Below are 70,388 nucleotides of genomic sequence, written 5' to 3'. Positions count from 1 at the left end.
TGGAACTGATGAGTTGGAGAAAATTAGAAGAGAACCAGGAATGGATTTCATGCAAACAGAGGGTAAGTGAGGAAGGAGGAAGTTATGAGGAGGGTTCAGTAGCTGTGGTGAGCGCCTCTGTCCGTGTCACGGGAGCGATGCCTATGAACAAGGACAGCAGTTGTGTGAGGAGTGAGAGAAGGGCGGAGATGAGATATATTGCTGGACCAAATAGATTTTCTGGGGTGAGAGTCATTGTACTGGATAGTACGGCTCTCCCCCATCTTTTCAGAAGGGGGAGAGCTGCTGACACATCTGGAAGGTGGTGTTGATTGTCAATCATAAAGTTGGTGGGACTGACTGAACTGCATAAATTATGTTAGCTGTTAAATATGTGGTCAAGGCCTTAACTTGTTTAAACATTGGTTAAAAGTTTGTCTTTGAAGCTGTGTTCCTTCTTCTAGATTTCTTATGTGTTTTTTTATCTTCAGGATGGAAAGGAAGCGAAACCTGGAGACTTGATTGAGATCTTCCGTGGTAATTACAACCACTGGGCTGTGTACATTGGAAATGGATTCGTGATTCATTTTGGCGCACCTAGTAAGTTGACCAAATCCTAGAAATCCAACCCTCCATCCATCCATCCATCCATTTTCTGGACCTGCTGTCTCCCTTTGGGGGACACAGGGTCAACAGAGCGTCTCCTGAGACATAAACAAATAAAACCGAGACAGATCAAACTTTCCCTCATGTTTAGGCTGAACATGCATCCAAAATGTTTCTACTGCTGTGCTGGAATGAAAACAGTTTTTCTCTCATTTCTCTTTTGAGATGCTCTGTCAGGTTCCAGCAGTCGTGGAGTCGGTGGCATCGTGATGAAAGAGAAGCTTCAGGATGTGGTGGGAAAGGACAAGTGGAGAGTCAACAACAGCTCAGATAAAAAGTACAAACCTCTTCCAGCAGATGAGATCGTGAAGAAAGCCTGTTCTCTTGTTGGAGTTTCACTGACGTACCATCTCACAAAGTACAACTGCGAACACTTTGCCACTGAGATGCGCTACGGCAAAGCTGAGTCTCGTCAGGTAGGTCATCATTGTTGGTGCTTTAGTGAGCCTGACTAATGGACAGGAAACACAATGTAACCCTCTCTTTGTGTCAGAGGGGTGGGGGTGAAGCCCCAAAGCAATCAAAAATTTTAGGGATCTGCTGGGGAGTTTGCTAGTTGCTCCAGAGACAGCCAAAGCCTTGATAGTTAAAAAGTTTTAATAAAACAGTCTAAAACCAGAAATGGTAAAAAAACTAAAAACAAAAATGACATAAAACACATGTAAAGCCAACACATCAGGAGAACAGTGGTGGTAATTGTCCATATCACGCCATTGTCCAAGTGTCCACCTTGATGTTCGTCCCACACCCAAGTCCTTCACACGAGCAGGCCTGCACTCCAAGCCACCAGTTCACATGCAATAAAAACAAGGCAAATCCACAAATAGTTTTAAAAACACAAAAACAGTCATGCAAAGGAGTTAAAAGTCAATCCATATAAAACCCAAATAAAATCCACTGGTGACTGAGCTACTGGCTGCTCATAGAAGCTCAGTGTGTAGCTGGCACACTTAACTTTAGGAGGGGTGAAGCCCGTTCACCCCTCTGTGTCTCCAAATGGCAGTGTGAGATCTTCCCGAGGGTGTGCTGCCTCCCTCCTCCTCCACGCGAGCGATTTACTGGTCCGCGTCCCGATGAAGACCTGTGGCCAGTGTTCTGCCGCCTCCGCGTCCTGAATTGCGCACCTCCGGCTCCAAGCCTTCGTCCTGCCTGCACCTTGCAGGTTGCACCCAAATGCCACGGACCTCGCGTCTCTGGCTCCAGCAGCAGGCCAAACTCAAACGATACAGGCTCCAACAGTCCTCCTGCTGCAGGCTGTGCCCAAGTGTCAGGAACCCCACGCGCCGGCTCCAACAGTCCTCCTCTCTTCTCGCTGGCCGCGCACTGGTGCTCTATAAGAGAATATCAGCCTCCCTGCTCTGTATGTGACCACGCCCTCCCACACAGGTGTCCTTCATCCACCATCAGCAATCTGTGCAAGCAGTCACAAACTACCTGCTGACACTCCCCCCGGCTGAAAGCGTTCTAGTCCCTAGAACTACTCACGGTACCTTTGGGGCCTTTGCCTATTAATCCTCTGGGAGCGCCTTGGTTCAGGTGCTTGAGCAGCTTCGTACCCCTCTGTCACTGGGAGGGGAAAGGCAAATCCCCATAATGCTAGGCCATCTGCGGGTGTTTGCTCTTCAGCTGTTGGCTCGCTTGGTAACTCTTGAGGGACGAGACAGGGGAGGCAAGGTCTCAAATTGTTACGGTGCAGAACCCTTTCAGGACCGTCTTTACCTTCTGGCCTGACTCTGTAGACAGGGCGATCTGGATAGGGCTGGGCTACTACAACCTGAGGTTTACTTTCCCACCTATCACTAAGTTTACCCTTTTCCCTTCTCCTCTGGTCTAAGACCAGAACCCGCTCTCCTGGAAGCAGAGGGGAATCTTTGGCAGCCTTGTCGTAGATCTTCTTGTTTGTGCTGGCTGCTTGCAGTAAAGAGGTTGACGCTTTGTTGTAAGCATAAGTCAACTGTTGATGGTGCCTACTCACCCACTCTGTCGTGGTAGTGGTACTCAACGAGGCCAATGCTCCTGTCAGCATGTCCACAGGGGTTCTAAGGTGGCGGCCGAACATTAGGAAGGAAGGTACATATTTAGTGGAGGCATGCACGGTGTTGTTGTAAGCCTGGACAAGGCCTGGAAGGTACCCCGCCCAATGCCTTTGTTGTTCAGCCTCCAGTGTCCCCAACAAGCTTAGCAAAGTTTGGTTGAACCGCTCGCATGCCCCGTTGCCCTGTGGGTGGTATGGTGTGGTGCGGGACTTACGACAGCCATAAATCATGCACAGTTCTTTTATGAGTCTTGGCTCAAAGCCAGGGCCTTGATCTGAATGCATGACCTCTGGGCAGCCGAATGGCTGTATAACATGAGTCCTCAAGGCACAAGCCGTTGCCACTGCTGTCTGATCAGGGGTCGGAATAGCCCATGCATACTTTGTGAACAAGTCAGTCACAACCAGAATGTTCTGGTATCTGTCTGTAGGGCGGCTCAATGTTAGAAAGTCCATTGCCACTATGTGCATCGGGGCTCTGGCAGTGAATGGGGCAAGAGGAGCCCTGTGATCAGCCTTGGTTTTGTACAACACGCAGCGGGGGCAGGCCTTTATATAACCCTGGACAGTCTTTTCCATTTGGAGCCAATAAAAATTTCTTCGCAGCGTAGTAAGCATGCGATCTGCACCTGGGTGTCCACTGTTTTGATGGCAAAACTCTACCAAGGCTGCAGTTTTATTGTTCGGGACCACGACTTGTTGGAGAGTTTCGTAGGTTGAGGAGTCTCTTACTCTCCTGCATAACACTCCCTCAATAATTTCGAGTCTTCTCCATTGCTGCAAGAGTCTCTTTATTGGCTGAGAAAGCACCCGCCTTTCTGCTGCACCTGGTAACCCACCTTGAGCCAGATAGTCCAGAACCTCACAAACTGTGTGGTCTCTCTGCTGTTCCAGTCTCCACAGGCCAGGGTTCCACCCCCAACCATGAAAGGGCTCTTCTGTCTCATCCAAAACCTCCATAACATGTACTGTCTGGGTGCCAACAGGCCCTGGGCTTGTTGAGGCAATGTGGAGTCTAGACAATACATCAGCATTAGTATGGTCCTTCCCCGGTCGGTACTGGATGGTGTAATCAAAATTGGCCAGCTGAGCAACCCACCTCTGTTCCACGGCCCCTAGTTTTGCTGTCTGCAGGTGTACAAGGGGGTTATTGTCCGTCACAACAGTTATCTTCGCACCCCACAAAAAATCTTTGAATTTCTCCACCAGAGCCCATTTCATTGCCAACAGCTCAAGTTTAAAAGAGCTGTAGTTGGCATCGTTGCGTTTTGATGGGCGCAGGCTCCGACTAGCATATGCAATGACTCGTTCTGCTCCATCCTGTTCCTGGGCTAAAACAGCACCTAAACCGCAGTTACTGGCATCTGTATAGACAGTGAAAGGCTCTGTGAAATCCGCATATGCCAAAATTGGCGCTTGTAGCAAGCATTGCTTGAGCTGCTGAAATGCAACTTCGCACTCATCAGTCCATTGGACAGAGGGTGATCCTCTGCACCTGCTCCTTGATGAGCCCCTCAAAAGTTCATTCAGAGGTTTAGCAATCTTGGAAAAGTCTTTAACAAACCGCCTGTAGTAGCCCACAAAACCCAGAAAAGATCTTACCTGCCTAACTGTGGTAGGACGGTCCCAACTCTGGACAGCTGCGGTTTTCTCTGGGTCAGGCGACACTCCATCACCACTGACTTCGTGGCCCAGGAACTTGACTTTCTTATGAAACAGCTTGCATTTCTCTGGGCGAAGAAGAAGACCATAACGCCCCAGGGACTCAAACACACGCTCCAGATGGTCCAGGTGGGTTGCAAAGTCTTTGGAATACACAATAACATCATCCAGGTATACAAGAGCAGAGTCAACAAGCTGGTCCCCCAAACAGCGCTGCATCAGTCTTTGAAAGGTTGCTGGGGCATTACAGAGTCCAAAGGGCATCCTGTCAAACTCAAATAAGCCAAAAGGTGTTGTAAATGCAGTCTTTTCTCTGTCTTTCTCCTCTACCTCCACTTGCCAGTATCCACTGGCCAAGTCCAGAGTGGAGTACCAATCTGCTTGGTTGAGACTGGTCAGGGAATCTTCAATTCGAGGCAAGGGGAAAGCGTCTTTATGAGTGACTCGGTTCAATTTTTTTGTAGTCCACACAAAAACGCCAGGCACCGCACTTCTTCTGTACCAGCACTATGGGTGCAGCCCACGGACTACTGCTCTCTCTAATGACGCCCTGCTCAAGCATGCCCTGCAAAAGACTGCGGATTTCTTTATAGAGAGTGGGGGGAACAGGCCTGTACCTCTCTTTGATAGGTTCTGCGCCACCTGTTGGGATTCTATGCTTCACAACACTAGTGCGTCCATAATCATCCTCATGCCTGGCAAAGACATGACTCCATTTTTGAAGTAATTGCCCCAGTTGTTGCTGCTGCTCATCTGTGAGGTCCTCCCCTTTAATACAAGGGGGATGGTTTTCCCCACCTACCGCGGACAGACACTCGCCAACATCAATGACTGCCACCTCTACAACACCTGTGCTCACCTCGCAAAGGGAAACGTCTTTGCAGCCTTTTACATTTTCTGGGTTGACCGAACAGACCTTGGCTAGCTTCTGAAATCTACTAATGATCACAGGGAAGGGATTCAAGTTCCTTACTCGCACAGGTAATCTACCCTGGTCTACAGTCACTAGAGTCCGTGCAACCTCTATATTGCCGCCTTCGGTGAACGGCTCCACCATTGCGCAAACTTTTGGCCCACAGGGCCAAGGCGCTGTCTTTGCCCACAGCATCACCTCGCTGTTTGCCGGTACAGTCACTGATGCTTGGCAGGCTGGACGAGCTACCCTGGTCAAGGGCTCCATATCTGAAACAGCTTGGATACGCTGACAGTCAGCAAAAACATCCTCCCATGCCCTTCTAAGGGGCTGACGTTTTATAAGAGGTGGTCGGTGCTTTTGGAACAGTTCTTCCCAACACTCAGAAATTACATTCATGCCCAAGATGGCCTTCTTTTCACCCAAATAGCCGTCTTCTACCACCACAACCCCACAATTCGGGACCCGAACCCCCCCCACCTGGAAGTCAACTACTATGTAGCCTGTATAAGGGATGCTTAGTCCATTTGCAGCTCGAAGTTTAAGCCAAGAGAGGACCCCACCCAAATGCTTCTCCTTGAAGAGGTCTTTACACAGACTCTCACAAAAAAGTGTTACTTGCGACCCAGTGTCTAGCAAACACTTAACTTCTACGTCATCTAGTTTAACCGTGACATATGGGCAGCTCTCTGTAAACCTGGTTGAGGGTGGGGAGCTAGGTGGGTCAGCGCTAAGGGGTCCGGTCACCTGACCCACGGTGGCCGGTGGGACTAAAAATCCTGATGGGGGGCTCTAGAGTGGCAGCTGCGGCTAAAATGCCCCGCTTCTTTGCAAGTAGCACAGATTGGGCGGCCCTGTTGGTCCCACTCATATCGTGGTGTCCCTCTAATACCCCTACTAGCTGGTCTGGCTCTATTATCTGTTCTCCAATTAGACTCTGGCTTCATACGTGTGTTTGGAACCGTTCGGTTTTCCTGTAACTCAGACAAAATATTTTTAGACATTTCAGCCACTTGGTCTTTCACCTCTTTTAGCAGTTCATTTTTCAGTTCTGTTTTCCAGTCTGTCGTGGTTTGTGCATGGGGCACCTGCTTTCCTATTGCCATACAGGAAGACGGCGACCATTGTTCTGCTTGTTCCTCTTCCAATGAGACTGCTTCCATCTTTACTTCATCAAAGGACAATGTAGGAGTCTTCCTCACAAGGCGTCGTAGCTCCTGGCGAAGGGAACCTTCTCTTAATCCCATGACAAACTGGTCTCGTAGGATGGCATCACCATCCTCAAGTCCTGCCTCGTTTCTCTGTTTCAACATAAGAAAGAGTTCTCTCAACCGCAGGGAAAAAGACTTGAGTGACTCTGGTGGCTGTTGTCTACAATTAAAAAAACGAGTCCTGAGCACAGAAACGTGAGTGTTATCACCATACAGAACATGCAAAACATCAAGAATTTTCTTAGGAGTGTCTCTAAGTGATCTCTCCAGAGTTAATATTTCTCTCTTTGCTTCACCTTCAAGTAAATTTAAAAGAATGTCAGCTTTCTGAGAGTCTGTAAGAGGCTGAAAACTTAGCATAGATTCAGCTTGGTGTTTCCACTCCCCAAACTTGAATTGAGCATTTTCCCCACTAAACTTTTGCACCCATGGGCAACCCATGAAAAATGGCATCATCATTGCTGAAGGGCCAGCTGCACCTACCTGGGCCTGCTGCATGCTGGAGCGACCAGTGACTCTACCCAGCAGAATCCTGCCGACAACGCCAAACATCTGTCAGAGGGGTGGGGGTGAAGCCCCAAAGCAATCAAAAATTTTAGGGATCTGCTGGGGAGTTTGCTAGTTGCTCCAGAGACAGCCAAAGCCTTGATAGTTAAAAAGTTTTAATAAAACAGTCTAAAACCAGAAATGGTAAAAAAACTAAAAACAAAAATGACATAAAACACATGTAAAGCCAACACATCAGGAGAACAGTGGTGGTAATTGTCCATATCACGCCATTGTCCAAGTGTCCACCTTGATGTTCGTCCCACACCCAAGTCCTTCACACGAGCAGGCCTGCACTCCAAGCCACCAGTTCACATGCAATAAAAACAAGGCAAATCCACAAATAGTTTTAAAAACACAAAAACAGTCATGCAAAGGAGTTAAAAGTCAATCCATATAAAACCCAAATAAAATCCACTGGTGACTGAGCTACTGGCTGCTCATAGAAGCTCAGTGTGTAGCTGGCACACTTAACTTTAGGAGGGGTGAAGCCCGTTCACCCCTCTGTGTCTCCAAATGGCAGTGTGAGATCTTCCTGAGGGTGTGCTGCCTCCCTCCTCCTCCACGCGAGCGATTTACTGGTCCGCGTCCCGATGAAGACCTGTGGCCAGTGTTCTGCCGCCTCCGCGTCCTGAATTGCGCACCTCCGGCTCCAAGCCTTCGTCCTGCCTGCACCTTGCAGGTTGCACCCAAATGTCACGGACCTCGCGTCTCTGGCTCCAGGAGCAGGCCAAACTCAAACGATACAGGCTCCAACAGTCCTCCTGCTGCAGGCTGTGCCCAAGTGTCAGGAACCCCACGCGCCGGCTCCAACAGTCCTCCTCTCTTCTCGCCGGCCGCGCACTGGTGCTCTATAAGAGAATAACAGCCTCCCTGCTCTGTATGTGACCACGCCCTCCCACACAGGTGTCCTTCATCCACCATCAGCAATCTGTGCAAGCAGTCACAAACTACCTGCTGACACTTGCTCCTACTGCTCCACTGTGGTAGAGGGGAAATCTTTACTCCAGGTTGGGTGAAGGCTTGGGTCAATTTTACCTGTCAAGGTTTAGACTATCCATCCCAAATATTTCACACGACACGTACTGACGATAATAACAAATGTATTAATAACAGAATTATACTCAACAATTTCAAAAAATTGTTCAGACATAAATCGCATGGCTTCTGGAATTCTGTCAATTTACAGATTTTTTCTATCCTTTTTTTCTACTTCAGAAACAAAGAAAAAAATTAAAAGAAAACCACAGATCTCAGGGAAAATTGTAATTTAGAGCTTCAAAAAACACTCAAATGAGTGCACTCAACAGTCCTACTGTTGCAGGGGACACCTGTCCAGGGTGTCCCCTCCCTTTGCCCGTAAGCGGCTGGGATAGGCTCCAGCAGCCCCATGACCCCGAAAGGGAGAGGGATCAAACGGCTTAGAATATGAATGAATTGTTAGAAATGATTTGAAGCTATGAACTCTGTAGATTATTTTTACTCTTCGTCTTTGTTCTGCAACTGAGATGCTGATGAGTTTTGGATCTTTGTCATAAAATCACTGCTTCAAACTGAATAAGTTTGTTGTTGTTCCCACAGGCGCAGACAGTGGAAACCGTCGCCGCCGCAGCTGCTGTGGGTGGTATTACTGGTATTGTTGCTTCAGTGATTGGTGGACTCTCACATGGGTCAACATATTAAGACAACCTTTATGGAGTCATGAATCATACATGATCACCGATTTAATCAATACTTTGTAGTTCTGTCTCTTTTTCTTTGGTTCAAACAAACCATTAGAATTGTATTTCATGATTCTGGGTTCAGATATGAGGCAGTAACCAACATTAGTGCCTGAAAATCTCAGAAACAACTGTTCTACTTTTCATCTCAGTTGACTTTAAAAAGAGGATTAATGAAATGAATCTTTCTATTACATTAAAAAGCTTTACTCGTTTCTCTGACTGAGCTGAGTGTTTGTTCCAAACCAAATCTTTGACTTTCAGAGGAAACATTTTTTCAACCCTCTGCTGTTTTACTGATATCAAAGATGATCCTGTTTCAGGTTGACTTTAGTACAACAGACACTTTCATCTGATTTTTCCCTGTTGTAATAAAGTTTATTTGCTGGAAACTTTGCTTGTTGTCTGTTTGAAGTCTTTCAGAATCACTGCAAATCACTGCAAATCATTGCAATTCGGTTTCATGTTTCTTGGTTCAGATATGAAGCAGTAACGAACATCAGTGCCTGAAAATCTCAGAAACAGTTTTCATCTCAGCTGACTTAAAAAAAGATGATGTAAAATGAAAATGGAGCTTCAACTTCTCTAACAGCTTTTTCCAATTTAACTGGTAGAAGTAAGCGTTAAAGACAAACAGAAAAACACCTGCAGTCCCAGGAAAATCTGCTTCAGCTCACAGCCGTTTTACTGCAGTGAAGATACACAGAGAGACTGTTACTTGGCTTAACCCTTGTGCCAGCCTAGTCACTTTAACATTGGGAGTTGGGTCATCTAGACCCACTAGACAGTGCTCTGAACCTTTTTTCTTCAATGATTTGTGATCTTCACTGGTGTCCATGGATTACATGAAATCTTTCCACCTTTATCCACCTTTGTCATGGTAGGGAGAACACGTCAATGGAAGGGGGGGGGGGTCATCTAAGATAGCACAAGGGTTAAAGTAGCCTATTACCACAAACATGTAGAGTTTTTTCAGATGTCAGAGTAGTTTTCCTTCAATAATATCACTCATGTGAACAGAAAAAAATAAACATTGGAAAATGGACTCAGTATACAAAACTAAACTGTTTATGAAGCGGAAATACAAGGGTTTAGGTTTGGTGCCGTACAAGGATAAAGGATAACAGAGCCAAGAGAAAAGGGGAAGAAGTGTCTCAGGTTGATTTCTGAGGGGTGATGAAGGTGAACAGGTGAAGCATCTCTAATCCTCAGACAGTGAAGAAGAGTGAAGAGGAGGGCAGAACACTGCAGAAACAAGCCCTTTAGGTAACTCAAGAATTCTTCCCCCAGTGGCAGATTTTTCCTTAAGTAAGCAATACAAAATCTGCATGCGGGGAAAGAAAAATGGTCTTAGCGAGAATTCTTAATATATAAAAATAAATCCTAGTCAACGAGACATTTTTTCAAACTGAGATTATGTTGTTGTTGAAAACCTTCTTGATATATATTTTTAAGACAGCAAACATGAGACTTTTTCTTGAATCAAGGCTCCTTTTACTTTCCTTAGATTCAGTTTTTGAAGTTTTGAAAATGTTTTTCATCCACACGATCTTGTGAGGAATGTGGTTTATCAAAGCAGCAGACATTCCAGCAGGAACCTCCTTCTGTCTCCTCAGACAAAAAGGAGGAGGGAATGTACAATCTAGACTTTAAAAATGATTCAAAAGGATTCTTGTGATGGATTTGGATCGCCTCTGCAGAGGTTACACCTCCCCCAATCCATCAGAGGGAACAGAAATAAACAGGAAAATGGAATCTGACTCAGAAAGAGAGAAAGAGAAATCTTTAGCACTAATGACAGAGTCAGGACTAATATGCACGGGTGGAAAGCAGTTTCTGAACCAGAGCCACAGAAATGGGACTTTTAGATTCAGGATGAGGCACCAGACAAACACAAAAGCATCCATGTGTTGGATCTCACAAGCCCCCATCAGAACCACACATCCTAAAGAGGGGGAGGAGACAGCAGCTTAGAAACAGTTCCAACGACATTTGTTTTCTTGGAAGAACTGCATCAAAGTGAAACTGCATCCAAATCTTGTGAACGGTGGGGACTTCCAGGAAAACCAAAGTGAAACTAAACAGAAGTTTTCCCAGACGTTTTCATGAAAGGCCTCAGAGCTTTGGTTTCATGAAGGCTTCATTCACTCAAACGTCTCTGAGCTCCACCAGAAAGATTCCAGCTGTGTTTGATTTGGTTCCTGCAGACCGACTTTATCAGCAGAGAAATGTGTGAACGATGTTCTTTATGATTAAAGGCCAGTCAAATGCACTTATTTACATTGTCATTCTCATTGTTTCTTCTCAACTTTTTGTTGGATTTGCAACTTTCAAGTTCTGATTTTTCTGTCCTGGTTTTATTACATGCTTAGTTTGATTATTGCCTTCAAGAGTGAACAAAAATAGAAAGAGAGAGATTCTGCAGAGTCATGGAAACTGCAGATGAATAAAGCTGATGAAGTTATGAGGAAGAGTAGAGGAAGCTAGACTGAGGTCAGAGGTCAGACATTTGGTAGCAACAATTTGGTTTCATGGAGAGAAAGAATCTCAGATGTTTGCTTTGAGGATGTTTCTGCAGAAGAATAGAGAAGGGCAGAAGGAGCTGCATGTTGTCTTTGTAGATTTAAGTCTATGACAGGATCCACAGAGAAGAGGAGTGGTTTGGATGAAGACGTCCGGATTGACAGAGAGGAACGTTGGAGTTCTTCAGGGCATGGATGAGAGCTGCAAATCAGCAGTGAGATGTTGTTGGTTTAGAGACTGTGATGGAGAGATGGATGTTGAGGTTCTCCTAGGGACCAGGGGACCAGGATGGATCAGGACTGGATCAATCAGAGAAGGAGATCCTGGCAGATGTTCTGGAGATCAATGCAGTGAAGCAGATGGAAATGTTTGGATACGTTGAGAGGAGGAACAGGGAGGATGTTGGTTGGTGAAAGTGTAGGATATATATTGTGGACTAGTGATCAGAAAATCAGGAACGGCTCAAGGAGAGAGGAAGCAGAGACTGTAAGATTTGTCTTGAAAGATACTTTGTAATAATTTGACTAAAAAAACCCAGACATAACATGCAATAATATGAAAATAAATCTCTGTTTCCATTGAGGTATTTATTATTGTTAATATGGAATCATTAATTAGGGGGAAGTTTTCTTTAAAAAGTCTAGTGGGAATTGGGTCTAACAGACAAGTTGAGGATTTGGAGGACGTAATAATTGATGCTATTTCCACTTGATCCACAGCAGTGAAGCAGTCTAATATTACAGAGGTTTCTATGGATACCTCCACTTCTACCGCTTCAGCCTGTTCTGGGCTGATAGAAGGAATAACTAGATTCAACTTAAGTCTAATATTTGAGATTTTACTATTGAAAAATGTAAGAAAATCATCAGAGCTGAGAGAAACAGAAATATGTGGTTCTTCTGAGCTCTGACTGCGAGTTAATTTAGCTATAGTGCTAAAAATAAATCTCATCTGCCTATCTTGGATAGGGGGGGGGTGATAGTGAAAGGGGGGGGTAAGACCATGAAGCAGCATAGAGCAGACAGGTTTACTGGTTGTTTATCATTACGGTACGGTTCAAATGTAGTACAAAAAGGGCGGGGCCTGTCCACACACAGTCAAATGTTATCAACACACCTGCTAGCTGCAAAAATGTCCACATGTCAACATGTACACAAAACAGATAGTGTTCACGAACGCAAACATATTCCTTAAAACCAACTAGTGTGAAATCTTTCATTCATTCAATCATGCAAACTATTAGTGCAAAGGTGAGCTAACACCTGTGCTCAGGTGAGTGTTTATGTTCTTCTAAAATGGATGGTGGAATGTGAAAAGAAGGAGGAGGAGCGCCCAGCCACCCCCACACCCAGACCCCCGCCGCAACAGCAGCGGCAGCCGGAATCCCCCCAACGCCACACGGGAACAGGCAGGGAACAACCGCCCCCCGGGCGACCAAGACCGCCACCCAGGCCAGGGCCAGCAGGACCGCCGCGAGGCCCCCAGAGCCAGAGAGCAGGGAGAGAAAGAGAGCGCCGCCCCAGCCCAACCAGGAAAGCAGCCCCCCCGCCGCACCGGGAGAGCCCAACGCAGGGCCCCACCGGAGAAGGACGCCCACAGCCCCAGACGAGCACCCCACCACCACCCAGGAGTTCCGGGCATCCCCCCGCCCCAACCCCAGGTACGAGCCAGGACCCCCCAAGGGAGACCCACTCCGCACTCCAGGCAGCCACCCACCCGGCCCACGGTTGGTCCAGGGAGGAGCAAGGCAGGGGCCCGCCGCCCCCGCCCAGGAGGGGGGAACCCTGGGGAAAAAAGGGGGCCCACAAGGGGTGTTGTAAATATGGCCCGACCAGGCTCGGCCACTGTTGGAAGTTTGGCGGGGCCCAGCGCTCAGGGGCAAGGACTAGGACCCACCCCCCAGGGACACGAACACCCCCGGCTCAGGTGTAATGTGAACCCCCCCACCGTGAGGAGAGAGCACCGCTGGGCCCAGGAAGCCGGCACCCAGGGGACACGGCCGCCGTCGCCAAGGGGGCCCGCACCCCCCACCAGGGAAGGGGTAGGGGACAGATGGACCCAGGTCCCACCTTCCTTGCAAAATGTGTGTGCGTGTATGTGTGTTTGACAGGGTGTGTGTGTGCATGTGTGTGTGTTTATGTTGGAATGTATATATTGAAGGGGGAGGGGTGTGTGTACTAAGGGGGGTGCAGTTAAAATTGGCGAGTAGGGCACTAAGGGGACATCTCCTGATTACTCACAGTGATGTCCCCTCCCCCTCCCCACCAAGGGGCCCTAAATGTCTAAGGTGCGGTTAAAATTGGCGGGTAGGGTGCTAGGAGGACATCTGCTGCTTGCTGGCAGTGATGTCCAAGCACCCCCCCTACCAAGGACCCTACATGTCTAAGGTGCAAATAAAACCGAAAGAGGGGGGGCCCACTCCATACGGCAACCATAGGAGGGGGGCCACTGCCAAGTAGCTGGCTAGACCCTCACCCTAATATGAGGTTATATGAGGAAGGGGGTAAGTTGGGGACAGCTGGTAGACTGTCCCCCGGTGGTCAAACAGCTGTCCCCCAGCCCCCTCCCAGCAAACGGGCCTGGCCCACCCATCCCAGGGGCCCCACCCCCGGGGGCGCCGACACCCCAGGCCCGGCACCACCCACCCCACACAGAGAGAGAGGAGCCAGAAAGCGTCGCCCCCCCCGGAGCAAGCCCAGGCCCCCACCCCCAGACGCCGGCCCTAGAAGAGCTCTGGTCAGGCCTTGACGGGACCCCAAGGAGGAGGCCAACCGGCCGAGGCAACCACTGATTGCCTCAGCGGAGACCCCGACCCGTCAGCCCCCCCTCCCCCCCAAAATGCCCCCCCACAGGACAGGGCCGACAAGGTGTCAGTTTAAAGGTGTTTAGACAGAGTTCTGACCAGAAGCTTTCATCTGTGCTGATGCTCAAATCTGCATCCCTTTTTTTGTTGGAAGGGCAATATTGTTATCTAAATTACATAAAAGTTTGTATATTTTGGAGAGAGTTCTATTCATTGAAAAATTAATCAGAGTGGTAACTACATCTGGTAGCTTTAAGTCCTTGTCTTTTTATTTATACTTTTTAGTAATACTTGATTTAAGTTGCTGATATTCCAAGAAGTTATTTATTCCATGTTTGTCTTGAAGTTCCTGGGGAGTTATGAATCTTCTATCAATAATTACGTGCTCTAGTTGTTTTATGCCCCCTGCTTGCCAAGCTGGGAAGTGAATCATTTTTTTGTTTATAAGGATGTCCGGGTTGTTCCAGATGGGTGTCATTTTTCACGGTTGAATTGATGATTGTGATATTTTGAGAAATTCCCACCAGGCTGTTAAAGTGGCGTTTATATTAATAGTTTTGAAACAATCCTGTTTTTTAACTGTTTGGCTAATAAATGGTAGCTCTGACAGGTTGATCTTTCCACATAACGCCTGTTCCAAGTCTAACCATGAGTTAGTTTCTGGATTATTTTTTAACCATTTTAAGATGTATTGTAATCTATTTCCAAGAAAGTATTTGTGGAAATTAGGTAATTCTAATCCTCCACAGCTTTTTGCAGATTTTAAAGTTTTTAGACTAATTCTTGCAGGTTTATTGTTCCATAGAAAGCTTGATATGGATGAGTCTAATGTTTTGAACCATTTTAATGGCGGTTGTGTGGGAATCATTGAGAAGAGATAATTAACTTTGGGTAAGATTTTCATTTTAACCGTGGCTACCTTGCCCATAAGGGACAGAGGCAGGTTGGTCCAGCATGTTAGATCGTCCTGTATGCTTTTTAGTAATGGGGTGTGGTTTAGCTGCACCAGTTCTGATAGTTTGGGGGAAAAGTAGATACCCAGATATTTGATATTTCCTGTTTTAACTGGAATTGTGAGTCTTTGTTCCATATTCCTGTTGAGTGGTAATAAAACAGACTTATTCCAATTAATGGAATAGTCTGATATGGAGGAGAATTCATTTATGATCATTGCTGTTTCATTTAGAGAATGTAAATTCCTTAAAAACAGTAATATGTCATCCGCATAAAGACTAATTTTATGATGGCTGTGTTTGGTTTTTATTCCTATAATGCTCTCATTCTTTCTTATTGCTGCAGCTAAAGGCTCAATGAATATAGCAAAAAGAGAAGAAGAGAGTGGCCAACCCTGTCTGGTTCCTCTTCCAAGAAAAAACCTGTTTGAAGTCTGTTTATTAGTTCTAACTGATGCATTGGGGTTGTGATATAATATTTTGATCCAATTGATGAATGCTTCTCCAAAACCAAACTTATGGAGGGCAGCAATAAGGAACTTCCAATTTACTCTGTCAAAGGCTTTTTCAGCATCCAGCGATAGTACCGTCATTTCCTGGTTTTCAATGGTGGCAAAGTCTATTATATTAACTAGTCTACGGACATTATCATCCGAGTGTCTGCCTTTGATGAATCCAGTTTGGTCGAAGTGAATTATGTGAGGAGTGATTTTTTCTATTCTCTGTGCTAGTGCTTTGCAGATAATTTTTACATCTGCATTGATTAGAGAAATGGGGCGATAGCTTGAAGGACTAGTTGGATCTTTGTCTGGTTTGAGAAGAAGAATTATGTTGGCTGAGTTCATGTTAGGTGGCATTGATTGGCTCTCATTAATGGATGTGACCATTTTATAAAATGTTGGTGCCAGTTGTTCCCAGAATTCTTTATAAAACTCAGCAGGAAAGCCGTCAGGCCCTGGTGCTTTACCATTGGGCATAAGTAACAGAGCTTCATGAAGTTTAGACAGCGAGAGCGGAGAATCTAAGTTTGTGATTTGATCCTCATTTAACCTGGGTAGGTTTACATTATTAAGAAATGAGTCAATACTTTGCTCTGACGGATTGATCTGCGGTGTGTACAAGTTTTTATAAAAGTTTTCAAATGCGTTATTAATTTTGACCGGGTCATGGGTGACATTTCCTGTTTGGTCCATTATAGAGGTGATTGATGATTTTTCTCTATTAATTTTAAGCTGATTAGCCAGAAATTTGCCAGATTTATTAGAGTTTTCAAATCTTTCAAGTCGTAGCCTTTGTATTTGAAATTGTGTTTGTTTATTGATGATGTCATTTAACTGCAGCTTTAAATTTTTCAGATCTCCCAGAATGTGTTCCTGTGCAGAAGCAGCATAAGCAGTCTCCAGGGTTTTGATTTTATTTTCTAATTCTAATAAATCTGCTTCCTCTTTGCGTTTTTTGTGCGTTGAATAAGAAATGATTTTCCCTCTCATGACTGCCTTTGCTGTTTCCCAAAGAATGCACGGTGGGATGTCTGGAGTATTGTTGAAGTCTAAGAAGGTTGCCCACTCTTTTTTAAAGAATTCAAGAAATTCCTGGTCCTTTAACAGAGACGTATTAAACCTCCAGGTTGTACCAGAGGGTGTGGATTTTTCCCTAGAAATATTTACAGAGACTGGTGCATGATCACTGATAATAATTGGATGGATATTGGAGCTTTGAATATTTTTTAAAAGAGAGTTACTGATTAATAAATAGTCTAAAAGGGAGTGTGAGTGGTTAACTGGAGAGAAAAAGGTGAACCCTTTAGTGCTTGGGTGACATGAGCGCCACGCGTCGCAGAGACCCAAATCATTCATGTACTGCTTTAGAATACTTGCAGACCGCCATGTACGATGATTTGCTGCTGTGCTGAGTCTGTCAAGTTCAGGGTCCAAAACAAGGTTGACGTCTCCTCCTATAATGATTGTGGAGTCAGAGTGAACTGAGAGTGAGGTGAAGAATCTGTGAAAGAAGGAAGAGTCGTCAACATTAGGGCCATAAACACTCACTATACAAAAGTCCTTATTCTGAATGGATATATTAATGATTACAAATCAGCCTTCTGGGTCAGTAACTGTATCCTTATGAGTAAAATTAAGATTTTTATTAATTAAAACAGCAACTCCTCGTTGTTTGGAGTTGTAACTGGCAGAGTATATAACTGGAAATTGTAAGCAGCACATAAGGTGGTTCAAAGAATTTGATAAATGGGTCTCCTGCAGTAAAGCTATATCTGCTTTTAGACCATCCAGGTGATTTAACACTTTCAATCTCTTTGGCTCAGAGCCAAGTCCACGCACATTCCAGCTAACGATGTTAAGACTGTTCATAACTGCTCTGACTGAAAAGGTGTAAAGCTAAGTAGTGCTTGTGTACCAGTCCGTGTGCGCGTACCCGCATTGAGAAGCGCTGTGCATGTGTGCGCGTGAAAGTTTTCTGGCTATGTGAGCTGCGTGTCGCGTGCGTCCTATGAGAGCCTGTGTGAGGTGATTGCAGTATGTCGGCGTGTGTGCGGGATCGCATGTGCACGCCCGTGTGTGCGCTTGTGTGCGCGCGCGCCCGTTCCGTGCATAAATAAATACTTACCGAGGATGAGTTGCTTCCAGGTGATTTACATATAATGAGGGGGGAGAGGGGGGGGGGAGTAAAGGAAAGAAAAAAAGAGATAGAAGGGAAAACGAAAACAACAACAAAACAACAATAGAAACATCAGTGGGACTGAGGTGAAGAAGAAAAAAAAGACTGTTTTCCTGAGATCGAGGTGTGGATTATTGATGATCCGGTTTTCCATTCATTGAAGTAAGTTTAGCGGGTTTCTTCTGGGCAGCGCAGATGTCCTCAGCGCGGGTCTGAAAGCCTTCAGCACAGCCAGGGGGTGATCTCCGGGTCCCGGAACAGCCGGCCGTCCACGTAAAGTTTGTCAATGGCCACAATCGCTGTAATGCGTGCCTTTCAGTTCCCGTCCGCGGCCCTTCACCAACTCCTTTTGTTTGAAATGTTCGAATTTAGCCACAATAGGACGCGGGCGCTGGTGGTCGGACCTTCTTCCTCCGAGGCGGTGAACCCTGTGGAAAGAGATCTTCTGCACCTCCTCCTTGGGGAGCTTCAGGTGGACCTCCAAAAAGGACCTCACGGTGGCCTCGGGGTCTTCTCCTGCCTCCTATGGAACCCCCGCGATCACTAGATTGTCCCTCATGCTCCTTGACTGAAGATCCAGGAGGGTTTCCTTTATGGATCGGTTCTCCTCGGAGAGACGGGCGGTGTCATTGCCCAGGATCTTGACAGTCTCTCTGAGGGCCTGGTTCTCCGCTGCGAGCTCCCGCACCTGCTGCTGGCTGAATTCCAGAGACTCCCGCAGACCTTGAAATTCTCTATGGAGGATCTCCAGCAGATTTAAACGGCAATCAAGGCTGGAGAGATTTTTATCAATTGAATCCAGGATATCGCTCACGCCGCTGCCTGGAGAGGAGACAGCCCCGGGAGAGTCCTCAGGCCGTTCACGCTTGGCGGAGGGGGTGGTGGTGGCGGTTCTGGGCTTCACCATGTTGCAGGTATTAAAACACTCGTCAATGGAATTCTCTGACGGCGCAATGCACTACTACTGCAAAACTTCTATGAACTGGAGTTCCATGAAAGCAACATGCCACGTGTGGGAGGGGCTACCACCTAATGTTTTTAGCCTGATAGCCACATGGAGCGGTTGCCTGCCCTTATCTCAGTAACAATGAATGGATGCACAATGCACATGGAGTGTTAAAAGATCAGGTTTATTTATTTTGAATAGTTTCACATGATAACAATCTTTCCATGTTTGAGTTCATGAGATCATCCCAGAGAGTCTCTGCTTCAGGTCCTGCAGTCAAACTACGTCTTTAAATTACGTTTAAATCAGAGCGCCCAGGCAGCGCGAGAGTGTGTGTGAGCGCAAGTTAAGGGTCTGTTGCCCTGTTTCCCCGGAAAAGTAATAATAAAAAAATGTTTCCTCCAAAGTACAGAGCCTGATTATGGAGTAAGCCCTGGCTGGAGAATTGCTCAATCAATCCCGGATCTCTGCTGCGTTTTCCGACCACGGTCAGAAACGTCATCGCAGGAAAGGTTCAACATATTCCCGGGAGCGAAAAATAAAATCAGAGGACCTGATTATAATCATTGTCTCAATGAAAATAGAAAAATATAAGGTTCAGGAGGCCCGAGCAGGCTTGTTCCGCTTTGCGCAGCTGCCTCGTCTGACTCTGTCTGTCCGCCAGCTCACCTCCTGCGAGCCGACACAGTGTGAGGCACGATGTGAGCTCTGAGTGAATGGCGTAAGAATGAGGAGTGTTTCAATGGGGGACTTATAAACGAGGACGATCGGAGCTCCTCTGTGGTTTGGTCCACACAAACCCTCAAACTACAAAAACAGAGTCATAGATGTTTGCATCTTCTACAGCAGACAGATAGTTTGTCTCTATTTGATCTCTAATGTCAGCAAAGCCGCGCGGATATCGCTGAAATATGTAATCTCTCTGACTGGCACACCGCTGAGCGGGTATCGAGGAATAAGAGTCGATTTCCACGGATGAGCCATTGAGCGTTTATACACTAATTCGGCGAAACCCGGAAGTAAAGTAGCGCCGCCATTACTGCGGTGCTCTGCTGCTAAGGAAGTAACAGAAGTAGCTTGTTGTTGGTCCCGCAGCGGCTGTTGCAGACGTTCGCTGCAAGCTTACAAGCAGGCTTAGATGCGAAAAGTTTGTCCATTTTTTTTTCTTTTCAACGATGCCGGGAAGAACTTGTTGTATTTTCGGCTGCTTTAACAGCAGTGCAAAAATACAGGCCTGGAATAAGACGGTTTGTGAAATTCACAAACCTTACTGCACCGACTGCCCGTGTGGCCTTATGGATTACACAGATAACCTGGTCGAGCGGAGGACCAAGATGTGCGTCAAAAGTGGATGAAATACATAAACCGAGATGGCACAGCAAACAAGAATACTGTGGTACGTTTGGCTTTGATTGTTCTATCTGTTAATGCCATATGTTGCACGCAGAGGGTGTAAACATACGACATAACAGCGCTAGCTAAGATGCTAACATTATTAGCCACAGGCAAACACACAGCTGAAGTTTCATGTGTTTTCAAGTGAAAATCGGATTTTACAAGACTGAAGCTCTGTTTTTACTGCTTTGTATGATCTGTAATTAAGTTACTGTAGTTTATTTCTGTGCATTGGCTTAACTGTTTGTCCTCGTTGCTGTTCTTTGGGTAAAAAAAACATCTGCTAGATCATGGATGGGTAAAGGTACTCAACCAATTGGTTTTTTGATTATTCCGTGATCGATGTTATTAAATAATTAAACTAGTATCTCAAATAGACAAATCTTCATTCTTGCAAAAAATAAAAAAATCCACATAGTACTTCAATTACAACAGTAGACTAAACAGGATGGGGATAAACAACAATTTTGGCCCCTTACACCTCAAAAAAGAACAATATTAAATGTAAGCCCCCTCCAGAGATTAATAAATAGGATGGTAAAATGGAATTGTGCATGTGCAAAGTATTTCAGAAGTATTTACAACAACCAATGTATGTATATTTATGTTGCACTCTAAGGTGTGTGGGATACATTTTCCTGACGGACAACCCACAAGAGAAAATCCATATCCTGTGTTGTTCACGGGCTATGATTGTCGTGTAAGTAGGTCTCTTAGCAGAGCCATATTATTGCATCACATTGTAAGTTTAAATATGTTTCATTTTCATGTTTTACTAATGCACAGCTCTTTTTTTTTTTTTAGTTAACTCCAGCTAGACCTCCACCCAAAAAAAGATGTCTTCAGGCACTACACCTGAACTCAGCTATTGAACCAATGGAAACAGATGTGGATGTTGGAAATTTGGAAAATTTGCCTTTGCAAACATGTGAGGTTGGAATCCAGTGGCCAGATCACATGGACCACAACTACAGTTTCAGCTGCGGTAACAAGCCGATGAAGGACTGTGGCACTCAGACTGATCCAACGCCATCAGTGTCAGCGAAAAATTTAAATAACAAAGACTTTATATTTTATACAGGTTTATGTGCTGACAGTTTCTGGCTACTTTTGTGAGTCGTTTTGTGTTGATGAGATTGTAAGTATTTGTGCAGGGCTATGTAATTTGCAGCCTCTGTTAATCCGTAACAGTACTGAATAAAAAAAGGAAACACCTGAAGAATGAGTGAGTGTGTGTGATGTGGTTATTAATTTTGAGGCCAAGGAAGGTCATATTACTTTTTATTTGAACAAAAAGTTCAACAAAGCAACCAACTGTTTCAAACCACAATGTAGATGGTTGTACATGTTTAAATTGTGAAGAAATGTCAAACTCTTGATGCTTAGTAAGTTACCATAGCAATGCAGTGTCGATAACTAACATGTAATTTTTTAAACAATGAACATAGATATGTGTGTATTACTCCTTTTGTTATATGCTCATTAATCATATTACTAACTACTTAAGCACACAAATTTTCATAACCCCATGTTCAATTCTTGTTCCTACTGCTGGCAGCAGATTCTGAAGCTCATCACATACCAGGCGATTAATAAAATAATCCTGCATACCTGTAAAAACATTTATTTTACTACAAATAGTCGTGTTTTAGTTGTTTGCAAGCTAATGAACATATTAGCAACACAGCTAATAATGATAGTGTTCGGTTTTATGGCTGTCATCAATTAATACACGCCTTAATACATTATCTTGACATTAAATTACCTGCATTGGTCAATTTTGGCCACTGCCTGACGTCATCTACCCAATCTTCCCTTTCCTTTGCCATTGTTTATCTACCTGTCACCTGTCATATTCGCGTGAGAAATGCTTTCATTGAAAATCCAATAGAGGGCAGCGGTAAGTCACAGTCCACAGCCACGCAGTAATGGCGATAGCCAATATGGCGGCGCCCGTAGATTTCGCGGCGGATTTGTGTATATCCCGCCAACTTTCACTGATTGACAGATGGACCCATTCTGCTGAAAAAGCTCTTCATGAAATAAATAAGCCATTGTGAAAAACAGCAACATGAAATAAAAACAAAGCTTCTTTGGAAAATATTGATTTTGAAATACGAGCTTCTGAAAAAAGAAGTAGAATTATAATAATATTCCACATGATTAAAAATGAATATTTTAAAATGCTGTTTTAAAATAATGAACATGTTTTTAAAGCAAAATGAAATATATTGAATAATATAATGGCTAATTTAAAATCAGTGTGCAGGTTTTTCACAATTTCATGATCTTTTTATATATTTATGAGAGATTTATTGGTTGATTGTGTATTTGCATGAGGTTATATTTATTTATTTAATTTAATATTTATTTATTTAATTATGAACAGTATAGGACTCCATAACACTGGAGTAGAAAATTACAGGTAAAAAGCTTCCCTGATGGGTGAGCAGATGGTCTGATGGTCCAGAGGTTAAAGTTCAGTGATCCTGAGAACCACTTTTAACCTTAAAAACTCGAGATTAATGATTATTTTATCTGAGTAATGACAGAGCAAAAGGAGGAGATGCCATGCTGAGTACTGCATCTTTCTCACGCGTGTGGAGCAAATGTGAATTAGGGTTTTTCAGTGGAGACCTGATTCCCAGCAAAGCAAAAGTCCGAACATTGTTCTGCTTGAAGGATCTGTGCCGAGGAAACAGGCTGGAGTGTCACACGCTACCCATCCAAACAGGAACAAATAGTAATCTGTCATGGTGCCTCTGTCAGCCCCGCCCCTCTCTGCTTTGCTCCGGAGGATTCCCAGCTGTTGCCACTCACCTCATCAATCTGCTGCCTCTTAAGGAGATCCACAGCCAGTATTCGTCGCCAGTTCATTGCTCCTCAATGGTGTTGTCTGGTCACTCATGTTTATGCCAAGAGAAATATTCCTGTGAAGTAACTTTGCCCTACGCCTCGCTACCAGGACTCAATCACAGAAGCCCTCCAGCCACGCCTCGTCTTCCTGCCACCTACCTGCAGTCTCGAGCCGAAGACATCACCTCTAGAAGATCACCTACAAGAACAAAACAAATCAAATTACTTACCTTATAACTCTCCTGTTTTCCTTCCGGGTTCCAGCATCTGGGTCTGTCTTTAAGCCTCAAAGAACATGACAGTTATCCCCAAAACATCTGTTACTGCTGAGATTCAAAGTAAAAAACAATTAAGTGAAAACTAACATCAAAGGCTTTTATCAAGCCGAAAACAAAAATCAACATCAACTCACTGCATTCATCTACATTTAAAGTTTTATTTTTTATTTTTTATCAAGCAGTCTTTAAAATTACACAAATGTTAGCAGTATACGATGAAAGGTTTATTCAATTCATTTGTCAGCGTCAGGACTGGCGAGGGGGAAACCAGGGCTCATTTTCCAGGGGGGACATAATGAGTTTCATCCAGTGTGAGTCCAAAGGCCAGACCCTATGCAGCCACAAAGGGGCCCAAGTCTGGGTCTCCCTGTGCCAGTCCCCAGCCCGGATAAAATACAGGGTTTTGTCTTTAAGGCCGTCCAGCGTCACCAATCTCTGCCAAACTACCTGTACGAATCAGTGGAAGCTGATTTGCTGTGGCAACCCCTGAAGGGATATGCCGAAGGGTGAACAACACCAACAGCTTGTTGCTGGAAAACCACAACCAGCAGCAATACAGACAACCTGCACATGCACACTCACCTGAATTCGAACTGTTACAGATTCAACAAAGTCCATTTGTATGGCAAAATCTTGGCAGGTTCAGTCAGAAACTTGGGCATTTGTGCATCAGTGTCCCACTGCTCCCGCCTCTCCCCCCGCAGGTGTCCTGGAGGTCAGGGTTAGATATGAGGTGTGGTTGCAGGACACTAATGCACAAAATGTAATAACCCAAACAAGCACTCGCCACTTTGACAACAACACAACCGTGGTTTGATTAGACAAAATTCAAAGGGCTGCAGTTTGGACAGCAGTAGGAAACGATCAACATACTGTACATGCATTAATGCATGATGCTGTCGTATCGCTCTTGTTGTTGGTAAGATGCACAAACTGGTGCATCACTGAGCTAAGCAAATGCTGCAAGCAAAGTAGATATGTAAGTGACTGTAGAATTTCACACAGACTACTCTCTGATTGTGTAATTTCCTCATATCTAAAAGTCGGGCTATATGCAGAATGTAGCCGCGAGGAGGCCCAAGCTAGGATCTCATTGAGCCGGTCAAAGGCCCGGATAAAAGAGGGTTGTGTCAGGAAGGGCAAAGCAAAGCAAATATCTGAATTAGATGGAGGAATCTGATTCACCGTAGCGACCCTGAAGGGAAAAGCTGAAGGGGAAGAGGCGGTACGCAAGGAGCGTACCGCCCGAATAGGTTCATTAGGCAGGATTATCGGGGGGTGAAAAATTACAAATCCTTAAGTACCTTAACACAATGCAGCTGTAACTGTGGCTACAGCATGTCTGTTGAATGAATGTGCATGAACATTTTTCCTTCTATTGGCTCACCGAGCGATCTGGAACTTTGAATTTTCCACCTGTGTGCCCCATACAGGTTTTGTCCATTTTTTTTACTTGCAGACAGCCCGTATCCACCCATAAAGGTGGCTGTGACTAAGGTTTAACAGCATTATTAGAATTTGTTTGAGACTCTGGATTGAAATCCATCACTCCCTGAATGAGCAGAACCTCCATGCGAAGCTGCTCCTCTCCTCTGAAATCAAGACGCTCAGCTTGTGTAACGGTCTTTGGTGGAGAAAAAAAACGACCACACAAAGCAGAGGTTTGCTGCTGGTGCGTCTCACTGACAGCAGCTTTCATAAGGTGTCATCAGGTCCAGCCACAAACGAGCTGAGAGCACGGAGGTGACATTCCTCCGGCCTGCTGGAGACATTCGGGTGTTTTCAGGCTCACACAACAGCCTGACATGATCTTTCATAAGTGTGATGGCGGAGCAGCCAAACGCAACCTGGCGGTAATTGCTGTTGCAGCTCTGCTGTCCTGTGCAGACGCCAGCATTTTTGTCTCCTCTGCCTGAGGTTTGTCACGTCCACACCCAAGTCCGTCCCACTAAGAACATCTGAAGCTCCTCAAGAGGTCTACTTTTGTTCAAATGAGGCCTGTCCTGCTGTTTTTTTTCCTTCAAATCATTACTTTAGCGTGTTTGTTTGAAATGCATTCTCTGAGCGTGGAATGAGCCTCAGTCGAGGTCAGTGTTGGAGCGGAGGCCTGAATCCTTGCATTTCAGCAGAAGCTGTGCAGTGTTCTCCATGCAGATGTGCAGACTCATCCCAGTGCAGAAGCAGATTCTTCTTCAGCTTCTTTACTGCCTGCAGATCCCACTAAAACCTCCACCACAGACTGAAACCCATCAGCAGCTTCAGTCTGTGGGTTCACCAAGCTGACTCCGCCCCCTCCATACATTCTTCATAGCAGCTTTGCCCATTCTTAAGTTAAGGTCGTAAAAATCACTCCACATGTTAGTCATTTCAAGACGAGGAAAGAAAAAGCTACTGTAGACCTGACCTCTGACCTTCACCCGGGCTGCCATCCTGACTCCAAGTGTCAGATCTCACGTTTCCAGACCTTTCAAGCCCCTCCCTGTCCAGATTTGCTTCAGTCAGCTTCATCATCAGAACTCCGTGGTGCTCCCACCATTACTAGTGTCAGCGCTCCGACTGAGCTGCGATTGAATCCAAATGTTGTGAAGGAGGTTGATGAACGCAGCTCATGTGGGATGTTTATGATGTCCAGACTTAATGTAATCATTTGAATCCTAATGTGCCGTCACATCACAAACCACAGGTTTCAACAGCAGGCAATGAATCAGAATCAGTTGAACTTTAGCAATCATAAAAAACTTTTAGGCTCATCAAACAGCGTTACAATGGAATAGGGCTGCACGATATGAGGAAAACTCGCGATATTAGTGATCAATAGTGCGATGACGATGTAACTTGCGGTATATAAACAAATAGCAAAACAAACAAAACATTATTTCCATTTCACTGCAACAGATTACAAATTAAACGAAACACAAAATTGCATTGTATGCAGATGATGTTATCCCATTCATCTCATACATGAGTAAAAAAAATTCTAAAAATCATCCATTCTAGTACTTGATGTTAAACAATCATTTAAACTTGTGGTTCATTTTACATTTAGGTATAGAAATCAGACGTAAACTAAATGATGTTGTTAGGGTTAACTATGAATCTTTGATAAATGAAACTAATGTGTCTGTTGATAGGTGGATGTCTTTAACTCTGTCCTTGATTGGAATAATCAATGTAATAAAAATGAGTATTTTCCCTAAAATGTTGAATGTGTTCCAGAATTTTCCACTCCCCTCACCTGATGAATCTTTTCCCAAAATAAAAAAACATTTATTTGGAAAAATGATAAAGCACGAATTCGATGATCTTTAATGCAACTGCCATTGACCATGGTGGGTTAAAATGTCCAAACATTATTTGGTATCATTGGGCTACACAATTAAGATCAATAAAATTTTATTTTGAAACTATTGAGGCCCCCCAGTGGAAAGAAATGGAATCTGTTGGTCTAGATTTACCATTGCCATATTAACCTTTACTCAGATACGATTTTTAACTTAAGAAAACTACAAATCCAATTGTTAAATACATGATAAAAATCTGGTCTAGGGCATGTAAACATACTAAGGAGACTATTAACTTATCTTTGTACACCCCAATTTGGGGAAGCCAGTATTTTACCCCAGGGAGGGCAGACATTGTCTTTTAAGACTGGTCTTCAAGAGGATTAAAGTCAATACAGGATCTATATCTACCAAATTCAGGATCACTAATGTCTTTTGACAACTGACAAGCAAGTATAACATTGATAGGAAATTTTTCTTTAAATTCCTTCAACTAAGAAGTTTTATTAGAAAGGCAGGTTAATCAATCAACTACGGTAAACCAAAAAAAAACATCACTTGACAGAACGCTTCCTAAAAATAGTCTGACTAAAGGCGCCATATCAGAACTTTATGACCTTTACTTGTCCAATTCAAATAAAAAAATCTGATTTTAAACTTAAACCCTGGAATGAGGATCTCAACATAACCTTGTCGGTGTCTCTCCCCCCCTCCCCTTTCTGCTTGGCTCCTGTTGCATCCCAGCTGTGTCCACTCACCTCATCACCTACTTAAGGAGATCCAGAACCAGCATTCATTGCCAGTTCGTTACCCCTGATGGTGCATTACCTGGTCTCTCGTCTAGTTCATGCCATAGAGTCCATGTTCACGTCTAACTATTGTTTTGCCTCGCCTTCAGGATATTCTGACCACGAGTGGACACCTGAGTCACCGGATTACCTGAGCCACAGAACCTCTCGGAACACCTAGAACCTCCAGCCTCATCTCGAGCCATCTCTGACCTCCAGCATCGCCACAAGCCAACTCCAACCACCAACTTCTCTCCAGCCTTCATGACGCATCAAAATCTCAAGCAACTCCGTATTACATTAAAACCTTACTTACCAACTTACTCACCTTGTGTTTTCCTTCTGAGTTCCAGCGCCTGGGTCTGCCTCGCCTAGCTTGCCATGACAGTCGGAGGAAGATTGGGAGTTCGCTTGTAGCAAAGTTCACAAACTCATAATCAGTACTCGGTTTAGGCTTTTGCAATACAAGTGGCTTATGAGAACATAGATAACACCAGCTTAACTGAACCGACATAACAGTAATATCCCAGATATCTGTTGTAAATGTACTGAGGCTAAAGGGACTCGTTTCCACTGCATGTGGCAATGCCCTGAGATAAGACTTTTTTTGGGAGGAGATTAGAAAAGCAGTGGAGATGATTTGTTTCAAAAACTGTTCTAACAAATCCTTTTATGTTTATTTTAGGAATACATCCTTCAAATCCCAAGGTTACTAAAAACAAACAAAATATGATTGACATGTGTTTTTTACAAGCAAAAAGAACTATTGCAATGTTTTGGGGAAAAAAAGTGTAGGCCCAAGTTAATTCACTGGGTGAAAAGATGCTCATAGTTTTCCCAGTAGAAAGGATTACATGTATTAGGAAAGGAAAGTTGGAATTGTTCAAAGACATGTGGGGTCCTCTAAAAAATTTTGTTAAGAGTCTTAATTTGGAGAATGGATCTGTGGACGACTAAGACTAACTAAGAATACTCTGTAAACCTTCCCTATTTAAAAAAAATGCATTTGTATTAGAAAAATGTATCATAGGATGGCTTCACCTTAATTTCCTGACTGGTAGAGGTTGATCTGTTTTTGTTCTTCTTGTTATTGTAAGTTTTTTCTTTCTTTTTCTCTTTCACGTGTACAATTTGGGTGTAAAGCTTGTAATTATGTTAAATAATGTACCAAAAATAAAAAGATAAAACCAATATTACAAAAAAAGGAAGTCAATGATAACAATTTTGCAGATTTTTTTTAATGCTATATTTTGTGAGCGGTGATTAAATCTGACTGATGACATCGGTGCCTCACCAGCCGTGAACCCAGAGTAAGAATCCGAGCCGAGTTCTTTATTTAACTGAATGTTTAAACAAACATCCCAATGCAATAATAATAAGTGGAGAAGATATGAATATGGTGTTGGATTGCTGACTGGATAGATGGCCACCAAAAACTGATAATCCTATGCTGAACTACTTTCATTAATACTAAGATTTAATTTAAAAGATCCTTGGAGAGAAAATTCCAAACAAAATTAATTTTACGTGGAGCAACAAAAATGGCTCCCGTCAGTCACATATAGATTACTGGCTTGTGTCTGATTGTCTGGATACAGATGATATTAATACTGAAATTTTTCACTCTCCACTTACTGATCACAAAGCAATACATACTTCCATTAAATTAAATCAAATTAAAAAAACATTTTGAATCCCAAACAATTCTTTGGTTAAGCTTGATATCGTAAAAAAACACATTTCTGAAACTGTTTCATTCTTCTATGAAAAAGCAAACGTTGAAAACTCTTAAAAACTGTAAAAACTGGGAATTGTTCAAATATGATATCGCAAAATACCTAAGAAAAGTTAGTTCTGATTTAAATTATTCCAGGGAGGAAGAAGAGGACAAAGTCATTAATGACATAATAAGATTATCTCAAATATGTCCAGCAAATCAATCCGAGGTTTGATAAAATTAACCTTTTACAAAATAAACTGGATGAGCTGTATGAAAATCACCTTGGTAAGATATCGGCTAAAATGGCTGGAAGAGGGTGAAAGCAGTTCTTCCTATTTTTTCCAAGTAGAAAAGCATCGTGCTCAATCAAATACACTACAACAGCTAAATATTGATGGCCAATTAAACTCATAGCCCTCTGAAATTGCTAAATTTGTTAGTTCTTTCTATAGTAAACTTTATGCTGTTAATGATCCCACTGAAAGTCCCCAACAAGTTTTAGATAATATTAACTCCCAATCTATCAGTCCTTCTGTTTATTCTGTGTGAAATCTGTGACTCTCCTGTCACTGTTAACGAAATACTCACTTCTATAATAAATATATAAAAATAAATACAAATATAATAAATAAAAAAATAATAAATCTCCTGGACCAGACGGAGTAACTGGGGAATTTTACAAACAATTTAGTGTTTCGAATGCTCATTTTTTAATGCAAGTTTTCTTATAAAAAAATGTATTGTACTTCTCGTTTTAATATTATTATGACACGGTTGCCCAATATCGCCGTATCTTTTTTTATTAGCCACTCAAACCTTGGCAGATTACATAACTATGTATAAATTTAAAGCCCTCTCTGTGTTCGGCAAAGAGATTCTTATTAGCTGATGATACGGCTCTTTTTTTGAAAGATAGCAGGCAAATTCCTCGAGCCCTATTTCCAAGAAAAGCTTTTTCTAATGTCTCTGGACTTCATCTTAACATTAAAAATGGGATTTTATTACCGATTAAAAATGACAAAGCAGCATCCATATGTGAAATTGAAAGTGTAACATACCTATGCATCTCCAAAAACTAACTAGAGGGAGTTCTTCAAATTTCAGTCTGGTAATAGAGAAAAAAACGTTGTAACTTACGGCTTCAAAGAGATCTGAGCCTAAAAGGCAGAGTAATGCTGTCAAAGGTAGAGGGAATCTTTAGAATCCCTTACTCTGCATGATCTTTTTAGGTGATCAATCAGACACTGAAATCTGTTGACCAAATTTATTTAATTTTATCTGGAAAATCGTATATGGATCGAATCTTACCTAAAGAAATTCCACTTTTATTTGTAATATATTTCCGCATTTTATATATTCAAAATTAGGCAGCCTTCATTTTCTTCTCCTTTGCCATTACAATATTGATAAAATACCAGCTAAACTATCAGCATTCCACAAACAAACTCTTCTTGCATGGGCATTTTAATACAAACACAATTTCTCTCCCCATAACTTTTTAATTTGGAACAACAAATACATATTATTCCAGAAAAAAATTCTACTGGTGGGTCAGCTTTTTGACATGATTGGGTATTTACTAAGATATGCTGAATTCAATTCTTAATACAATCTTGTTGTAAAACTTTAAGAATATGCCATTGTGTTTGATGCTGTTTCCAAAGTAATATGTCAAATGTTTAAAACAACTGTTAGGTATGAAGAAATGCCCTCTATGGATGCAACTGACACCACCACAGGAAAAATCTGTTTAACCCATATTCACAAGAACAACAACAAAATACGTGCCTTGTTTCAAAGGGATGTCATTTCTGTACCATGTACCAAACACTACTGGAGACGTTTTGTACCCGACAGTATTTGGAGAAAAGGCTGGAGTGTGACCCCGACTTTTATGATAAATAAAAGGATAAAAGAAGTTTATTTTAAATTATACCATGGTCCGGGTGAATACCAGATTCTGATTGGCTGCTGGGTGTGCATTAAAACCTGATAACCGGTGAAAAAAGAAGTTCCAGTCACCTAGCTTAAATGTTTTGTATCACTGCGCCAGCTTCTTTAAAACAACCTTTTGCTTCATCATCTGGACAAAAACAAGCGGTAAGAGGTGAACTTTCTCTCTGAACTGATGCTTTATTCAACCAATCAGCATAGATATATCGCCGAATCTTGACTGCAGCGGTGGTGCTGCGCATCGAGGACTATATGCTACGTGATGCGGCAAGTCCGCTTTTTGTGAGAAAAGCGATCCAAATCAGAAAAAAAAACAAGAATTAAGGACTAAAAACTGGTTAATATGTAATGCTTTAGTAAGTGACCATGGTATATGCGGGTTAATGGCCTTCGCGTCAGACGGTTGAGGCTTCCACGGCGCGCTTTAAAAAGTAATAACGCACACTTCGTCGGCTATTAACCCTTACATGATGCACAAAATTCACCCCAGTGCTCAATTCAAACTAAGATGCATGAAAAGAATTGACCCTAATTGTACCTTTTACAGAGAACATCCAGAGACAATTAACCATCTTTTTTGGAATTGTACTGAAAGTAGACTTTTTTTGGAAAAAGTGTTTAGAATTTATTAGAAATCATGTTCACCCCAACTTCACTCTGAAATTTGAACATACAATTTTTGGCTTTCATAGGAAAAACGTGGACTCAAATAAAAAAACTCATAATTAATCTTATTATTACATTTGGCAAATTGTATATATTAATTAATGTAAATGATCATCCTCTTCTACCCCTGCCTCCTATATTAATAAAACAAAATGAAATGCATCTCTATACTTTCTCTAAGCCTTAATCACAAATTAGTATGTATGAAAGTTGCGGAGCCTTTAATGTTTTTGTATAAAATGCATGTTACATACAGTACAGACTAAAAGTTTGGACACACCTTCTCATTCAAATATATGGGAAGGTGTGTCCAAACTTTTGGTCTGTACTGTATGTGCTCCCCTGGCATATTTGAATTTATTTTGTATCATTGTGTTTTGTACTGTATTTTCTTCCACTTTGTTCAGTAAATTTGTTTTAAAAAATCAGTTCTGAGTTGTGAAATGCACAGCCTGGGCTTTATTTTGTTGTTTACAGGGGTGTTTCTTCCTCGACCTTTAACTTTGACGGGGCGGTGGCGGAAGTGCCGTTGCGTCCCGCACTTGACGCAGAGCGTGCTGTGATTGGCTGCTCCTTTGTTCTCTGCTCAGTGTCGCTGGAACGAGATGGTTCCTGCTGTGCGGGATACGGAGTGACCGCGGCTGTCATCAGAACTCAGACCGAAATACGGACGACAGTCCCGACCCGGAGGACGGCCCACCCGACGGCAGGCGTTTGTTAAGGTGTGTTCCGGTCGGCCTCGTCACCAACCGCGATTCATTGTCGTCGATGAATCATCAGTTCAAGCCCAGAGTCCCGCGCTCCTCCACTTCCCTTTATTACTTTCGTCTGCGGGAGGACACACGCAATATCTGCGAGTGCTATAGTGTGGAGAATGATGACCTTTCTGTGCACGCGCATTGTGATGGTTCTTGTTTATGAAGGGAGGGGCGTGGCTTCTGCGTGTCTGCTGTCAGGGCCGCGCGTGGGCATTAAGGATTATTCACGTCAACGTCAGGTCGGTCTGAGTCACTTCAGGTTAGATAAGAGCCTAATCAGAGACGTTATTTCTAAAGAATAGCTTTATCTCCAAAAACAGTAAACGACAGACACGCAAGCGCACTGTCCTCCTGCGCGTCCGTGTAGACCTGCCACTATCCATAGCCCTCCCGTTTCAGGGTCCTACTGCCTGGAGACTGTTGTCATGGTAACATCCATCCGCCCTCCTCCAGTCGTTGCCATGCAGAACTGTCTTTGGGGTAAAAAGTCTAGACGACACAAATTAGAGCCACGTTGTAATGTGTGCTCTCCACATGAAGCACAATCTTTGTGTGTTTGTCTTTTTAAACTGGGAGGAAGTTTGCAGTCGCAATATTATTACCTGTGGAAACAAAAACGAGCAGCACTGATACCAAAATAGTAAGGCTGATGTTATTCACACAAAAACGGAGGGAAACCATGTTGGTCCCATGTATGACGCGGATGCACGTTGCTGCATCACCCACATGTATTTTAAGTGCGTCTAAGGCTACAAATTTATGGTTGGTCGCACAAATTAAGGGGTAATTGTAAAACAGTAAGCAAGTTGCAGAGCGGGTATTTTAAGTGTGGATATATTATCATTTTATTATTCTGGCCAGTTAACTGTCTTCTGAACATGAAATCTGCATTTGGTACTGTTGATCACAACATCATGATTGCATTATGGTCTGTCTGAGCCTGTTTGAAAATTGGTTGTCTTATACCTCAGTGGAAGAACGTTTCATTTTGTTGTAGGGTCATTAAATATATCATGTGGCGTTCCCCAGGATTCAGTTCTAGGCCATATTTCCATTTTTTTATATATGATTCCTCTAATTTTAGCTACGTTAAAAGTATCCTGACCAGAAACCAGAGACAGTGATTTTTCCCTCAGAAAACCAAATCCCTCCCATCAAACACCATGGTTGTCTGAGCTCCTCTGTCCACTCGAGGACCAGAAACCTATAGGGGGGTTGTTTGACAAACCTCCATCTTTGGAAGGACACACAAAAATCTGCCTGTACCATCTGAGGAATGTGGAAAAATTAAAACACATCTTATCTAGACCTGTCCTGGAAATGACTTCATGGTTTTATTTCTTTTCATTTAGAATATTGTAATTAGCTTTATTCCTGTTTAAACTAAAGACATCTGCAATTGGTTCAAAACTCTTTTAACATGAGCCAATAAACATAGAACTCCTTGATTTTAAAATGATACTTCTGGTTTTTAGACAAACCCAGACGTGCTTTCTCCTCATCCATTACCACAGATTGACTCTGTTGAGTGTTTAAAGTCCGGTCAAGACATTTTTATTCAGTAGCGCTTTTACTTGATCTAATTTTGTCTTTAACTTTGTTTAGTGTGTGAAGTATGTAAGATGACTGGTTGAAATTTTATGTGTTTTTACTGTGAAACACTTTGTGATTTTGATCTGAGAAAGATGCCTTTAAAATAAACATTTACTGACTTGTGAATCAACTACAAGGTTTTCCAACAGCTTTTTTTCAACTGCTCCTGAATCATCACAATTTGAATGAAGAAACACTCAGAAATAAAGTTTTAATCTTAATATCTCTGGAGTGGGCCCCAAATTTAAAATCTGCCTTTTTGCATAATCAGCTCAGGATGGCTTGAGATTTTGACAGAGCTGAACCAGATTGGCTCTTCTTCTTCAGTCAGCAGGGCTGTTACACAAAGACATAAGTGGTGATAAGCCAGAGTTTTTGCAGTCAAAACTTAAAAAAAACAGGATATATCAAAAATAGCTTTGTTGAAGTTCTTAAAGGGTCTATATCATGCTGTTCTTAAGCCTTTTATAGTAAAAAAAATTTTAAAGGAAATATGAGTTATTTTCCTGAGCTCTTTTCCAATGTGAGACGACTGGATCTCTGAGGCTCCGCCTTTCTCTCCTTGTGGGTGCCGCCCATTTCATGTCGTCATCCTCAGCAGCGTTTCTGTGTTTCTTCCAAGAAAAAACAGCAACATCTGAACCTTTGCACAGATGGATGTGCATATTGTTCACATTAAAGGAAAGCGTTTAGCTGATCACCGCTAGCTGTGCGGAGAAAGTGGGCGTGTTTTAGCCTGGGGGCGGGGCTGGCAGTGCAGACACTTCTTGGAAGGGGCTGTTCTCACTGGTCTATGTCTTCTCGTCACACCCACTCATTTTCATGGACTGGGGGGGCCTGGTGCTGAGAGCGCAGGATTTTAGAGAAATACTCAGAAATGTGTGAATGGATCAAAATACCGGGTTGTATAGGGTTGTTTATAGAGAGGAATTAACATTATAATACATCTAAAAGTTCCAAAAATGGGTTTTGCATTTTAAGTTTGCCCTTTAATTCTAAAAAATTCATTTAAAAACATCATTTTAAGGGGTTTAACTATTTTTCTTTTCATTTTTAATATACTGTACAGAGAATATTTTCTTTTTCTACAAATCTGTAAAAGAGTAGAAAAACTAAAAGATGAAGCAGAAATCTCCTGAAAGAGCTGAATGCTTTTAGACGGAAGGGTTGGGACGGCACCAAGGAATTTACAGAAGCAAAAAAAATACCCAGAAGAGAAGCAAAGAGTCTAAATATCAGCATCCATCTTTAGTCGAGCTTAAACTTTATCTGTCATATTCTGCAGTAGCCAACAGGAGGCGTCATCAAAGTAGCAGCCATGGACACCACCACCTCCATCAAGATGACCACTTTGGCCATCCAGAACCTGTTCAGCTATGTAGAGGAAGAGAACCTGGAGGCTCTTAAAACTCACCTTGACCGCTTCAAGGAGGTTGATGGACGCAGTGATGTACGTCCTTCCAAGTACCACCCTCATTATCTTTGATTGGTTTATCAAATACTGTCACATTGTGATTGCTTTTACATGGGTTGTATTGTTTTCTGCACCGTTTATGCTTTTTCCAGTGCTGTGATTGCTTTAAACCTGTTTTTTTGCTTAAACACATACAGAACGGCCAGACCCCCCTCATGCTGGCAGCGGAGCAGGGCAGTCTAGAGATCATTCAGGAGCTTATTCGAAGAGGAGCCAACGTTAACCTGGATGATGTTGTGAGTGCTCTAAGTGTGGCCCTGTTTTCAGTGTTACTTCTCCCCTTGGCTGCTGCTGTTGCCAGGCGACCGAGAGGTCCAGCGGCTTCTGTTTCCATGGTAACCTGGTCCCTATGTGTTGTTAGGACTGCTGGTCGGCTCTGATCTCTGCAGCAAAGGAGGGCCACGTGGAAGTGGTGAAGGAGTTGCTGGAGAACAGCGCATATATTGAGCACAGAGACATGGTGGGAGCAAAGACTCATGGAAAATGCACTTGAACTGCTTCCCCCTCTATGTGTGAACAAAGCTGTGTTCTTTGTCAGGGGGGCTGGACTGCTCTCACCTGGGCGTCCTACAAAGGACGTGTGGAGGTGGCTGAGGTGCTGCTGGAGCACGGAGCTAACCCCAACACCACCGGACAGGTGATTGTCACTCTGATATGTGTGTCTCTTCCTGAGTTCTGCACTCTCACAGCCCCCTCCCCCCATCTCCCTGTACAGCAATACAGCGTCTACCCCATCATCTGGGCTGCAGGTCGAGGACATGCTGATATTGTGAAGCTGCTGCTGCAGTATGGAGCCAAAGTCAACTGTTCGGACAAGGTGGGAGCATCAAAAAGACACTGTGTGTGTGTGATCATTTAAGGTGTTGGTGAAGTTAATGCATAAAGACAATGAGGACACCTTTGGAGCAGCAGTTTTACTCCCTTTTGGATGTTTTCTTTATTTTTTACCCTTCATGTCATTTGCGGATCCTAAAAGATAGAAGGATCACCCACTCTGTCAGGTTTTAATCCGATCTGGTTTCCCCTGATAGTCGTCTTTGTTTAAACTCTGGTTTGGACTAAAGAAACCAGAGAACTGTGGTCCTCTTGAGGTTCTCTGATCACATGCAGATGAACTCTGGTGCGGTTCACTTCAGTGTGAATGCAGGCAGACTTTCTACAGACCAAAGAGAGGAAGAGAACCAAAGGGAGGAAAGGCTGTAAGCTCTGAGTGTTTGGAGGAAAAAACCAGCCGTGATGGTGTGAATCTAAAGAAAGAAACCATGAAGACGTTTGGGAATGTCTGCTAGGAAAGGAGGAGTAGTGAGGAGCTGCAGGAGATTCTTCTCCATGAGAGTCAGTGGATGAGTGGGACTAACCATCATGCAGACTTTAACATCCTACAGAGTCACTTTGGGAATGTTTGGAGCACCAGGAAAGTCTTTGAGAAAGTAATACAGCTTTTTTATAATCAGTAATAAAAATAAAGATTTACAAAACCAATTTATAATTTGACAATTAATTTATAAAAAATACATTGTGTTATGTAAACACTGTAAATTAATTACACACTGTAAATTTTACTTTAAAAGAGGAATTGGAATATTGTTGATGAATTGGTTGATACAGTTTTGGATTTGAAAATTTGTTTGTAAATGCATTTACAAAGTAGACCACGAACATTTTTCATTTCATAAATTAAAAAAATGACGTCACGCTATCACAGCTACCTCCAACGGTAGTGAGCTGCGTAAATTCAAGGAGCAGTTTTCTTAATACGAATGGTCTAAAAGACACACCATAGTTTTTCTGGGCTTCAAGGCAGCAGGCCCCACAGACGAGTGTGTCCATCAGAGGGGGCTTGAAAGAAGCTCTTATATTTAATGGGACAGAGCCACTGACACGACCCTTCCTCTGTGCTTGTGCATGTTTCAGTACGGGACCACTCCTCTGATCTGGGCAGCCAGGAAGGGACACTACGACTGTGTGATGCATCTGCTGGAGAAGGGCGCTGATGTGGACCAGGAGGGGGCGGTACGCCCACACATGCACACATGCAGCTGTTGTTTCTGTTGAATCACAGGCAGAGGCACTGTGTAGTGTTCAACCAATCTGAAAGGATCCTGAACATTCAAGCAAGTATGCAGCACTCTTTGGTTCATCTAAAACGGCGCTGATTCATGCATAAGGTGGGCCCCAAGTACAGCAAGACAACATGTGTGAGAGTGACCCAGAATAATATCACTACTGATCAGATATAATAAAGATAGATTGATTTCAGGGACAATCTCATCAATCAATGGTGTTAGAATCCGAGTCAGAGGACGAGTTAAAAATGTACAGGAACATAGTGATTCTAGTTCAGAGAGCTTGAGGGGACAAAAGTGGCTTAAAGCAATTCTGGTTCAGCAAATTAAGCTTTGGTTTTCTCTGACAGATTATTTTATCAAACAAAGTCCTTACTTGTTAGAGATGAAGGAAAGCAGAGTCTGACAGGTCAGGGTGATGGGGTCATATACAGGCAAAAGACCTGCTGACGTTCAGCTGAAGGTCTGAATGTCAGATAAGAAACATTTGACAGGATAGTGGGGGCTGCATCTGGTGCCAATGATTACATGGTTACACGCCCAGCCCTGGAGGTCAGGGGGACTCAGATGTCTGTGTACTCTGCTTAGAACTCCATGACAGCTCTGATCGTGGCTGTGAAGGGAGGGTACACTGAGGTGGTGAAGGAGCTCCTGAAGAGAAACCCCAATGTCAACATGACGGACAAGGATGGAAACACGGCGCTGATGATTGCTGCCAAGGAGGGCTACACTGAGATCGTCCAGGACCTGCTAGATGCTGGGACATATGTGAACATCCCTGACCGGGTGAGTGGCCCTACAGTGACTCCTCCCCTCATCCAGCAGGGGGGGCTGAGGTTGCTGAGAGGGTTGAAGGCATCTCTCTTTTTCAGAGCGGAGACACTGTGCTGATCGGAGCAGTGCGGGGGGGGCACGTGGAGATTGTCAGAGCTCTGCTGCACAAATATGCTGACATTGATATCCGTGGGCAGGTGAGATCAAAGAAGGGGGACTGCGTTAATGGCTAAATATGACTTACTTTAGAAATGCAAAGCTGGACCTCCTTGGTGTGGTTACAATGGGAACCTGGCTGGATGAAGTAGGTGGCGTTAATCGAGATTTTGTTTCTTTCAAATCTGGTACAAGCAGATCATGAGGATCCTCGTCTTCCCCCGTTGTGTTTAGTTGTGTCAGCGCTGTGCTGTGTGTCTGCAGGAGAACAAGACGGCTCTGTACTGGGCCGTGGAGAAGGGGAATGCCTCCATGGTGAGAGACATCTTGCAGTGTAACCCAGACACAGAGACATGCACCAAGGTGAGGCTACTGCAGTCATAAAGTAGGGACCAGTGTGATGCTCACTGTTAGAGGCTCAGAGCACCCCTTTTAGGACTAGCATGAGAATGTGCTGGTGCTGAAATCTTAACCTCTTTGCCATCATCTCTCATCAATCTCATAACCTAGAAGAGGTAAACCACTGTGTTTGTGTGTGGCAGGATGGAGATACCCCTCTGATCAAAGCCACCAAGATGAGGAGCATTGAGATTGTGGAGCTGCTACTCGACAAAGGAGCCAAAGTGTCTGCAGTGGATAAGGTGCAGCTAAACTTCTGGCCACTCCTGTCTCAACCTTACCTGCCGGTTTCCACACACAGCTCCCTATTCCTCTGTATTTTCCAGAAAGGAGACACTCCCCTCCACATTGCGATTCGGGGTCGAAGTCGCCGCCTGGCTGAGCTCCTTCTCAGAAACCCCAAAGATGGCCGCCTGCTTTACCGCCCGAACAAAGCTGGAGAGACGCCTTACAACATCGACTGCAGCCACCAAAAAAGCATCCTAACACAGATATTTGGAGCACGTATGTCAGATTTGGATCTTTGACATCTGCTACAATTATCTCCACACTAGCAACTCACGTTCCCCCCTGCCCTGGCACGACTGTGGCCCCTCTGACGAAGAGCGTTGGCCCAGGGTGTCACAGTCCTGTTTACAGGGGGAGAAAACACTTCAGGGAGCTTGACACAGTACTAGGATTCGAACCGGCAACGCTCCAGCCAAGCTTGCAGTACATCCAATAAACCACTAAAGACCTTCTTTCCTGCAGATGCCAAGCTCTACTTTGCCTCCCCCCAGGTCATCTGTCCCCCACTGAGACTGATGGTGACATGTTGGGCTACGACCTGTACAGCTCTGCTCTGGCTGACATTCTGAGTGAACCCACCATGCAGCCCCCCATCTGCGTGGGCCTATACGCCCAGTGGGGCAGTGGCAAGTCCTTCCTGCTGAAGAAGCTGGAAGGTGAGTGTTCAAACATTGGCACACTGAGCATGCTCAGCTCAGGCACAGGTGACAGCTCTTCTCCTTCCTCCTCAGATGAGATGAAGACATTTGCTGGGCAGCAGATTGAGCCGCTCTTCCAGTTCTCCTGGCTGGTGGTCTTCCTGTCCCTGCTGCTCTGTGGCTCAGTTGCCATCGTCCTGGGCTTCACTGTTGACCCCAAACTGGCTGTGGCGGTGTCGCTGAGCCTGCTGGCTCTGCTCTACCTGTTTTTTGGTCAGTAGAGTGCCAAAGTTCCAAGAGGTTACAAACAAATGCTTTTCTGTTGGGTGCCACTGTGACGATCCTGCTATGTTCTGCAGTGGTGGTGTACTTTGGCGGCCGAAGGGAGGGTGACAGCTGGACTTGGGCCTGGCTCCTCAGCACCCGCCTGGCCCGTCACATTGGGTATCTGGAGCTGCTTCTGAAGCTGATGTTCGTTAATCCACCGGAGCTGCCGGAGCAGAGCACCAGAGCGCTGCCTGTCAGGTAACGCCACGCTCACCTGTCAGGCTTGAGACGCTCCACAGAATGCTGAAAGGTGTACCTCCTGCAGGTTCCTGTTCACAGACTACAACCGTTTGTCCAGCGTGGGCGGAGAGACGTCCATGGCAGAGATGATCGCCACGCTGTCAGATGCATGCGAGCGAGAGTTTGGCTTTCTTGCTTCCCGTCTATTCCGAGTCTTTAAGGCGGAAGAGACACAAGGTATTGTGGGAGAATTGGTGAGGGGGGGGTTTGGCTGCAAATGAGAGTCCACTATTTACTGCTGACTCAGTCATTTGTCTGTCCTGTGCTAATGAGTTGAAATCTGCTCCCTGCTGTCTCTCCAGGAAAGAACAGGAAGTGGAAGAAGACGTGCTGCCTGCCGTCCTTCATCCTCTTCATCTTTGTACTGCTCTGCCTGGTCAGCGGCTTGGCCCTGCTGGCTGTCTTTAAGGTGGACAGAGAGAATCAAACGGTCAACGCCTTGTTGGTGGGCGTGGGCAGTGTGGTGGGCCTGGCTGTGTTGCTGAATTGTAAGACGTGGTGGCGGGTCACGGACTCTGTACTGAACTCCCAGAGGAAGAGGCTGCACGGTGCCGCCAACAAGATGCACAAGCTGAAGAGCGAAGGCTTCATGAAGGTGGGGGCTCGAGGCTTTCCTTCCACCTTACGACAGCGGAGCTTCTTCTTTCTCTGAACATCTCCTCCTGCAGGTCTTGAAGAACGAAGTAGAGCTGATGGCGAAGATGGCCAAGAATATAGACAGCTTTACCCAACACCAGACCAGGCTGGTGGTGGTGATTGACGGCCTGGACTCCTGTGAGCAGGACAAAGTCCTACAGATGCTGGACACGGTGAGGACCTTTCTGCTATGTTCCAGGTCAAGGCTTCCATGCCTTCATGTCAAGTTTGCAGACTCTTTTGCCTAAAGTGGCTAAAAGTGGCTGATCAATAGCAGGTTGTTGGGAGCTACTCTATTGGACAAGGAGTGTGGGACAAAGAAATCTGGAACAGAGGAAAACAGGGAAGGTGGTGGGGGCTATGTAAAAGCTGGACACTTGTGTAATCAGGGATGAAGCTAGGACTGCTTGGAGGAAAAGGAGGAACAGGGAGAAGCCTCCATCTCAGAGATAGACTCATGCTGACGTCAGGGGAGGATCCGCATTTCTCTGAAACAGAAAAAGTTAGGTAGAGAACCCAGTTCCCTTTCTAAAAACATTTAGACTGTTAGTTAAACCTTTAGAGGATTGACAGTAGTAGTTCAGTGCAATGCCCTTGTGAGCTTCAGAGAAGAAACACTGGATTTTCTGTTTCAGGCATTTGTTCACAGAGCTGAGCTCAGAGCTTTGCAGGAAGGGGAAGTCAGGAGTCTTTCACAATAAAGCTGTGATGCTCATCTGTAGGTCTTACTCAGGAGGGTGGAGGAAGCGGTTTTTGGCCTGGGAGGGGAAGACAAATCAATGTCTGTGGGTTTGGGCTCCTGCAGGTGCGTGTGTTGTTCTCCAAGGGTCCCTTCATCTCCATCTTTGCCAGCGACCCTCACATCATCATCAAAGCTATCAATCAGAACCTGAACACCGTCCTGAGAGATTCCAACATCAACGGACACGACTACATGAGGAACATCGTGCACCTGCCCGTCTTCCTGAACAGCAGGGGGCTGTCCAGTGCCAGGAAGATCAGCGCTGCTGCGCCTGCCAATGGAGACACCAACAACTCTGAAGGTAGCCACGACACTGCCAAAGCACTGTGTGTGTGTGTTAAGGGGGGGTTGAAAGCCGACGCAGAAGCCTGAAGTGAAGTGTGTGTCTGCAGGTTGGCACGAGGAGCTGGACAGGAAACTGTCCCAGCACAGCTTGGGAGATCTGAAGTTTGGGAGCAAGACGGCTCTGAACCGCCGGGTAAGAGCTCGGTTACACACGGAGCACCCACCACTTCACCCCCACAGAGTACAGACCTGAAACAGCAGAGCATCAGGACCTGAGCTCCACAAGCCTGCTTTCTCATAAGCTTCTGTGACCTGCTGCACGTGTTCATGTGTTTGTGCTGCAGGACACGTACCGGCGCAGACAGGTGCAGCGTTCTGTGACCCGGCAGATGTCCTTTGACCTGACCAAGCTGATGGTGACGGAGGACTGGTTCAGCGACATCAGCCCACAGACCATGCGGCGGCTACTCAACATCGTCTCTGTCACAGGTGAGCCTCGGCTCGGTCCTGGACAACCCTCTGCAGCAGAATAGGAACCCGTGTCGTCCTGAATGTGTCCAGGCCGTCTTCTACGAGCCAATCAGATCAGCTTCAACTGGGACCGGCTGGCGTCGTGGATCAACATGACGGAGCAGTGGCCCTACAGAACATCCTGGCTCATTCTGTTCCTGGAGGACACTGACGGGGTCCCCGACCAGGCAACGCTCAAGACCATCTACGAGAGGTCAGAGGTTAAACTGTCTTCTGCCCCCCCCCCCAACCAGACTCAGTCGACCTAATTCGTCTCTGTTCTCAGGGTGTCCAAGAACATCCCCACTACCAAAGATGTGGAGCCACTGCTGGAGATTGACGGAGACGTCCGCAGCTTCGAGGTCTTCTTGTCCTCGCGGACCCCCTTCCTGACAGCTCGAGACATCCGCACCTTCCTGCCCTGCACCGTCAACCTGGACCCCAAACTGCGGGAGATCATCGCAGGTGAGGCTCGTGTGCACAACTTGCTGTTGCCACACACAGCTGTTCTTACTCACCTGATGGGGGGGTCTGTCTGTCTGTCCAGATGTTCGTGCAGCCCGCGAGCAGATCAACATGGGTGGGGTCACGTACCCAGCCGTTGCCCTGACCGATTCTCAGCCCCGCCCCACCTCTGTCTACAGTCAGGTGTCCTCCACCTGCTCACCCTCCGCCTCCTTCTGTGGACCCTTTAACCAGCCGCCTGGGGGCATCCTCTCCCCTCCCCACAGCAGCTACTATAGTGGCATGGTCGGCCCACAGCATCCCTTCTACAACCGGGTGAGTAGAAGCAATCCCCCCACAGCAACTTGGGAGCTCAAAGGGTGCTGCTGCAAGTAAACGCTGGGATGTTTCAGGCATGTAACCCCGCCTCTCATTTCAGTTCCATTCATCTTTGTGTTTTTTCAGTTTGTTTTTCATGTGGGTGAGCCTCTGCTGCTGCACGGTTCCACCTCGAGGCAGAACCTGTGCAGCAGAGGGGCACTCCGTCATTTCCGTTTTTAATTTGGATCTTCTCAACCCACCCCTTCCCGCAGCCATATTTCCCCCACCTTTACCAGCTGCCACGCCCATTTGTGGCGCCCTACCCACTCCACTTCCATCAGCGCCTGCCTCCTAAACACACCTGCAGCAGAGACGCCGCCGTGCCTGTAAGTATGCTCGCAGCAGGACTGTGGGCAGGGTCAGTCTGACACGCAAAATTTTAGGCTCCGCCCACTTCCTGTGGGGTCTGGTGTTCTTCTGCATTGCCCCAGCTTTCACTCATCATGGATTGATGGTCGTCCTCTGGTTGAGCTTCACCTAGTGAACTTGCAGTTGCAGGAACTTTTATATAAGCTTGATTTTACCAGGAAATCCCAATGAGATCAAATCTCTTTTTTAGGGGAGACTTGGACCAAAAGGCACCATCACAATCAAAACATTATGTTAATACAATCAATTAGAAATGCAATACAATTCCAGTAATAACAGTATAACAGTAATAAAAGGGTGAATCATACAGTCAGGCCAAGAGTGACATGTGCATATTTCTTAAAAAAACTCAACAAGCTTTGCTTTAAAGCGATTGAGAGGAATTTGGTCACATAGACGCAGAGAACTCTACTGTTCCTTCTGTAGCATTTTCTCAAAGCAGGCAGCAGAGGGGCCTTGTGTAACAGAATCAGGAACATGGGTGTCTTCCCCTCTGCTGCTGTCTGTCCTCGTCTCTGTCTTCTGTCTGTCCCCAGTTTACATCGCAGGTTCTGTTTTAAACTGAATAAAGGAGAACCTGTCACCTCACCGAAATGATTCATCATTTTATACTTTTATGACTTTAACTGTTGTCTTATTCTTGTATTTTGTTCCATGTTTTGTTCTTCACTTGTAAGACGACCTGGGGTACACAGAAATGCAACAGATAAACGACTGTTAATATTATTATCGTTGTTGTTATTATTTTAGTTAAATGGAGGCACAGCTGTCATATCTGATGCTGTAGACCTCAGAGGGTGGGGTTACATCTTTTTTCCTCAAACACACAGGAAGGAGAACAGGCAGAGCCCAACCTTTAAAGCTGACCAATGGGAGTGTTGGTTGAGGGGAGGGGCTCTGCCTTAATGTAGAATATGAGTCTCCAGTGGGTTTGTGGCGCTCCTCGTTGTCCCAGACACTATGCACCTTCATAACGCTCTGTGTTTAGGGCTCTGCCTCCGTCATGTCAGGAGTCATGCCCACCCCCCTCAGCTCCATGACGACAGATGCAGTGTGTGAGCGCGTGCGGCAGATGGAGGGCATCGACCAGGGCATGGTTGGACAGTACACCGCCACCATCAGGAAGGTGGGCGTTACTCCATGCCGCCTACTGCCGCTGCAGGCCAGACCCACTGACTCTGTTGTTGTGGTTTCAGGCGAACGTGAACGGCCGGGTTCTGTTCCAGTGTAACATTGACGAGCTGAAGAAGGAGATGAACATGAACTTTGGAGACTGGCAGCTCTTCAGAGCCACGGTGAGTCCACTGTGCACGTGTGCAGCACATCCACGCAGGAGCTGTGACCGCCTCCTCTGTCCACACAGGTGTTGGAGATGCGCCACATGGAGAGCCAGATGAATGAGGAATCTGTCAGTGAACAAGGAAGTGTGGTGGGGGTTGCCACGGAGGTGGGGAAGAGGACGAAGGCTCCACCCAGCACTGGCACTGGTAACATGGAGGCCTCTCCCATGTACAGCTTCAACCTGAGCTTTGAGGAGCTGAGTGGAGCAGGACTGGAGGAGCCAGCTCGACCCGGAAACCCATCTTGGATGGTAGAGAAGCTCGACTTCACAAAACTCTTTGTTTTTGCGTTCTATATTAACATCAGTTGAAGGGTAAAAAGCTGCAACAATGTGATGGAGGGCAGGTTTAATATTTTAACAGTGTAGTTGTCACTGGTACATCTAAATATCACACACTCTTTGACACACCATTTGCGCGATCAATGTGAATAAGCTGATTCTGACATGGAGAGAAGTAGTTTTGCTGCACAGAGCTGCTTTTCTCAGCGTCAGAACCCTCTGATTTTCCGTTGATTACATAAACACTTGACTGGTTGCAGGACTGTCATGCAGGAAACCTGGGTTCACTTCCCACGACCAGACTGCCTGTCTGGGTCTCCCTGCGCCTTTTGTTAAACTCTCTGTGTGAATCAGTGGATGCTGATCCACAGTGGCGAAAGGTGAACAACAGAATAAACAACTACTGTAAAGGGGTGCATCATAGATTAATGCTGCTTTTCCCGCTTCAGAATTCATTGCAATTCTGGTAATTGCATTAAGGGAGCAAGAAGATTTACAGTAGCAGACAGAATGTAAGCACTGAGTTAACTACAGTGTAATCCAGGGCTGGGCAATTATTTTAACTGGCGGGCCACATTGGGTTCTAAAATTGGATAGAAACGCCACAAGCAGATGAGAATGATATAACATGGAATGTAGATGAAAACATTAGGATTGAAATTTCTATTCTAAAACAGAATATTCTAGAGTTTTTAGTTTAAAACTTTTGTTCCCATTTTAGATCATTTTTTTATTGTGAAGCCCTTTGGAACCTTCAAGGAGTTTTAAAGTGCTATATGAATAAAGTTTAATTCATTCATGATCCTTTTAAATAAAATAAATAACATTATTTATGAAATAAAGCAAAGAGCAAATAACACTATGATTTTAAAAGACAAAAATTCAGGAAAAATATACTGATACATTTAAAAAGAAAAACCAATAAATAATCGATCCTCTCCCGTCATAATCCTAATAAAGACTTAGAGCTGCAGCTCCTCACGTCTCACAGTTTGCCCAAACACTGAGCAGCTGTGTCCTGCACGTCTGTTTCTCATCCAGTAATAATGAAAAAAGCACATTTCTATGTCTGCTGCTGCAGCTAAGCATATATCCGTTACCTTTTCACCAGTACAGAGTTCCTTGTTTATTGCAGGAGTTACGTTCTAAAAATAACCGTGATCGGTGAAATCCACAGATTACAGACGTTTATGGCAGTAAAACTTCTCACTGCATAAATCCACTTTTCTCAGACAAAGATGAACATTTTCACCCTTTTCTCTTGTTTAAATCCTCAATCTCCATAGAAATTAAGTCCAGGATCTTAGAATGAAAAAAAAGATCTGATTATCACAGATTTCTGATCTGAAGAGCTCCGCCTTTCTGTATGGGAGACACGGAGGAGGTTGATTGACAGGGTCTCCGGCCAATCAGGACACAGAACAGGGTGTGTTGTTTAAAAAAAGCAGCATGATCGCCTTGAAAGAACGAGATAAACCGGGAAAGATGAACTGAAAGGGAAGACTGTCTTCTGTTCTGTTTGACAGAGACTTAAGAGGGTTTCAGGTTGGAGCACAGACTGCAGGAGGGGGGAAGAAAATGTCACGTCTTGATCGTGTGGCCAGAATAAAAAATAAAATAAACATGGGTCTCTGATATTGTTAAGGGGGCCGGACCACACATGGAGGCGGGCCGGACCCAGCCCGCGGGCCGTAGTTTGCCCACCGCTGATGTAAACTATAGTAAGAAGTGAATTCGTTTTTAATCTTGGGAACCAACACAAGGAGACTGTGAAGATGACGGTCTAACCCATTAATAAAAGTGTGAAGTACAGCGTCAACTAAGTTGTAAACCTTTACTTTTACTCATACTTGCACTCACAGATTTATTTGTTACGTCTAAACCTCCTTTCAGAAAACTGGCAGGTTTTCTGTAGCCATCACTGAGGTCAGAATAAGTTCAAAACCTTCACATCTCAGAACAAATAATCATTTAAGGAATCTCCTAAACTTACTTCACAATATTATTGGATTACTGTGTTGTTGACTGCATTCATCAGTGTGGAGTGAGCGCTCTTCTAGCTGTTGATGATCTCTGAAGGAGAATTCCAAGACGTTTGGTTCAGTTTGAAGTCATGATTAAAAGGATTCTCTCACTCCAACAGCTGTCTGTCATTTTTCGAGCAGAGTAAACGCGGTAGGCACACATTAACTGTGACACGTCTGAACTTTGTGTGAGTCAGTCTGGGATGAAGTTCACTTCAGAAAACAAGCTTGCTTGTTGAGGTGAGGTTGTTGGACTGTCAGTCATTTGAACCACTGCACAACCAAACCAATACATTCAAGTCTGTTATAGTTTACATTTTGACACATTCAAGACTTTTACCATCAAATTCATGTGTGTCAATAATTCTTTTTTATTTTCTTGAAATCTTGGGTTGGTTTTTAAAGTGTTAGATTAATTATGGAGGTGACTTGTGTTTTTAATCACATATGATCCTTTGTTTGAGATTTGCCATTACTTGTATTATGTAACAGTTTTTTTGACAGACCCTCCTGATTTAAATCTTAAGACCAGCTAAGAAATTGCAAGAATTGGCATATACCACAGCTGGACCATAACGAGGAACTTGGTAGGGTTTCCAGGTGTAAAAAGAAAAAAGAGGGGCAAGAGAACAAATATTCTTCTTTTTATACCATCAATGAAATTGACTGTTTATCAGCTGACCAAGAGTTTAAGACTGCAGCCTTTAAAAGACAGAATTTGCAAAAAGGAAAAAATGAAAATGAAAATTTTCTCAAACAGGTCTCAAGATTTTGATGAGGAGTGTCTGCGGTTCTCCATCCCCTTCTGGTCATTGAATCTACTTAAGTGCCCTCAGAAATGTCCTAAACCTCTAGAAATTATCTTGTGGAATTTTTAAGAACCCTGAAGCTAAGGTGTAAACCGGAACAACCACAGGCTGTCTGTACCTTAGTTCTTTTGTCTTCTGGATGGTGTAAGGGGTGGGGGCTTCTATACCGAATGGAAACATCACTAAAGTCCATTTCCTTTTAAAGAGACTGAGATAGTAACATTGAAGAACCCGAAAGTCTGTAGTCATGCCTCTGTTTATTATTGAAAGCTGATTGAAGCTGTAGTTGCAACATTTGGAAAGCTGCCATTTGGATCAGTGTCCACCGTGGCGCTCATCTGTCTGCCCCTCTGTGACATCATCCTCATTGTTCTTTCCTCCGTCTTCAGGGAGGCGCTCACCGAGCTGCCAGCATGACCAGCCTGAACTCACAGGAATCCTCCAACGACATCTCCAAACTGACGGACAGACAGCAGGCCGAGTACCGCAGCGCCTACCAGGAGTACATCGCACAGATGGCGCAGCTGGAGACCGGCTGCAGCCTCCGGGAGCGGCCAGTGCAGCCGCAGCCAGAGCAGTTCATGTCCGAGGACCGGCGCCGAGACGAGCAGGACGGCCGCAGGTCTCTCAGCAAGAAGAGCAGTGCTAAGCCGGCGGCAGACGGCGCCGACTGTGCCCCCAACGGGGAGGTGCTGGACCCCATCACAGAGGAGGATGAGAAAGGTGACCATGGCTCCACCAAGTCCCTGCTGAGCCGCAAGACCTCTGCAGAAAAGGGGGGGCTGTTTCATGGAGCCGCCGACCTTAAACTAAAGGCCACTGGGGGGTTGTGCTATCAGAAGCTGACCAGTGATGACGAGTCGGAAGAGTCTGATAATGCCCCCCTGCTGAGAGATGACAGAAAGCTGGTGGATCCGAAGCCCCCCGGGGGCTCGCTGGCACTAAAGGGGAAGGATTACCTGTCTGACGCCACACTTGACAAGAAGGACTCATCCGACTCCGGGGTCCGCTCCATTGAGAGCTCTCCTAACCACTCTCTGCAGGATGAAGAGGCGGACCTGTCACAGCTGGGGGGCACCAACCTAATCGAGTTGGATGCGGAAAGCCGTGTCCGCAAGCAGGGAGTCCCCGGCAACCTGAGTGGCCTTCAGGACCCGGCTGTGGCTCGCATGTCCATCTGCTCTGAAGACCAGTGCAGCCTCCTGGCCAGCAGCCCCGAGGAGAGCTGGCCCCCCCCCAAGACGGGAAACCTCAACCGCACACTCAGCAACGTCACCCTGAATAACAACACCAACAGCCAGCAAGGCACCGGCCCCCCTTCGTTACCAGAGGGCTCCACTTCCTCCATCACTGATGTCAACACCAACGTCCCCCGGCCCGGGCCCAACAATGAGAATGTGCGCGTGGTCCACCTCAAGAGAGGCCTCAAACCCGGTGACCCCCCTGAGATCTGCACCGTGCCCACCGATGTAGTTGTGTTTGGGGAGGAGCGCGAGAGCATCTTGTGAGCGGCGCCATGGAGAGCGTGGGAGGGGCAAGAGCCCCCCCCCCCCCCCTTCCACCTTTTAATGAGTTTATCAGAGTAATGTCTGTGTTTGTGTTAGCTAGACATTTGTCAGGGTTGGGGGGCCGTAGACATAAGTGAAGCGTGTTGTCGTGACATAAACCTGCAGAAAGGAGAGCCTCTGCCTCCACCCAACATTTCTGGGGGGTCAGAAGTATCAAAACCAGTTTGTCAGAAATTCACTGTTGTCTTCTTGTTGTGATCAGAACAGCTTTAATTCTTTGAATGTCCCTTCAGAGTAAAAGTCTGTTCTTTGATGTCTTGGTGTCTCTTGTTCAAGTGCAGCTTAACTTAGTCACTCAACAAAAATGAAGTAACTGTTTGTAATGTTTGCATGCTGTTGGCTGAGGTCATGTGACGTGTTGTGTGATTCAATAAACATGGATGTTGCATGATAAAGCTCCTCCAAGTGTTTTTATTTCTAGTCAGGAACAAGTTTCTGTCTGCAGGTGGGGGAGTTTTCAGAGTGGATTCTCCACCTCTGCTTCCTGTAACATCACTGTTCCTCTTCAGTTCCTCTCATTCACACACAGATTCTCCGTCTTACTGCAGCTGACCTCCATTCCTCTCTCTTTCATAGCAAACCTCCACCTCTCTAGATGATCCTCCACCTGCTTCCTGCTCTCACTATAGATCACCATGTCATCTGCAAACATGATCTACAGAGATTCCTGTCTAACCTCATCTGTCAGTCTGTCCATCAGCACAGCAAACAAGAAGGAGCTCAAAGCTGATCCTTGGTGGAGTCCCACCTCCACCTTAACCTGCACTGCCCCACCTGCAAAACATCTCACCATTGTCTTCCAGCTCTCATCCATGTCCTGAACAACTCCAATGGGCACCAGACCCTTCTCCATTCCTCAGACCACCCCATCATTCTCTCTGATCTCTTACCAGCACAGTTGGAAATTCTACAGCTACTACACTTCCACATCTCCACAAGATGTCAGGTTTGGTGAGGTGAGAAAGTATGGGGCCAACAATTTTGCTTGCTTTGCTTTTTGAATGTCATGACTAGTGGAACTAGACCGACCCAGATGCTGGAACCCGGGAGGAGACACATGAGTTTTGTGGTGAGTTGATAAGGATTTAATATTCAGATCGTGGTTCAGTGGATAGTAGGCGAAACAGATGACTCCGAGGAGGACCCACGACGAAGATTGAGGTTTTCTGTGGCTCGTGACGTCACTGGTGGTTTCGACCGCGGCTCGTGGCGAGACTGGAGTACCGACAGAGGCTCGTGGTTCGGGGCTTGACAGGAGGTAATGACGAGGCTGGGATCCGGAAATACAGCAGACTCAGGCGACCAGTCGTGGTACTGGATTCCTGGAGACAAGGTAAGAGCGAGTTTAAGGCAGAGGCTAGAAACAATGACTGAGAACGTGAAGACCATGCTATGCACCATCAGGGACAACGAACTGGTGTTGAATGCTGGTCCAGGATCTCCTTATGAAGGCAGGCAGGTGATGAGTTGAGTGGTCGCAGCTGAGTCGCATCAGGAGCCAAGCAGAGAGGGGAGGGGGAGGAGAACTGACAGAAGCACCACGACATTGAACCCAGTAAATGCAAACAAACTAGTCAATGAATTATTTTTGCAATAGGATCCTTGTTCTTTATTCACATAGAACACAAATACATCTAAAGACATGTTTACTAAAATAATCGATAATTTCTTATTTGAAGACCAGAAAGGAATTGAAGAAAAAGTTTGCCTGGAAAAAATTTAAATACCAATAAATTTGGGTTGACATAAAACTTAATATATTATTCATGATTACTGTACTGTATTCTACATGCTTACTGTAAACTTCTAAATGCAAACAGGAAGATAACACAAAAAAAGAGATTATTGTGGTTTTAAACAAGGAAACAAATCTGTTTTACTGGTTTGGCCCTTAAAGCTCTGAAGTCAAGTCGCCACAGGATGTCGTTACAGGTTTACAATTATGGCTTACAACGTAATATAGACATTCATTATCAAGAAATCATAGTTCTCAGAAAGTATTACTGATTGTATGACAGAAGCTTGCGGGTCAGTGAAAATTTGAACATGGGCCGTATTTAGCCCACTGGCCGGACATTGGACATGCCAGGTGTAAAGTCTCAATTTTGACCTTTGCTTGCCAAGGACAGGGTTTACATAAAAGGCCCTTTATGTACTTTGTTTTGTGTAATCACTTACATGTTAGATAATTTGGGTTTTTGGAAGGAGCACGTCTGAAGCACTGATGGTTTTTCCTTTTGTTGTGTTTTGAGACACCTCAGTCACGAACCAAAGCAAATCAAAATGATCACAAAAATGAACCAAGAAAGAGAATCTCATGTTCTACCATGTTTCAGCCCCTACCTCTCGTTTGCTAATCAATGAGGATGTGTTTATGGAGCAGCGGTCCTGTGTGCACGTAGAGTCATCCATTAGAACAAACAGATGCTGAACTTTGTCCTGCCGGGTGAGGGATCTGAGTTTCTTCTCCTGCTGCTGACACTCCTTCTCGGACATCAGAATCTGTCAGAACCTGCTTTCAAACTATCAGAACCAGTCAGAACCTCTACGAAGGAGCTAAGGATGGCTGAGAGAAAGACACTATTGGGAAAAAGTCAAGCTGAACCGGACTTCCTACACTTCAATGATCTTGCGTGTGAGGCAGTTGGAGGGAAGGTGAGTCCGCTGATAAGCAGTCGTGCTGTCAAGCTCATGGTCTCTGCAAACTATCCAGTTCTTCTGTTTTATTTCAGACTCTTCCAGTGACTATTTTTTTTACCAAGCAACTAGCAACAATATATCCATCTTATCATTGTACCATAACTCTATTTTCCTCCCTGTTATGAGAGGAGAAAAGCGAAGCTATAGAGACAATAGAATCACTTATTGCTCATAGCAGCATGACACTGCTAACAGCATGGGGGGTTTACTCACCCCTGCCCTTCCTGAGAGCTGAGTCAGGACCTTTGACTATTTAGGAAAGAAGTGACTGTATGTGAGATCACAAATACAGTAAATGGTCAGGACTCATGGCTGTATGAAGCTCCACCCCCCTCCGAGCTGAATTACAAATCAAGTTGAGCGCTAGCTTTCGCAAATCAGCCAGATTTACTTGGAGGAGCCATTTCCTCTCTTGAGCTGCTGCAATGTTGGAGTTGGAGACAAGATTCAACGTGAATTTTGTTAAGTTCAGGTCAAAAAAAGGTTTAAAATCTGTTATAAAATCAACAAAAATAGTTAAATCACCTATAAGTTTGGGGTTAATAGTAGCCAAAAACATCACGTGAGCCTGGGAGTGTCCGTGTCCCTGTGGTGCAGGTTCTGGTCCGAGCCCTCGAGTGCTGGGCCTCTGCAGAATTCCAGCAGTGGGTGAGCCTGGTTGGTGTTTGTTTACAACCCTCTTCGAGAAACCCCACTTCTCTAAAGCATCCTCTTCCTGGGCGGGGGTGGGCAGCCCCTGTCTTGCTCTCTCCCTGACCTCCTGCGGGGTGGGCAGGTGGTTGCCTGGAGTGTGGGGTGGGTCTCCCTTGGGGGCACTGGTTCGTGCCTGGGGTTGGGGTGGAGGGATGTTCAACACTTCTGGGTGGTAGTAAGCTCCTGTGGTGGTCCTGCTGGCCCTGGTCTAGGTGGCAGATGCTACGCTCAACGCTCCAGGCAGCCACCCACCCAGTCCGCAGGAGGTCAGGGAGAGACAAAGGCAGGGGCCACCCACCACCGCCCAGGGGGAGCACACAAGACAAGTGGGGGTCCACAAAGAGTGTTGTAAACATGGCCCACATCACATCATCCACTGTTGGAATACTGGCGACAGATTGCACTCAAGGCCAAGGACTAGAACACGCACCACAGGGACACGGACACCCCCAGGCTCAGATGTGATGTGATCCCCAGTTCCTGGTCTTGCCATAGAACTCAGGGATCCCTCTCCCTGCATGGAGAGAGGGCCCCCGGGCCCAGAAAGCTAGCACCCAATGGACACAGCCACTGTTGCCAAGTGCCTGGTTCCCCTGCCTGGGATAGGGTTGGTGACAGAAGATCAGAGGTCCCACCTTACTTGTGTGGTGTGTGTATTTGTTTGTAGGTGCATGCGTATGTGTGCGTGTTGGACAGTATATTGCTGTGGGGTAAAGGGTGTGTGTACTAAAGGGTGCAGTTAAAATTAGCGTGTAGGGCACTGAGAGGAGATCTCCTGATTGCTTACAATGATGTCCAAGCACCCCCCCTACCAAGGGTCCTACATGTCTAATGTGCAGATAAAACTGTAAGGGGAAGGGTCAGGAACCATGGCCTCAGCATGGTTGGAGGCTGAAATCACTCAGCTCAGAGAGAAGTGAGTATATGTAAGATGGCCAAACCTAAAGCTTCGGAAACTACCAAACACTGTCAAGCTGTCATTGCAGCTAATGGTCTTCTCTTGATAGGGTCCGTTTTTGTAATTTCGGACTATCTTTGTTATTGCCTTAGTTTTTGGGTTAAAAACATATTAAATAAATGAACATGGTGTTTCCTCTCATGCTATATTAGTCATATCAAGTTTGATTAAAATTTAAACCAAATAGGACAAGCAGTCATCCGAGTAACAATATCCCAAATTACAGTATTGTGAGTAGTGTATTTCTGATAAGGAGTGACTTGTGAAGACTTGGTATCTCCATGATTGTTGGTATTTGTAGTTTATTTCTTCTCTGCTCTGTTTTCAAAAATCTAGCATTAAACAAACTTTTAGATGAAGTCATAAAACAAGCAGCTTTAAAAATAATTTGTCTTCTTTCAGGTGATCAGCTTTCACTCCACGAAGCTTCTTCTTTTTTCAGGTCATTTTTGCCACAGATGAGTGGTTCGCTCCAGCAAAGAACCTCCTGAAGGTACTACTGCAACTAAAACAGCATATCCAGAAACATTCGGACAAAGAACGGCAATCAATGCATTTTGGGGGTCCCACAGCATTCTTTAAACATTGGTTCAGTTAAGAACGGGAAGTTTGGACCCACTTTCTCCAAAAGGTGCCAATTCACAGCATACAGGATATCATGAAAATGAAAGAACGTGCTCAGAATAGAATTGAGGCAAACTAAATGTGCATTAGAGCTGTGAGGGTGTGGGATTTTTGATCACCGCTGTGATGAACCAGCAGGGGGCGCGGCGTCGCACTCAAGAACGCACGCAGCTTGTAATGGAAATGAATACAATGGAAAATAATGATTAGAACGCAGCAAATTTGTCGTATAATCTCGCGAGATGGAAACTTCTGTTGTAGAATGAGGATGTGTGTGTGCTGCTGAAACCGCACGTGTGTGTGTGAGTGGAGTGAGCGCGTGCAGCGTAGAGGGAGAGACGGAGAACAGTAATAAAAGGTTTCCCCCAGAAACCCTTGAAGTCTGAACACAGGACTAGCAGAAAAAAAGTAAATTATCAGCAAAGATGAATGTTTTTAATGTGTTTATTAGAGTTCCAATCACGCACAATATGCAGAACTTAAAAAAAAAGGACGGTGATGAGGTCATCACTGCGGTGAAGCGGTTATCGTCACACACAATAATGTGCATATTTCTCTATGCACTTTATTCCGCTTCAGTCTCTGGTGTCAAGAAAGGAGGATTAGACTAGGAAACAATAACAAGGTGAACTCAAACATGAAGTGGACAGCATGACAAAATACTTTAAAATAGACTCACACAATAATCTGACAAATTACATTTGAGAGGAATCCTGTGGGTTTTTTCATGTGAACTCTGGGTTTTCCAGAAGGAGCCACCGCAGTTCAAAGCATCTGCTTTCACAGATTTTGGAAAATGGATGGACGGATGGGAGACGAGGAGGAAGAGAATTCCTGGTGAGGATCTGGAACTTCATCAAACCTCTTTAGACTGACCAGTTTTCGAAATTCAGATTGACTGCTGAAATTTAGGAAATTGTTGAGATTTAAACCAAATCTAGTATCTTAAACAATGTAGACACTTAGAGAGTTCCAGATTTTCATATTTTAGACTAACTAATCTGGGCTTCTTGGGTCCCTCAATTCATGATGAACATTAAGAAGCTCTGGCCAGTTAGAGAATTTTCTTCTAAAATACTAAAAGTGTTTTTACTTTTAGTATCCTAACTTTCTTTTAAGTTTTTTTGCCTCCTGTTTTAAAGTTGTCTTCTGAGAAATTAGGCTAAATTAAATGTTGAACAGAAATCTCAACATTATCAACCTTTGCGGGAGTGAAGCCAAACGTCTCCTTCTGGTGCTGTCAGAAGAAATGGTTCTTCACAAAGAATTAAAAGCTGTTAATGTTGAAAACAAATGTTGACTGTTTACTGTGTTTGATTGAAATGATCCTAAAATGATCCAAACGTAAAAAACAACTTAGTCCTAACAGAACAGAGAAGATACAAAAAAAACCAGGACTCTAGAATAGATTGTGACACATGATCGTTTTAATACAGTGAATGTATTATGCAACCATTGCTGTAAAGAAATAAATGTGTCCCAGGTACTGAACCTTGTTGAACAGCTTGACTTCCAGGTTAGAAAATCTCAAGTGTTCTGGTATCTCTGTTTGCTGTTTGAAGGTCATGATTGGTGCATAATCCAGCTGGGAGTTCCTGGCTCTATCTACGGCTTTGATGTGGACACATCTTTCTTCACAGGAAACCATTCGCCCCACATCTCCATCCAAGGAGGCTGTCTGGGTACCAGCTGCTCTCCCTTAGCTACATCCTCATCACTTTCTTTTAACAGTTTTGCTGATGAAAAAATGACAATTGACCGGCTCACATAGAACAATTGCTTTGAAATAGTCAGAGGCTAATTTTTTATTGTAGTTTTTAAACTGATAAACATGGGCTGGGCTTTATAAGTAAGGCCTTTAGCGCAGCTTTGCTGTGACGTAGTGAAGTCCTGTGTGAGGACTGTTTACCGTCCACCTTTAATTGGTGAAGGCTCCGTACGAAGACTCAAAGACCTGGTGTCATAGAAATCTGGCTAGGCACATGCTGCAATTACAGAGTGATCATGTTTACAATGGTTGGCACTACTGTGTTTTGAAAAGAACATCACATACTCATCACTACCAAATCCAAGTGCCCCCATTGGAAAACCTGCAAAGCGACACGTGAACCCAAAAGTCTCAACACGGAAGTCTGAAATGAGGGTTAACATGGATTTACATAGACTTTTCATCAAAACTGGCTACTAGAACACGAGCCGACGCTGTTGGTGTGTAGATACCTTCAAGCTTAAGCTCCTGCTGCACTACAGACTGACTCGCTGGTTACTAGCCTTACTTTTGGAGGCTTGAAATTTTCTTGGACTCTGATTAGTGTTTATCGTGTTTTTTAAGCTTTTAAGAGTTGATGCGTCCAGGCTTTCCTTCTTTCAGCTGCTGGGCTAGAACTTTATCAGACAAGAATATTGGCTTGTTTGGGTTGCACAGAATTAAGTAAGGTGTAACTCCATGACATCCCCCTGCTTCTAAAGATCAGATGCCCGCATTTACTTTGGATGGAGACCGGACTGGGATGGCGGCGTCCAGCAGCGAGATGGCAGCTGCTGCTAAGGTGAATAAAAGAGAGACGCCATGGGCAGCACTGCCAACACTGCCAATCGGGGTTTGGGACATCCTGATTACCTTGAAAACATATCATCTTGTAAAGTTTACCAGGTGATACAGGTACCTACATGTCGACAGAAACATTTTTAAACAAAAAAGCACAATTGAACTCTGCAATAGACCCATGAAACATGGAGACGTTTGATGGAAAAAAGTGAGGGACTCCTGAATGGTTACATATGCTCTCATTAATGTGAACCTTATTTAAATAAATGAGGGGAACACCGCATTTAAAGACAGCTGACTTGGGTTAAAGCATGCCCCACACGCTTCACTACATTCACTACAATCTACATGTGCGTAGATTTTAGAATATGCCATGTTCTACACTGAAATTCAGTCTTTTTATTGATGGCCATGCTTCCTTTGACTGACAGCTAGGCTCAGAGGCGTGGCCAGAGTTGGTGGGCGTGAGTCCGCTGCAGCCTGGATACTCCGATTGTTGCCACAATTACTTCAGAACAGATTTCAGGGGGAGGGTCACACACCTGCGGCTCAACATGCTCCCAGGTACAAACATGCACACAAATACACATAAAATGATTTGGCTGTGGGCCAGTGTGTGTTGGGATCCCTGTTCTCCCTCGAGGTTTTTCTCTTTCTTCTCCTTCTCTCTGCCTCTGAATGAGGTAGATGGATAGTCTTTTGCTCCCTGGTCTGCCCCTTCAACTTGTCCCGCTTTTCTCACCTCTTGCCATTTCCCTCATTAAGACCCCTGCTCTTCAAGCTCTGTTCACCCACCCACTTACAGCCAGATTGTCCTTGAAGCTCTGTCCTGCTTTCTGAAGCTCTGGCTCTGTATCAGGGCTGTTATGTCTTCTGCCTGGGTTCATGTTCCAGCTATCTGTCCCCAACTCCCCTTTAAAACACACTAAATAAACCTTGACTCACCGCCCGCCTGTTGTCTGCTACTTTGATTCTCCTGACCTGTTCCTCACAGCAGTGTGTTGGTGTGTGTCTGTGTAACTATTTGTTCTCAGATGGAGGGATTGCTCGCTTGAGGGTGTATGGTGTTGGGCTCAGGGATTGGTCAACTGTTTCCACCAATCAGAAGGTAGACCTAGTGGCTCTGACCAATGGAGGAATGTGCCTTGGCTACAGTAACGCCCACTTTGGACATCCACGCAACATGATTGGTTTGGAATAAAGTCTAGTGTATTTTCTGAGCTCATCATGTCAGTTTTGAAGAACGTTGATTGAGGAAAGCGAGGTTGCAGGTTTGGGCCAGGCTGCCAATATGGCTGACGGATGGGAAACAGCTCGCAGACTGGACCGACCCAAAGAGTTAAAGGTCTGAGCACACAGCAGCCTTTCATACTTTTCTAGGGTTTTTCTGATGGTTCCCTCAATTTACCCCTTGTGCTATCTTAGATGACCCCCCCCTTACACTGACGTGTTCTCCCTACCATGACAAAGGTGGATAAAGGTGGAAAGATTTCATGTAATCCATGGACACCAGTGAAGATCACAATCATTGAAGAAAAAAGGTTCAGAGCACTGTCTAATGGGTCTAGATGACCCAACTCCCAATGTTAAAGTGCCTAGGATAGAACAAGGGATACGACTGTTTTCAGAATGTGACACTCACAATTAAGCAAGAATGTAAAAAGTTCCCATTATGCATGAACATCCTTCTTTTTGTAGTTTTTGTTTCTTTCAGCTCCCCATCTAAAACGTTCACATTTCTCCTCACAGGTTTAGATAAACTATTAGTTCAAAAATCTATGGCAAATAATGTGAGTCACATTTCTTTTGGTGTTGTTTCCTTTCAAATGCATTTTAGTTCTAAATGATATCCACACATACAAATACGTTTTTCATTTGCAAACTAAATTTGTATATAAAACCATGTAAGTGCATGTGGAAAAGTTTACAGCTGCAAAACCTGCTCTCAAGTAAAGTGAGTAAGTAAATCTGTATTTATATAGAGCTTCTGTAAAAGCATATTTTCAAAACAGCACAAGGAAACAAGTGTTCACACTACAGACACAAACTCATGTTGCAAATTCAGACTTTTGACAATCAGTCTGAACTGATCATGAAATCAGCCCCTTTACTGAATAATTCTAGTGCTGCGTTCACAAACTTAGTTTCTATACTGAGTCAAAGTAAAGACGTAGCAAAAGGTCTTGTGGCGCGATTTGAATACTCTGAATGATCTCATAACTCCAGACACAGCAACATGCTTGCTGGGACATTTCTAGAGCTCTCCAAAACAAATATACAATTAGTCTTTTCTAATGTGCCATTGAGCCTGTAAAATAAAGGTTAGCAGTAACTTAAGAAGCACGATGAGCTGGTGGTTAGCACTCTCCCCCACAGCCAGAAGGTCCTGCTTTAAATCATGGCTGGGTGGAGTTTGCATGCTCTCCTCGGGCATTTGTGGATTTCTTCCAGACACTATGGTTTGCTCCCACAATCAAAAAGCAAGCATCATAGGTTGATTGGTGACTCCAAATTGTCCTTTAGGTTTGAATGTGAGTGTGTGTGGTTGTTTGTTTCTGTGTGGCCCTGTGATGCACTGGTAAACTGCCCAGGGTGAATCCCACCTTCTCCCTACAGGTAAACGAGTGTGGGATCCTGCAGGTGCCTGGTTATGAGTGGGCCGTGTTTCGCCTGGGTCATCCTGGGGTCATAAGCAGCATTGAAGTGGACACCACCCACTTCAAAGGTGAGGACGCTCTTCCCCTGCATCCTCTCATTTCTACCTAAAGCTAATTTTAATGCCACATTTGCATTCAGGTAACTTCCCAGACTCCTGCCGACTAGAGGCCTGTTTGCTGACCCAGGAAGAGGAGAGACATTTGATTAAGACCAGCTGGAATTCAGTGAAGTGGGAGGAGCTTCTCCCCCCACAGAAGGTCATTTTTAACATTGATCGCTGGTTTCTTTTGTTGGGATTGCAATGAACATGTCCGTCTGTGCTGCAGCTCCATCCTCATTGCAGGCATCAGTACAGTGCTGCAGACCTCATCCAGAGCCGTCCCTTCACTCACATCCGTCTCGTAATCCGTCCAGACGGGGGGGTCAGTCGCCTGCGGCTTTGGGGTCGACCCACACAGCTGACTGTAGCTCCCTCCAACCTGAAAAGGCAGACATCCAAACTGTGAGAAGATACGGTTGTAGCTGCGTTTACATGGGCAAAAGTAATCGGAAAGAACGCCTGATCGGAAGAAAAAAGCGTCATGTAAACACGCCGATCAGACTTGTTTGGGTCAAAATTTCTTTCCGATCGAGATAGTTGATCCAATTGTTGTTCATGTAAACAGTTCATTCCGATCGTGTGTCATGCATGGATGGTGCTTCGCTCCAGAGAAGCTTTGAAACTCAGATAGAACCGATCCGCTGCTCTGCGGAGGCCCGGTGCAAAGCGCCGCTCCGCTCTCGCCCCGCTCTCGCCCCGCTCTCGCCCCGCTCTCGCCCCGCTCTCGCCCCGCTCTCGCCCCGCTCTCGCCCCGCTCTCGCCCTCGCCCCACTGGCTCTTCACCTCTCCCCTCTCTTACACCCCTCACTAGCGCTTCGTGCCCCAGGTCCGGGCTTGGGTGCCGGTGGACCGAGCAAACTGTGTCTCTGAGCAGAGCAGCAGGATTTATTCATGTGTGTTTGAGGGGAGGGGAGGATGCTTTGTTACGTGTGCGTTTTGTTGGTTTGTTATGTGTGGGAGAATTCGGACTGTGATCCGTCATGCCGCTCTGGGTCAGCGGCTGCTGGCTTCAGGAGAACCGTGTGTCCGAGCAGAGCTCGGACCGTCAGCTCACACAGCGGCTTTGGGGCGGTGTGTGAGCTTTTCACAGCAGAAATGTCACTCAGACCTTAGAAATCATTCAAACAATCATGTAGATTTGTGTTTCCAGTCGTGTCCCGACAAAATAAAGGCTGATGTTATTCCCACATGTTTACGTGCAGCCAAGATGCAGATTGCAGCATTTCCTGCATGGATTTATGTTCATCCAACAAGGCTAACGTTGTTAGTGCGTGTTAGCCTCTCCTGAGAGCTTCGTTCTTCCAAAAAAAAAGCACTGACCACACGGATTAAAGAGAAAATGATGAGCGAACAGGCGCTTTATAATAACATTAATAAAAGCACGTTTAGAAGATCGTCTCGTATATTACCGAGCTGCTGCATAAATGTATGTGGCAGCAGTTTGTTTACTGTGGGACTCATTTCCTTTTTCCAGTATTTTCAACACCTCTGCGCATGACCAAATGGTTTATTCTGACCGAGAGTGTGACCATGTGAACGTTTGTCCTAATCGGAAAAAAGGTTTTCTGTGCCCATGTGCACGGTTGGATTTCAATCCGACCATTGATCCGATCAAGATATTTTGCCCATGTAACCGCGGCTGTGTCACAACAGAAAGGACCAGCTGATTTTGTAGATCAGAAAAGCCATGTATTGATCATGTGTCATTTTGAATGAGATATCACTTTCCACATTGATGCATACTGCTCTCCACCCTTTGTAAGTTTGCTGCTGTGTGAGTCCAAATCCTATTAGCAATTATTAAATGTTACATCACCGAACCACCTACAGTCTGAAAAGAGGATTCACAGGTTGAGTGGAGACTCCAAATTGTTAGACATGACAAGGTGTGTGTTTCCTTTGATGGACTGCTGAAGCAGCTGGGTCAGACTCCAGACACCCCTGTGACTGCACAGGATTCAGAAAACAAGGTGCACAGAATAAGATCCTCCTAAAAATGTGAATCAAGCCTATTTGTATTGACCAGAGATCTTGTTTGCATATGTTGCCTTTAGAAATGTAGCATGAGATGTCTTGAAATGGTTCTTGTGATCCTGAAACTCTGTTGCAATCAGATCCAAGGAAATTAGTGAGTAATAAAGTACTCAACTGGACTGTGTTTTGTTTGAGATGTTTCAACTCTTCTTTGTGAGGTCAATTTTGAAGAAGTTAGCAGGTTTTCTTTTGTGTTTTTTTTTGTGGTAAGGTCTACCCGTAAAGTAATCAGTGCCTTTTATACGGAGCCCCGGTACCTGACGTGGGTAAATTACATAAATATTTTGTTTCCACAAAATAATTTATGCATCCCCACAAAACAATATTCTGATATAAATTGATCCGGTTGTATTTGAATGCACCACAGTTACAGGGACACGTTGGTTGGTCGAGATGCCTTATGGGGTATGTGCGATGCATGATGGGATACATGGCATGTAGTCTTCGGATGTAAAGATGATAAGAGATGATATGAGATGAGAACTCAAGCCAGAACCAAAAAGGTATTCATTATTTGTTCCACCCGTCTTTCATTAACATTTAATGTCTGGTTTTCTGTGATTGACTTTCACTAATTTTATTATTCGCTTTTTGTTTTGGGTTGTTTCAGTCACCATAGGTGATTTCTTTTAATGAAGCAGTGAGCACCAAAAATTGTGTCCCTGTCTGCATCTATCTCTCCCAGCTTTCTGTGCTGTTCACTTGAATTTTGTTCCATCTGTCATTCCAACGAGCCTGTCATGGTTGAACATGTGCACGTGTTTAATGGCACCAAGTGTAATGAGGGTGGTGAGACTCACATGTTCACAATATGCTTTCTGAAACTACTCATCTACCATCATCAACAAAACATCACCATTCTTTAGTGAGATTAACACCTGTTAAACCACATTTACATCTCAGTGCATTAGCATGACTCAACATAAAGCAGTGGAACAAATCTTTGAATGCCGACTATAGCTTAACCTGATTAAGGCGTGTCTCTCATTTTCTTCACAAGTTCCAGGATCAGTAACAACGTTATTCATCTCATTCATTCATCTTCTAATCCGTTTTTCCCTTTCGGGTTCACGGGGTTGCTGGAGCCTATCCCAGCCACTTGTGGGCGAAGGCAGAGGACACCCTGGACTGTTCGCCAGTCTGTCGCAGGGTCACAATCGCACACCCATACACACTCACACCTAGGGACAATTTAGTTTCCAATTGACCTATGAAGCATATTTTTGGACAGTGGGAGGAAGCCGGAGTCCCTGGAGAAAACCCACGCATGCACGGGGAGAACATGCAAACAACACACACAAGTAACAACGTTAGGTATGTTCAATTAACTTAACAGTATGACATTTTTAAGAGAGTAAACAATAACTAGCAGGTAGTCAGGAAGTAAATTTGTTAGGCAAATCAGTAAATTGTTGTTGTTTAAATTTGGCATATCCCTTCAGAGGTCGCCACAACAAATTAGCTTCCACCGATATGCACAGGTGGTTTGGCAGAGACTTTCCTGATGCAGCCCTGTATTTCATTCAGGCTTGGACCGGCACAGGGGGACCCAGACTTGCCCCCCCCCCCCCCCCCCCCCCTTATTTATTTATTTTTAAATCTAGTAATCTTTTTAATCTATTGCTATTTTTACTATTTTTATTGTTTTTAGTGCGTGTGTGTGTTTAATGAGTGCAGGCAGATGGCTGTTTTTACATTTCCTTTAGATTATTCTATTCTATTCTATTCTATTCTATTCTATTCTATTCTATTCTATTCTATTCTATTCTATTCTATTCTATTCTATTCTATTCTATTCTATTCTATTATATTCTATTCTATTCTATTCTATTCTATGCTTGTGGTTTCATAAACTGCATTTTCATGACACATATGTACAAAACTTTATTGAAATTCCCAAATACAAATATTTTGCAATTTCCCTGTTTCTATTCAATCATAATTGTGTGAATAAACACAAACCAACCCACACGGTAAGTCATTCAGAAACATGATAACGGATGTGAACAATACTTTGATTTACAGCTGATAAATGTAAATTTCTGGCACGGCACTAACACTCATCATCATCATCGTCGTCTTCTTCAGGCCATGGAGCGGCGAGCTCCTTACATGTGGGAGGGGCTACAGAGGAAGAGATTTGGGGAAATGGTAGTTGGGGATTTTACAGAGAAGCTGTGGTTCCAAAGATTCCACATGACACGCTCAACTTTGGATGAGCTGTGTGACGCTGTGGGACCTCTGGTGGTGCAGTGCCTGCTCCTGCACAGCGCCCAAGGCAGCAAGTTCCTACCAAGAAGTGCATCACCATCCGCTTGTTGGTCACGTGACTTGTTTAATTTCAGTTTTGGGAAATATTTTCATTTCGATCCACTTTAAAAACTACGGAGCCCCTAAAGGGCCACTGAAGAAAAAAAATAATAAAATAAAACTGGTGCGCACCCGATCAATTCAATTGTTCGTTTGTTTTTTTCACCAGTTACTAACAGCCAGTAATAAAAATAACAAATGGTTTTAGTTTGTCGTAAGAATCAAAATGCCAAATATAATTTGGACCCTTTTTTGAAACAAACCACATGTATTTAAAACTTGTTTAAGATGTTTAGTGATGTTCAGTGATGATGCAATTGTGACGGTAAGCAAGCAAAGCTTCGATCCCTTTTAGACAAGTCAAAAAGCAAAGTAAAACTCAATTAGCTCACGTAATGCCATTTCCAGGTAACTTGGGAACATTTCTCTGTGCGCAAATTACCTAGTAACAGGTGTGCACCAGTTAGTATAGGGTGCACACCTGTAAGTTTTCTTTTTTTTTTTACTTCAAATTTTTTTAGATGGTTTTGCTCTGAATGATTACAAAATGGCAGATGTAATATGAATAAAATCCCATTCCAGTCAACCTTTAATCTATGTTCAAAGCATTCCCAATGGTCTTTTAATCCCTCTGTTTATACTCTCTCCTGCTAGCTTACAGCCCCTCACAAACCCCAACCTTACATTAGCAGTACAACAGAAATGGAGAGCAATATCAGAGCGTTCAGTTTTGATCCAGATTCCAGCTCAGACCAGGAAAACAAAGACGTTCATGGATCTATTTGTCTGACAAATCAGAATAGAGCAGAGCTGGAAGGATGGCCTGCTGGTAATTTGTACATAACAACTAAAAGGTTTTCAAACAGCATTTTTTAATCTGCTCCTGTTTAACCATGATTAGGATAAAGAAATACTCAGAAATGCAGTTTTAAGCTTAAATTCTTTTATATGTCCTCCATCCTGAGAGAAATGTATGGTGTCAAATTAGCGCCTAAAGTATTGCGCATCAAAACAGTAAAACCGCGCATCAAAACCCCAAATCTGTGAATCAAAATGCATAGATTGAGAACCAAAACCCACAATTTGCAACCAAAAGCTATAACCCAAAGCACAATCCTATTTCTCAGCAGGCGATTTGTTTTCTCGCCTTTCTGAAATCCTGTTTTTGAGTTGCAGTTTTATTTTGAAATTGTCTTTTTGAGTTGCGTTTTTATTTTTTGAGTTGCGCTTTTATTTTTTGCGGTTTTGATTCTAAAACCTGTCGACACGTAAAAACAGCGACATGTCAGTCAAGGGGAGGGGAGGCGGGACATCCCTGATATCCAGAAGCTCATTGGCTGCCGAATAACACAGAGTCTTACGTCAACAGACCAGTTTAGAATGTGCCGGTAAGTTTTTCATGTTTTTCAAATCTTTTACTATATTAAACGATCAAACTTGTACTTTATTTAACCAGAGGACGCCAGCACAGTCAGATGAGGAGCTCCACCAGTAGCTGCTAGTGAAAAAAGATGTTAGAAAGTTAGATGTTGCATGAAAAACTACCACCATTGTTCTCCTGTGTTAGCATGCTAGCTAGCTCAATGCTAGCGGGGTATCCAGCTCTTTTCATGACTTTTATGGATTAAACAAAGTCGATTTTTTACCAGTGTCAGGATCGGTCATGTAAACCTGGGAATAATTGCCCGTAGATTGTCACTAGGGTTAATCAAAGATTTTTTTCAAGAAGTACATTCATGTATAATTTACAAGGTTTCTCAATTTATCTTTAGGGATTACAGATTGATTGAACAAAGCAACATATTGCTGTAAGAAAGTGACACCTTTCCTAGTTTGGGATCCAGTTCATCCTTGTTTAAAAATAAATAAAAGTAAAATTATGATTCAGAAACACATTTCGATCAATCACAATCGACTTTGTTTAATCCATAAAAGTCATGAAAAGAGCTGGAAACCCCGCTAGCATTGAGCTAGCTAGCATGCTAACACGGGAGAATAATGGTGATAGTTTGTCATGCAACATCTAACTTTCTAACATCTTTTTTCACTAGCAGCTACTGGTGGAGCTCCTCATCTGACTGTGCTGGCGTCCTCTGGTTAAATAAAGTAAAAGTTTGATATAGTAAAAGATTTGAAAAACATGAAAAACTTACCGGCACATTCTAAACTGGTCTGTTGACGTAAGACTCTGTGTTATTCGGCAGCCAATGAGCTTCTGGATATCAGGGATGTCCCGCCTCCCCTCCCCTTGACTGACATGTCGCTGTTTTTACGTGTCGACAGGTTTTAGAATCAAAACCGCAAAAAATAAAAGCGCAACTCAAGAAATAAAAACGCAACTCAAAAAGACAATTTCAAAATAAAACTGCAACTCAAAAACAGGATTTCAGAAAGGCGAGAAAACAAATCGCCTGCTGAGAAATAGGATTGTGCTTTGGGTTATAGCTTTTGGTTGCAAATTGTGGGTTTTGGTTCTCAATCTATGCATTTTGATTCACAGATTTGGGGTTTTGATGCGCGGTTTTACTGTTTTGATGCGCAATACTTTAGGCGCTAATTTGACACCATAGAAATGCTACAAGAACATGTTAAAAACTCCATTTTTATCAGAGTGGACCTTAAAAAATGTCTCACAGTTGGACTTTCAATCAAAGTGTGAAGTAGTAAATAATAGCTGATCAATTCCGGACCAACACATCTTTATTGAGGCTGAAAAACTTCTAAAACTAAATGAAGGTAAAGAGGGCTTCTACATTAATGTTAAGGAGATTCTTGCCCAGGAGAGACACATCGACTTCATTTACACAAGGGCTGTTTGTGTGTTTGTGTGTGCGTGCCTGTGTGAGTGAGTGACGTCACAAAGTGAAGAACAGCCCCTCAGGAGGAGTCTGTGCTGCCAGCTCCACCCCCAGGCTAACACCCACTTTGTCCGCTGAGCTAGTGGTGATCAGCAAAATGTTTTCATTTAGATGAACAATAAGCACATCCATCTTTGCAAAAGTTCAATCTTGTTTGCTTTCGAGGGAGAAACAATGACATGCTGCTGTGACATCATGAATTGGGCAACACCCACAAGTAGCAAAAAGCGGTGCCTCAGAGACTGAGGAGTTTTACTTTCGAGTAGGAAAATTTGCTGCAAGAATAACTCTTACAGTGTTCCACCACATAATTGCATTTCAAGATTTTTTTTCTGTCATGTGATTCCTCTGGTTCATCACTAAAACTCAGCTTGAGACGCTTGTATTAGACTTTTGTGTCCAAAGGAGGTGCTGCGGGGAGAAGGGAGCAAAGATGAAGAGCATGCCGGACTGCCTCCTCCTTGCCGGCTGCTAAAGAATATTTCACAGCCATTTTCACCGGTTCCTGAACCAACCGAAGCTTGTGTCCCTATGGAGAAATTGCATCAGCTGGAAATATCCTGATACACTGAGAAAGATATTCATGGAGAAATATTATCATCCAGATGAATGATTGATGGATGGATGAAAGCGTCTTCTTCTGGAAGAAAATGACCTCTCACACTTTACTGATGAAGGAGGAAACAGGGCTCCTGGTTTTAAGGCTCAGAGAGACACTCCTTATGCGTTATGCAGTACTCTATTATGAGGTGCCGTGTAGGACATTATTCAGAATTAGCATTCATAAACACGAATGAAATCTCTCACACACACTAGTGAAATGCTTGTATACATACAACTGAAAATATATTCATTCACATACACATGTGAAAATCCTCTCACACTCACTACTCAAAATCCTCTCAAACATACCACTGAAAATTTCGATAGAAACGGAAATTGGCTGAATATCGCGAGATTTAACGGCAGTCAAAAGCTTTGCTATGGTGATGTGTATCGGCTGCCTGAAACAACTCGGACCAAAGTAACAACTTTAAACTGTAATAGACTGGCTGAGGCAGAGACTACAGCCCTGCACGGGACTATCTTCCTCATCCCGCTACCGCCCGCACCCGCCGAATTTCTGACCAATCCAGAGGGATGGGATTCTGCTTCTTGCTGTACAATGTGACAGTCTTTAAAAATGATCCTCCCGTGTGTGCGTGTGTCCACGTGCAGACGGACGGCCTGAAAGCGCGCTGAACCAGCTGGTAAAGACGCAGGTCAAAGTCATTTGAATTTATGGAGGAAAAAACATTAATGGTTCAACAAAGCTGAAAATCTATGAATTAATTTTTTTCTGACGGAAAAATACTTTTTTTAGCTTCAGCCTTTTCCAGTTTTTGCTGTTTTGCGCCTCAGTGGGGCATCAGCACGCAGATCTGAACACCATGCGTGTCTCACGATGAACCTCGTTTGTGGTGCTTTTCTGCTTCATCAATTGACATCATGTCCCTGCCAGGCAACATGCTCCTTCCTTATCCAGCGCAGTGTTGCCAGATAGAGTCACAGCTCTTTCATCCTTGTGCTGTGCTGGAGCGCCCCGACTATCGTGTCAACCTACAATGACCTTATTTTGCGCCCGCTGTGTAGGACACACTGAGGAGCACGGGGAAAAATAACCCTCAGCTGCAGTGGATATGAACAGGGCATGAGGGCATGGATATGAGCAGATAGAGAGGCGGAGGATGTTAAAGTTCACGAGGCTGGACCCAGAAGCAGGACAGAACAGAGATGGTTGGTGAGAAAGAGTTTTTAATCAGTCCCAGTGGTGGTGGGGAAGTTCCGGCTTAGACGGCTGGATCCTGGACGGCAGATGAGACCAAAGGTGTGGAGGATGCTGGAGGCAATGTCGCTGAGAGCAGACGGACTGACATCGGCTGAAAGGTGAGGAGTCCATAAATAGGCTGAAGGTTGATGAGGAGACTGGAAACAGGTGAGGCGATTATTCCCCGGTAGGAGTGGGAGGAGCTCACAATCCTAACAGGACCCCCCCTCAAGGGACGCCACCCGGCGGACGAAACGGTCAGGGTGTAGGCGGCGAAACTCCCGCACCAGAGCAGGGTCCACAATAAACGAACGAGGCACCCAGCAGCGTTCCTCCGGGCCATAGCCCTCCCAGTCCACCAAGAACTGGAGGCCACGACCCCGCCGACGCACATCCAGAAGGCGACGGACAGTGTAGACCGGATGGCCGTCCGCCAGCCGGGCGGGAGGAGGGGGTCCAGACGGAGGGCACAGCGGACTGGAGACCACAGGTTTGAGGCGGGAGACGTGGAAGACCGGATGAACCTTCATGGAGCGTGGGAGACGTAGCCTGACACTGGCAGGATTAATGACAGAGTCCACAATGAAGGGTCCGATGAAGCGAGGTGACAACTTCCGTGATTCTGTGTGAAGGGGGAGGTCCTTGGTGGACAGCCAAACCTCCTGTCCAGGAGCGTAAGGGGGAGCTGGAGAACGGGGCCTGTCAGCAGAGTTCTTAGCACGCTGTGTAGCACGTAGAAGCGACTGTCTAGTCGCCGACCAGACCCTGCGACAGCGTCGGATGTGATCTGCCACAGAGGGAACAGTTAACTCAACCTCTTCGGAGGGAAACAGAGGGGGCTGGTAGCCCAAATAGGCCTCAAAAGGGGACCTTCCTGTGGCGGAAGAGATCAGACTGTTATGGGCGTATTCTATCCAGCTCAGATAGTTAGACCACGAACTGGGGTTCTGGGAACAAACGCATCGAAGGGCAGACTCCAAATTCTGGTTCGTGCGTTCGGTCTGGCCATTGGTTTGGGGATGGAAACCAGAGGACAAGCTGGCCGTGGCACCCAGTCCCTAGCAAAAGTGGCCAGAGCTTGTTGGATGGCGGTCTCGATCTCCCAGGAGAGACTGGCAAGCACACAGGACGGAGGGAAAATGGGACTAGAGGAGGTCTCTGGTTCTTCAGGGGAATGCAGGCGGGAGAGCGCATCAGGCTTCACGTTGCGTGACCCAGGGCGGAAGGAGACAGTAAAATTAAACCGGCTAAAAAACAAAGCCCTACGGGCCTGACGAGGGTTGAGTCTTCTGGCAGAAACGATGTATTCGAGGTTTTTATGATCTGTCCAGACTATAAAGGGAAGTTCGGCACCCTCCAGCCAATGGCGCCATTCTTCCAAAGCCAATTTAATGGCCAGCAATTCCCTATTACCAACGTCGTAAT

At 44.6% G+C, this 70,388-nt stretch overlaps 3 protein-coding genes and 2 long non-coding RNA genes across 7 annotated transcripts in view; 4 read left to right on the top strand and 1 right to left on the bottom strand.

Annotated features, from left to right (window-relative positions):
- Window positions 1–9,129, top strand: part of LOC101173355 (HRAS-like suppressor 3) — a 12,110-nt gene extending 2,981 nt beyond the window's left edge. Inside the window, exons 4-6 of the mRNA XM_004083947.2 lie at window positions 471–579; window positions 811–1,061; window positions 8,594–9,129. Coding sequence (XP_004083995.1) covers window positions 471–579; window positions 811–1,061; window positions 8,594–8,695 — 462 coding nt within the window. The 3' untranslated portion in view covers window positions 8,696–9,129. The remainder of the gene's footprint in view (window positions 1–470; window positions 580–810; window positions 1,062–8,593) is intronic.
- A 22,985-nt stretch (window positions 9,130–32,114) lies between these two features.
- Window positions 32,115–50,068, top strand: LOC101173112 (kinase D-interacting substrate of 220 kDa B). 2 transcript variants are annotated; one of them, XM_011492108.3, is made up of 29 exons: window positions 32,115–32,293; window positions 35,208–35,372; window positions 35,534–35,632; window positions 35,758–35,856; window positions 35,935–36,033; window positions 36,112–36,213; window positions 37,311–37,409; window positions 38,051–38,248; window positions 38,335–38,433; window positions 38,657–38,755; window positions 38,935–39,033; window positions 39,118–39,295; window positions 39,571–39,735; window positions 39,811–39,990; window positions 40,077–40,242; window positions 40,310–40,461; window positions 40,587–40,879; window positions 40,953–41,093; window positions 41,726–41,963; window positions 42,055–42,140; window positions 42,292–42,436; window positions 42,509–42,671; window positions 42,744–42,922; window positions 43,005–43,237; window positions 43,495–43,608; window positions 44,640–44,777; window positions 44,848–44,946; window positions 45,015–45,242; window positions 48,495–50,068. In XM_011492108.3, the coding sequence occupies exons 2-29, from the start codon at window positions 35,241–35,243 to the stop codon at window positions 49,611–49,613; spliced, it is 5,142 nt and encodes a 1,713-aa protein (XP_011490410.1). In that variant the 5' UTR covers window positions 32,115–32,293; window positions 35,208–35,240; the 3' UTR covers window positions 49,614–50,068. The 2 variants fall into 2 exon arrangements, with proteins under 2 accessions (XP_011490410.1, XP_004083994.1); XM_004083946.3 differs by lacking the exons at window positions 32,115–32,293; window positions 43,495–43,608 and having other exon boundaries at window positions 35,241–35,372; window positions 48,495–49,613.
- Window positions 50,069–50,521: 453 nt separating this feature from the next.
- Window positions 50,522–51,807, bottom strand: LOC110017706. The gene is made up of 2 exons (XR_002293201.2): window positions 51,072–51,807; window positions 50,522–50,995 (listed from the first exon to the last, which is right to left on the bottom strand). It is a non-coding gene; the product is annotated as an uncharacterized LOC110017706 (long non-coding RNA).
- A 164-nt stretch (window positions 51,808–51,971) lies between these two features.
- allc (allantoicase) lies at window positions 51,972–61,266 on the top strand. 2 transcript variants are annotated; one of them, XM_023952699.1, is made up of 11 exons: window positions 51,972–52,328; window positions 54,467–54,517; window positions 55,398–55,485; window positions 56,211–56,330; window positions 57,118–57,197; window positions 57,628–57,760; window positions 58,231–58,386; window positions 58,468–58,541; window positions 59,813–59,921; window positions 59,993–60,111; window positions 60,198–61,266. In XM_023952699.1, the coding sequence occupies exons 1-11, from the start codon at window positions 52,098–52,100 to the stop codon at window positions 60,489–60,491; spliced, it is 1,455 nt and encodes a 484-aa protein (XP_023808467.1). In that variant the 5' UTR covers window positions 51,972–52,097; the 3' UTR covers window positions 60,492–61,266. The 2 variants fall into 2 exon arrangements, with proteins under 2 accessions (XP_023808467.1, XP_023808468.1); XM_023952700.1 differs by having other exon boundaries at window positions 60,181–60,407.
- Window positions 61,267–63,270: 2,004 nt separating this feature from the next.
- On the top strand, window positions 63,271–64,438 carry LOC111947051. The gene is made up of 2 exons (XR_002872845.1): window positions 63,271–63,302; window positions 64,077–64,438. It is a non-coding gene; the product is annotated as an uncharacterized LOC111947051 (long non-coding RNA).
- Window positions 64,439–70,388: the final 5,950 nt, after the last annotated feature.

The sequence above is a fragment of the Oryzias latipes genome, chromosome 24 (genome assembly GCF_002234675.1).
Source record: "Oryzias latipes chromosome 24, ASM223467v1".
Taxonomy (NCBI): domain Eukaryota; kingdom Metazoa; phylum Chordata; class Actinopteri; order Beloniformes; family Adrianichthyidae; genus Oryzias; species Oryzias latipes.
This window is presented reverse-complemented; position numbering and strand designations above follow the sequence as displayed.

What these genes read in the sequence shown, in the direction of transcription:
- allc (XM_023952699.1), top strand. Translation starts at nt 52,098, where the DNA reads ATGCTGAACTTTGTCCTGCCGGGTGAGGGATCTGAGTTTCTTCTCCTG. An exon ending in CAGCAAAGAACCTCCTGAAG is followed by an intron (nt 54,518 to 55,397) that starts GTACTACTGCAA and finishes TGGGTTTTCCAG; the next exon opens with AAGGAGCCACCGCAGTTCAA. An exon ending in GGACACCACCCACTTCAAAG is followed by an intron (nt 59,922 to 59,992) that starts GTGAGGACGCTC and finishes ATTTGCATTCAG; the next exon opens with GTAACTTCCCAGACTCCTGC.
- LOC101173112 (XM_011492108.3), top strand. Translation starts at nt 35,241, where the DNA reads ATGGACACCACCACCTCCATCAAGATGACCACTTTGGCCATCCAGAAC. An exon ending in AAGTGTCTGCAGTGGATAAG is followed by an intron (nt 39,034 to 39,117) that starts GTGCAGCTAAAC and finishes TGTATTTTCCAG; the next exon opens with AAAGGAGACACTCCCCTCCA. An exon ending in CAACATCGTCTCTGTCACAG is followed by an intron (nt 42,437 to 42,508) that starts GTGAGCCTCGGC and finishes GAATGTGTCCAG; the next exon opens with GCCGTCTTCTACGAGCCAAT.